Here is a 71,145-nt window from a genome sequence, read left to right on the forward strand (position 1 = left end):
TATCCTAACCCTCTTTCACAGCACTATTGTAAGGGAAGAGCTTCGTAAACCTTAGGGCCAAAGATTTGTGCGCGCTATCCACTTATACAAATATATTTTTAAAATAAAACAATGGAGAGAAATTCCAAACTAGGTGCGCCTGTCTGACCGCCCTTCCTCCACTAGAATCCCAGAGTCTGCTCCTAACTCCCTCCCCCATCTGTCGCTCAATTTCTAGGAGGCTTCCCCCACTCTCCGGGCTTCAGTTTTCCCACCTGTAAAAGACACGGATCCTTCGACGTTACTCAAACTGGGATGAGGACTGGGTTTTGCCTATCTCTGTATCCCCGGCGCCCAGAGCCCGGTGCCTGAAACATGATAGGCGCTTAATAAATGCTAGATGACTGACTGAAGGCCCCCTTCTATGCTCCTTAACTGTGCCCCCTCATCCCACCCCACCATCGGCCAGTCACCTTCTTCTGGGGACCCCCAAGCGTGCACGCAAATTAAACAGTGACAGAAGGTCAAAGGGCAGTAGAGAAACTGAGCCAAGACAACCCCACCCCTCCGTTTCTATCTGGTTTTCCAACGAGGCTAATTTCTATTGGGCGGCTCCCGATACCCCTCCTCGGTTCCCAGCCCACCCTCCCACTCCAGCCCCAGGCTGACCCTCCAAGTATCACTTACCTAAAGAAGGTGCTTTGAGATCTCTTTCTTTCTCACTGAGCTCAACCTAAGCCCCTCCAATCAGACTACTCGAGCTCAGTCTCTGACCGGCTGGGAGAAAGCACTCGGGTCTACGGGGATCGCCTCTCTGGCAGAGCCTCGTGCTTCCCAGGCGCCCGGCAGCTGTGGGCCTCCTCCGACTCCGTCTCACAGCGCCGCCCCGGGGCCAGGGAACCGTCAGCAGAGTGGCACCCACCGCGACGGCGGCAAAGTCCGTTGCCCGGGCAACTGGGCGGGGGGGTGGGGTGGTTCCTCAGGCTCGGAGGCGCTCGCGTTACGGTGGCCGGGATGAGACATGGCAAGCGGTGTCCGCCCCCTTCTTCAGAGCTTTCTTTGCACCTGGGGAGAGTGGGAGTAAGGGACGTTAAATTGGGAAGTGTCTGCCTTCCACAGGCTTCCAGACGTGGGTGGATTTAGAAGGGATTAAGGAAAAACTGGAACAGTGAAGTAAAAATGAGAAAGAGCAATGAATAATAATACAATGCTGTCCAATAATCAATAGCCTTAATATTGATGAGGGATGAGTACGAATGAAGAGGTTAGGCAGGAATGGGTGAAGTTCCTTCTCCTCAATCATCAATAGATAATGTCATTGGCATTATTATACATATAAGTTATTAAGAAACATCTTTATATTTATTAATAATAAACTAATAACAGTAATAACATTTTAAAAGACTTCTTTAGGGTACTGTTTATCCTCTTTGTGCTTAGGGATGGGGAAGGGGAGGTTGAAAAGAGTGAAAATCTAAACCTTTGGCCGTACATAGGCTGTGGAACTTTAGAAGTCAACTTGTCCAGTGTACTTATTTAAAAGATGAAAACAGGCTCAGCAAGGAAAATTGAGTTATGTAGGTGGCAACACTGGCATTGAACTTGGAATGATAAAGAACTGAATTTGAATCTTGCTTCAGATATTTGTCAAGTATGTGACTCATGGCAAGTCACTTAAACTCTCTCTGACTCCAGAAAACATTTTTAAGCAGCTACTATGTGCCAGTCACTGTGCTAAGAGATGGGGATACAAAGAGACAGTTTCTGTCTCCTGGGGGCTTAAAATCTAATGGGAGAAGAGGAAGGGAGAGACAACATACAAACATATATAAAAACAAGCTATGTGTAGGATATATAGGCGCTAATAAAGAAAATGCCTGTTATGCCACAATCTCTTTGAATTGTTCTATCTCAGTTTCACTGCACTAGTTTCCCTTATTGTCCTGACTGAGTTTCCCTGAATTGTTCTACTTCAGTTTCTTTAACTGTTCTGCCTCAATCTCCTTAGTTGTAAACCCCTCCCCCCTTCATCCATTAAGACTAAGGACCTTTTGCTCTAAGGTTATAAATTGTCAATGTGAGGCTCAAGATGAGGGGGAGATCAGACTTCCTGGCTCCTAACTCCTTCTGCCCTCAAGAATTTATGACACTACCCCCTCTAAAATATTCCAAAAGATAAGACTATCCCAGATACCTCACTGACACCTTTACTTCTGTTTATTCAAACATCCTGACTCTGGCTTTTAATAAGAATTTATAGCATCCCCACATCCTGACAGAACCAAATGGTTCTATAAAGAAGTTTCCCACTTTTTTCCTTTCTTTGTTCGAGAAGGATATAAAAAGACTTGGGATTCTTCCATTCATCACTGGAAACTTTGAGACGAAAGTCCTGTCCAATCAATTAATAAAATATTAAAAACTCTCTAATCTCTATTTTGCCTCAGTTTCTCCAGCATTACATGCCCTGGAATCAAGAGAGATTGGGAAAAACTTTCTGTAGAAGAGAGGATTTTAATAAGGATTTAAAGGAAACCAGGGATATCAGAAGCCTGCGTGGATGAGGAATAAAAAACGGACTTTTCTCAAAAAGTTTTGAGAATCAGAGGAAATTTGATACCTAACAATTCTATAGCATTTTTAACTTGTGAGGTATTTGACCTCATGTCAGGAAGACCTGAATTCAAATGTAACCTCAAACATTTACTAGATGTGTGACCCTGGAAAAGTCACTTAAAGTTTCTTCATCTGCAAAATGGGATAATAATAATTGTTTTGGGGTTCAAAGGAGACCCCAAAAGTTTGAGGTTCCAGACCAATGTCACAAGGTGTCTCAAAAGAATTTACAGGCTCCGACCCATTTCTAAGTCAAACAGCAAAGTCTATTATAATTGTGACACCATTTAAAGTAGACTAAGTTCCAAAAGAATTTAGCAAAAAAACAGGAACAAGGAGATAAATTTAACTAGTGAAGCCCCCAAAACTCTTTGTCTTTCTCTCTCTCTCTCTGACTGGGAATGAGCCATGAAGTAAAGCACTTGAAGCTCCTTGAAGGAGAAAGTCTCTTCAACCCTGCCTCAGTGAGAGACTGCCCCATGAATCAGATAAAGTGGCCATGCTATGCTATGCCATGCTATGCCAATGAAACCTCTGCCCACTAGAATAATATTCTCTTGCAGCGCTACCCTCTTTTTATCTCCCTCACCTATTTTCCTAAAGAGACTTTATGCCTCTCTGTCAGGATTTCTCTATGCCTCTCTATCAAGATTTCTCTGCCAATAATGAACCTCTTTTCAGTCTAGCTTTTTCGGGTTCATAAATTCCTTTACGAAGAATCTCTGCACTGCCAGAAGTGGGGCTCCCAAAACTCCCTACCCATGCGCTGAATCCCAAGGGGGTATAGGGGAGGCAAACCTCTCCTTTTGGTTCCCTGAACACCAAACCTACCACTAACCTCATCATTTAAATCCCTGACCCTAAACACATAAGTGACCTTGCCTCCCTCGTCTCTTGGTCTGAGGATTCCCATCTTGTTAGTGTCAAATTTGCTCCTGTCTCCCTTCTCTCACCTTTTAAATGTTTGCCAAAAAGATAACAGCTACAAGATGTTAGGCTAACTGCTACTTCAGCTTCAGCTTCTGTATCCTACTTGCAAATCTAATTAGTTAAAACACTATATAAGGTCTGTGTCTCAGTTTCTCTGGACCATGTGCTTCGTAACATATTCCCATACGGTCAAGTGGCTTATTAAACTCTCCATTTAAACCAGTCTCTATTTGCCTCATTTCTCTGGTACTAAATTCAGACCTCAAAGTGATATATAAATATTAGTTAACTCTTCTTATACCTTATAAATATTTGAACCCAGATCTTCTGATTCTATATCCACCATTATTCTCATGGCAAACTGAAACTAAAGCCCAGGACTCCTGACTCCCCCAGGCCAGAGCTCATTCTGTTCTGCCATATTTTTTTAACCTTTAGCAGCAGGGAACCATCTCACCACCATTTTCAAATTTGATGGAGCCATGGTGTTAACTGTGCAGTTTCTTTGCTTTACTTTTCTCTTCTTTTCTCCCTAGATTTTTCACCAGCTGTCTAATTCAAATCTAGAAACCTTTCCTTGATGATGTCTATATTAACGTCTTTATTCTTCAACTCCTACCCCAAGAATCTCACTGTTCTAATGGATGAGTGCTTCCAGAAACCCACTATTTCAGAGATGATCTCTGAAATCTTTATTCTCTAACAATTTTTTCACCAGTGCAAGATAAAATGTTGGCCCCTATCAATGTTATTCCCTCACTTGCAGGTAGTATTTTCTTGTATCCTAGTTCCATTAACCATTAATAATTTTTTGACTATGTAAAAAAGACCATTCTTTGCCTCATTTCTTTCTCACCTAGTCTTAATCACTGAATGGGTGGTTGCCTCAAATTGAGATGTGTTAAAGAGCTTAGCTTAAAAAGGTCAAGGTTTCCTCCTGCATTCAGGGGCATTCTCTAGCAGTCCTGATCTATATCTATTTATTGGATCCAGATGTCTCCAGGAAGAGAAAGTGAAGATGGTGATTTTGCACAGGTCTATGTAAAACCTTATCTCACTTAAATCCACTTGTCTGTCATGGCATCACCTCACTAATGTTATAATCCTTTCTGAGAATGAAGGACAAACAACAACCGACTTTTCTCTACTCCTTTCCAGTTCTGGAAGGATAATCAAATATTCAATTTTACCATTATTTCCAAAATAGGGGAGTCAATTTATCTCTAAAGATTCTACTCATCAACCAAAATACCTTTCACTGGGGACCAGCCACCATTAATGTCTAGACTTGTTTTTGTTTTTATAGCCCAATTTGCTTATAGTACTTGGCATTTAATAAATATTTAATGTATTTTTCATTCATTGCCAGTCAGTCTCAGTCATTCATTCATTCAATCAGTCAGTTCTCAAAGCCTCTCTCCCCAACCCACTTGCCTGTTGACTTCCTATTGGTCTTACAAAACCAGTCTCAGTGTCACATGATTTATAAATGCTTTTTGCTCATTCCTATCATTCCTTTCATACACCTTATCTAGATTAGCTCTTTAGCCTTCCTATCTTGCTCTAATTAGCATCACATTTCTTCAAATAATCCCCTGAAGTGGTCACATTATTCAAATTCAAAGTTGTATTTTATATTTCCATTAGGCTGAACCTATTATTATACTTTATATAATTATAAATTTGAATAGTGTGAATTTGCATACCCATGAATCACTTCTAGAGATTTATTATTTGCACTCTCACCTGTGACTCCAAGAAACTAGTGTGTGCAGCAGACACCCTGGTAAAAAATCATCTCAACAGGCTAAATCAGGTTGAGGATAACCAAAAAGCCTCAAAACTCGTTAGTGAGTTAGGGGAATGCTCTTCCCAAGCATGTGAAGACTTCCTCCCAGCAGAATGGGTGGATGAGAAGGCTTTGTTTCAATGGCAATGAAGGCTGCTAAAACAGGTACTATGAACCAATTAAGACTTAGTGAGACTATGAATTTTGTGTAACTCTGCATCACTTAAACCCAATTCATGAACAAGGAAAGACATCACTTGGTAATGTCATTGGTCTTCTTTGAAAAAAAAGGACTAATGTGGGGGAGCTAGATGGCACAGTGGATAGAGAACTTAGCCTGTAGTTAAGAGGTCCTGAGTTCAACTCTGACTTCAGACACTTAACACTTAGTTGTGTGACCCTGGGCAAGTCATTTAACCATAATTGCTATATCAAAAAATGAAATAAAATAGTTTTACAAAAACAAAGGACAAATAGCAATTTGCCTTCACTATATGTATTTATACTCCATTCTAGATTGTAACTTCTTAGAAAACTTGGGAGCAGAGAAAGAGCCTTGAATTTGTACTTAAAAGAGCTAGGTTTGAATTTTAGCTTCATCATTCCCAGTTTAAATAATCTGTATGCCTCAGTTGTTTTTTTTTTTTTTTGGGGGGGGGTGTCTGTAAAATTAGGGGCTTGGAACCAGCTTTTTATTTTTATTTTATTTTTTAATTGGGATTAAGTAACTTGTCCAGGGGTCACACAGATAGGAAGTGTTAAGTGTTTGAGGTCAAATCTGAACTCAGGTCCTCCTGACTTTAGGGCTGGTGTTCTATTCACGTCGACACCTAGCTGGCCGGGAACCAGATTTTTAAGACCCTTTCCAGCTCTAACTTCTATGACTATGAAGAGTGGGGGATAAAGTCAACAGTTGCTTTTGGGTGGAAGATGGGGGAGAACCGAAACACAGAAAACTATTACTTGCAGAAAATCACACCTTTGCTAGACTAAATTTCGAAAGCGACATTTCAATCCAGAGCCTCAGACTCTGATCCAGATCTGATCTGAACTCTCTCAATTCCTGCCATTAGAAAACGCTGGTTGAAACACAATGAATTCCTCTAGCTTGCTGTCACTCCCCAACCCACAAGGGAGGTGAAATTGATACTGCTCAGTCAGCATTATGTCGACAGACTTTGCTGGGTTTGGGGATCCTACGTCTAGCTCCGGGTAGATACCAATTAGTTCAACAGGAGTAGGGTGTTGGGGGGAGGGAGGCGGTGTGCATGTTGGTGGGGGGAGGGCTGTCCAGCATGTCAACATAAAAAGCTACCCTAGAGAAATTCTGCAGTAACAAGCAGGCAGAGAGGAGACGGGAGGGTCAAGAACAAGTGTGGACGCTCCTCCGAGGGCTAATCACCACCTGCCCTTAGGTTCCCCGGGTTAACTGGCCCTCTTGGGGCCACCGAGCAGAGGGCGCGATCCTGGAACTCCAGCTCACTCCAACACAACCAACCAACAACTCCTCCCCCAGACAGCTCCGACCCACTACGGCTCCACCTCTAGACAGCTCCCTTCCCTGACAGCTCGGGCCCCAGACAGTCCCGGCCCCCGACAGTCCCTTTAGCCCCGCCTCCCTCCTCATCCAATGGGCGGCCCCTCCGGTTTTGACATTTGGGAGGGGGCAGAGGTAGGCGGCACGACGCGGTGACGTATAATGCGCGTCGGGAGAGAGGCGGATCGCGGTTTCCGTCCCACGGAACTGTTGCCCTCAGGCTCTGAGGGGGTGGCGGCTGAAGAGGAGGAGGAGATAGCCGCTGAGGCAACGTCGCCGGAGCCGGAGCTACACCACCCCGTAGCCATCAACACGGTCCGGCCCGGCCGCCGCCGCCGCCATGGGGGCCGTGCTGGGCGCCTTTTCCGTAGCCAGCTGGGTGAGTGGGGACTTGTTCGGCGGCGGAGAAGAGGGCGAACAACCGCTGACCTGCGGCTGCGAATCTCAGGGTGGCGGCCCGGGCCGAGTCCGGCCAGTGAAGTCGCCGCCCCAGGCTCGGATACCCCCCTCTGGCGTCTTCTCAGTCAGGAAGCCGGGTCTTTTTGTTCTGTTTATTTACTCGGCCTTTCGCCCCACCCACCGCCGCCGCGCCGAGTCCTGGGGCCTGGGAAGGGAAAGGGATGGTGCGGGGTAGAGACCGGGGATATTGGGTGCTTGTTTCTCGTCCACTGGTACCTGGGGAAGAGCGCAGCTCCCAGAGCTTGGGCACCCCTGGCCCACTCCTGACATCTATCTGGGAAAAGGTTGGGGGGGAGAGGAGCAAGCCTTTTTAAACGCCTTTATTTATGTCTTTTGGATCTCATCTTTAATGGGGGGCAGGGGACGAGGAAAGCAGCATTTGTGGATCCCTTACCGTGGGTCCCTTTGGATTTCCTCTTGACATTATGGGAGGAAAAGGGAACAAGAATTTTTTAAGCTCGTCCAGTGTCCCAGGTGTCGTGCGAAGCGAATTAAGCGTTATTGTATTGGATGCCGCTTGATATCTGCCGTATTGATCTTAGTTAAAAGAAAAAAGTGTAAAGGTTGATAAACAGGAATGAGTTAGGAAAAAATAAGAATAATTCACACTTATATGGTGCCTTAAAAGAACTTCAGGGTAGGTGCCACTAGTGTTATTAATACCGCTTTAAAGATGAACTTTCAGACTTGCCTTTGGTTAGGGAGCGGTGTAAACCACCACCTCTGGTTCTGGTCTAGTGTACCTAAAGCTTTTATTAGCTGTGTGGTGCTTCTGATTTGTTTTCGGCCGCATTTCGGGCCGCTGGGTGGTGCAGTGGATGGAGCCCTAGACCTGTGAGAGTGTTGGACAGCTTACTAGCTGGGTGACCCTGGCCGACTCCTTAACTAATGTTTCCCTCATTTTTCTCTTCTGTAAAAGAGGGATGGATGATGATAATAGCACCTACTTCCCAGGGTGATTGTGAGAATCCAGTGAGATAATTACAAAGCCCTTAGCACAAGTGCCTGACACAAGTAATCGCTTAACAACGTTGTTATTGTTGTTGACAACTTGTCTTTGGCGCCGAGTTTCCTTACGTGTAAAATATAGGTAAATAATTTTTAATATTACAGAATTTTTGTGTGGAGAGCATTCTGTAAAGGTTGATGCTGTGTCAAAGAGGAATCTAGCCCAGCTGGGGCTTTATACCCAATGGAGGATTTTTTTAACTTGAGTTGATTTTGGCTGATGTGTGTATGTGTCTGATAAGTAGGTTATCCTGTGGTGAGTCTTTTTCCTTTCCCAATCCCAAAGTCACAGTGACTACTGATTCTGCTCCCAACCCAAATCTCTCCATCCTGGTTTATTTTTGAGTTGGAGATTATATTTTGTTAAGATTGTTGATGACGGCCCCATACTTAAATTGTAATTTAATTCAATCAAAAAACTATTAAGCTCAGAGGCTAGGACGCAATAAGCTTACTGTCTAGCTGGAGTAGGGAAATAACAAATAGGTGCAAGATAAGGTAACTGGGGTAACAGGAAAGGTTCTCTGGTAGCAGATGGTGCTTAAGAAGAGTGTTGAAGAAAATTAGGGATTCTAAGAGATACAAAGATAAGGGAATGAGAGACATGAGGGGACTTGCCTGGAGGATAGCCAATGTAAAGGCACAGGCAAGACATGGAATGTTACGCATATATGTGGGTAACAGTAAGAGGAGATATCATGAATAGATTTGCCTACAAATCAGGAAAATTGGATTCTAGTTGCCAGGTTAATAATTTTGAACAAGTCAGTTTCCCTTTCCTAGATCTGTTACTTTATAAGGCTCCCTTCTCTCCCCGCAAAAAGTAGTTGGATGATATGATCTTAAAGATTTTTTAACCTATTGTGTTTTTTTCCCCCTCAATATAGAAGTGTAGTATCTTTAAATGCAATAAGGTAATATCTTTGAGAAACATTGCTGGTTTAGGGAAGAGGTACTTTAATTGGGAGAAGAGAATCAGATTGTACTTTACCATTTCTGATGACATTTCTCATCAAAGCTAAATCTTGGACTATTTGGAAATTATTCTTGTTTTCCTACTTTTCACCAAAGCAATTCTATCTCTAGATGACCAGGTTTGAGACCTTAAAAATCACAGTTGAATGACTGGTTTGGTTTTATCTACTTTCATTGCCAAGCAATTTGAATACCATATAACCTATTTCTGAAGATGGAAGATAGTGACTTGCTTTTATAACTACATGCTGCTTTAAGATTTGGGATTTCAGTACTTGCTGGTGATACAGTATAATATAAAGCTCTAGTTTTGAACCTCTAATTTGAGGAATGCTTAGTACAATGCAGAGAATTTTGGATTAATGTCAATAGACTTTTTTTTCTTGTCCTTCAGATACTAATTTGCTGTGCAGTTTTGGATAATCTCCTTCCTATCCCTACGTAGATTAGATGATAGATTAAATGATCTTTACTGTCCTGCCCATTCTAAAATTCTATGATTCTTTAATTCTAAATGTAAATCCTGTATTAGCTGCTGGAATCCTATCAGTCAAAACTAATAATATCAGATTAAAATAACATATTTGAAGATCTAGTCAATTAAGTAATTTGTCAGTTAAAACTATTTATTGAAAGTAATGGTAGTTTTTGCTTTAGGTCAAGTTAGGTGGTTTATTTGTTGTAGTTATTGTAAAAAGTAGATACCAAATTTATTTATTGAGAGATCCATAAACTTCAGTCATTAAGCATTTACTAAGAGAGAGTATTTATTTTACCTTGGACATGACCTCAAAGTTGTTTTTGCCAATTATAGCTTTGTAATTGGGAGATTTGTAAAGTGCTTCTGCAAATTTTTTTTCTTTGCAAATCTTAAAGTATTATGTAAATATTGGATACTGTTATTATTCCTTCTCTATGAATTGAGACCATCTGCGAAGTGCCAAAGACAGCAAGTCATAATTTACAGATCACTTTCAAGGGTCTTATATCTGTTGTCATCATTTGTTGTTTTAAAGTAACCACATATTCAAATGTAAGGGAGGCAGTAGTGCCAACTTGGAGGGGCAATCATTCCCTTTTGGTTGTCATTAGAATAAAATTATAGACTATGCACTGTAGACTAAAATTATAGATTATTCCTTTATGGGAATGCATCAGAATATCAAGTTACTGTAGGAGTGTGTGAATCAGAGAGACATCTTTTATTCATCAAAGACATATACTACAAAGTGGAAAGTTATTGTAAGAATTGTGCAGAATAAATAAACAACAAAGAATTATGGAATTTTAGAGATGGAGGGAATTTTAGAAACTTCATTTGACTGAGAGGAAATTGAGGCCTAGATTGAGTATACATACTTGAGGTGACGGTAGCTGATAGACCCTGGGTCCCTTCAAGACTATTCTTTCTATTAAATGTGAGATTGCATATGGAATGAACTAAGTATTGCTATTTCCTTAATCTGCAAAATGCTAGAATTTATATTTTCTGTGACCAATTATTATGGTCAGGATTAAGATTAGATAATATAGTTTGGTTACCACAGTGACATTTTTAATAAGATAGTTTATGAATAACTACATAAGTTGCTGTGGCCAAAAATATTTTTAAGGAGAGAAAATTACTTTTTCAGTGCAATGTAGGTATTTATTTTGGGATCATTCAAATTATATATGTTACAATGAAGAGTTGAAGTCTCTGTCACACAACTTCCTAAGTATACAGTAATGAAGGAAAATAAGTTTTATTGATAATTTTCCTCAATTTAGAAAAGGAAAGAGACATTTCCAAACTTTGTTAGGGTATGTAAGAAGATCAAATTGACTCCATTTTGTCATTGATTCTATTTTGTATTGCCACTGAAAAATTCAAATTAATTCTACTTTATTATTGAATTTATATTCTATTTTAATTCATTCTGTAACTGCCTGAACTATATTTCCTTGTCTCTGAGTTAACTTAAGAAATTCATGAGTCAAGAAATTCAGTTTTCCCTCTCTGAATTACTTTAAAATTCAGTTGTCTGATAAATTAACTCAAATAAATGCATTACATCTCTACAACCTTGCATACTCAGGTACAAATAAGGAAAATTTTGTTATTTTATTAACAAACCTTACAGAATGCAAGAGGATGCCAAGAAGTCTGTTTTCTTTATTCAACTTTCTGAGCAGATTAGGACTCTTATCAATCAATCTGCAGTTGTAAGAAGAGATTGTTGATAGCTTCCATGTCCAGTCTATGGTATTGCTTTAGTCACCTATGATACTTAAGACTTTGTAACCAATCATATTTGTTTTCCAATGTGTGGTGTTTCCTATTCTTTGTTTTCTTATCCTTTGCAAAACTATTTGAAGACTGGTAAGCCCTACCTCAAAGTTTTTTTATCATTCAGAGAGGCCATTAACCTAATTTATTGGTTACTGTTAGCCAAGTAAATTGATCATACTTGAAATTTTGTTTCTCAGCTCATTTTAATTTTCAAATTAATTTTTTGCTGACATTTTTGCTTAAGTCACATTTTATTATCTTTGACTTAAGTTTAGAAGTTCAGCTTTTTTGTAAGTTATGCATTGTCAAAGTTAAATTTAGAAATTCAGTTTTTCTTTGAAATCAGTGGTCTGTTCTTATTTCCAAGGAAATTGATTATCTCTTACCCTTCAAAAAAGTCTGGCCAGTTATCTCTGTCCTTCAAGGAAAGTCTAGTTTTTTATCCATGTACCACTGACTAACTTTGCTAGTGAATGCAATCAATCAGCAACAAGGTATAGGAGGTGGAGTTGCTAGCCCCATATCTGATCTCCAGCCAATCTTAGTGTTTTCCCCATTTATGGTATCACCTTTTACAATGGATATTCTTTCTTTTGTCTATAAAAACAATCTGTAAGCCCCTACCTTGGGATCTTAGCTATTGAAGAGAAGGTAGAGACCCTCTTTATTTATGCTTTCCTAAGAAGTTGAAAATTCTTAGAACTTTGTCGATCTCAGTTTAAATTTCGATCATGACACATGTTAATTTTTTTTTTTTTTTTTTTTTTTTTTTAGTTCTGCTAACTATTGGTTTGAATGGTGGTTGAGATGTAGTTACAGATAACAGCCCAGGACAAATATAATCTATAGGCAATGAAGGTTATTTAGTATTTGTCATAACTTGACAGTTCCTGAGAGCTATGGGTAAAGGAGACCAGGGATCCATGCATCTCTGTTTAGTCATCTAATGAATATGATCTTGGAATGCTGTTTGATAAGTTCATGCCTTAAACAAGTTAGTCTATATTTTTGAGATAAACATATGTGATTCATGTTACATCATCTTTCTGGAACTTCTCATTGTTAGTCTTGGGCTGACTAGTAAGATCGTACTGAGTCCTGATGGCTCTTGGATAAATTGAAATCAAAACTGCTCTTCCTTGTAAAGCAATACTTTTGACAGCTCTGGGTAACTAGAGGTCTATCAAAAAACAAGTTAAAAACCAAATCCTTATAAGTTATATTACATTAAATCCACAATAAGATAAGAATAGCTCACATTTCTTTAGCACTTTACATTTTACAAAGTGCTTTCCTTACATTGTTATCCCCATTAAAAAAAAAAACAAAAAACTATGGCCCATGGTCACATAGCTAGTAAATGGGAGAGTCTTGTGGCTCCAAGTTTAGAACTCTTTTTACTTGATATCACATTATCTTTTAAACACAGATTTTTTTAAACTAATAAAAATACACCTGTGACATATTCCCAATACATTATAATCCTGTTATTACACAGATTTGTATTATTCTTTGAGTTATATAAAAATGGAATTTATATGACAAAAACCTAATAAAATATAGGTTTCATATGTAACATAAAGGGGTTTCACTGTATTTGACATATATATATATATATATATATATATATATATATATATATATATATATATATTACTTATGTGTGTGTGTGTGTGTGTATATATATATATATATATATATATATATATATATATATATATGTATTATAGTGTGTGTAAGTTTCTCAAGGTATAAGGAAAACATTTTGTTTTTTTATATTTTCTTTGTAGATTCCATGCTTGTGCAGCAGTGCATCATGTTTGCTGTGCAGTTGCTGTCCTAATGCCAAGAATTCAACTTTGACTCGTCTTATCTATGCCATAATTCTTCTCTTGGGCACAGCTGTTTCTTTTATTATGTTGACAGAACCATTGGATGTACAGCTGAAGAAGGTATTTGGAATTAACATTGGGCTATAATTTAATAATTTATTATCATTTTAAATTTTGGAATATTGGGAAAAATTTAAAACATAATCTCTAGTGAGTTTTAGTTGACATTCTAATTCAGTATGTCAAAATTATATTCCTAACCTATATTCTATTTGATAATATTGATATTAATAGAATTTAAAAAAAATTAGAGAATTATGTCAAATTAGTGAGATGTCTTGGGGTGAGAGATAAAAAAGTTATTTCTTTTATTTTGCTCTCATTTTATTTTGATCTCATCCCTGATCTCCTTTCTTCCCCAAGGTATTTCGTATTTTCAGTAGACCCTTTGAATCATGATATCCACTAATGTATTTCAAACCTCAAAAAACGTTCTCTGGTCAAATGAGTTTGGGAAATGTAGGTCTAATTATATATATATATATATATTCTCTTTGGGATGTGTTTTAGGGGCATCATGAAGCTCTCAAGTTTTAATTCAGAGGTGAGGAAAGATTGGGATTGTAAACATATTCACACTTTTGATCCTATTAGGAAAGAAACAAAATGAGAGATAGTCATCCAAGCACTCTGTTTTAATGTGTATAAATTTAAAATGAGATGGTCATCCAAGCACTCTTTCATTAAGTATATAAATTTATTCTTCTAAGCAAGCCTAGTACTTCCAGGGTTAGAAGCTATGGTATATAGTTGAGAGAGAACTACACTAGATAGAAAAGAACTAATTTGCCAAAAACAAAGACTTCACATATGATTCAGAAAATTCAAGTTATTAGAATATTTAGTAGTGAGTACCATGATGATGCTAAAAAAAAAGAAATTTAGGTAAATCTCTGTATTGAAATAGAAACAGGATACTTCTATCATCACAAATTAAAGGATTTTGAGTCCATTTTTGTCTGAAACCAGAGCTCAGATAATGGGATTATTTTATTATTTCTAGAGACTAATTGATAAGCTTTCTTTTTAGAATTTCCGTCATTTCTATATAGCTTACCAGGCATTGTTAAATCAAAGTAGAAACATACTTTGCTTTACACAAAAATCCCTGAAAAGTTATATGTGAAGTAAACTTATAAAGTAAATCTTTTCATTCCAGTTGTACCAGGGATGTTTATAACTTAATGGAATCCTATAGTGAACCCTTTGTTAAATCATCATCACCCATCATGTAGTTTGTAAATTTGAGTTTTCATATGATGCTTTCTTAAAATGGAGTACACAATAACATTGGAATATCTTTTTTTTCAGATTCCTGGATTTTGTGAAGGGGGATTTAAAATCAAGAATAATGATGAACCAACTGATATTTGTGATATCCTGGTTGGTTATAAAGCTGTCTATCGGGTCAACTTTGCCTTAGCTATCTTTTTCTTTCTATTCTTTCTACTGATGTTAAAAGTGAAAAGTAGTAAAGATCCAAGAGCTGCAGTGCATAATGGGTACGTGTGATACCATAATGGTTTTTATTAAATATTCTTTGTCTTTCTGCTCACATCTTCCATAACACCCCAGTTTCTATTAGAACTTTATTATAGTGTTATATAATAGTGTGATATTATTGTAAGAGTAATATTGTTATATTAGTATAATATATAATGTAGTGGTTATAGTGTTAGCCTATGAGAAATATAGATATTTGGCCTAGATAACTTCGGTATAATGTATGTGAGATCATTCGATCATCATTTTTAAAATCAGGGAATAGTTAACCTGAGAGGTATTTCCCAGGTCACACGTTTCTTCCTTGGATTTCATATCATAACTACTTTTGCACCTGAAGGAAAATAACCTTGAAGACCAGGACTATCAGCATGAAATAAATCCAGAAATATCATAGTAGGGCATGGATAATCAAAAGCATATTTAAAAGTCAATGACCAGAACAGGACCAGATTAACTGAATAACTGAGTTTTGTCAAATCTGTGCCATCATGAAGCTGTATATCCTTTAGACCCATAGGGAGTTTGGTTTTACTTTTGCCTTGTAAGTGTTGGTTATGTTACCTATAGAAACTAGTCAGCGTTCCAGCCATGCAGTTGTGTTTTAGCTCCAACCTAGAAATGGTTTATTACATGCCTCTAGTCCACAATATCGTTGTACATAATGTTAATTCCACTCAACTTCTGGTTGCCTAGTTTGATCTAATTTGCAAATTCCCAACCTGCATTTGGTGTGCATAGTTTCTGCCCACATTTTTACCCTTATGAGTCCTAGCTTTGGCATTACCTATTCCCTCTTCACCCTTTTTAAGGGATCATATGACTCAAAGTACATCTTTTTGTAAGCCCAATATTTTAAATTCAGAAAAATATCTATAAAAGTTTCCAGTACTTTTATGTTCTCTGTTACCTATTCTTATTCCAATGACATTTGCTACCATAGAAAAATAGGAAATAGACCTTAAACTCTGTTTATTTTGTGTGCTGTAAGAGAGTGTAACAGGGAAACTGTTAAACAGTAACTAAAACTGTTGTGAGAGGTGTAACAAAAAAAATACTGAAGCTTTTGTTTAAAAATTATAACTTTTAAGATTCATTGCTTCTTCAAGATTTAGAGTCAGGCATTGACTCCATGAATTTATGTGCTATGTTCCATTTTTGAGTTTACTTCCATAAGAAAACTATCTTTCCTTATCTGTAATATTATACATGTAGGAACCATAAATATCTGCCCATATTAATTTTGAGTATATAACATCTGCTTGAATCTTGTCTTTTTCTCCTTTATTGGTAACTCACCTTGCAGCTACACATAAATAAATCATGAATTCTAATAAAACTTTTTTTTTCAAACACATGTTATTTCTTTAATACTCGTATTTCTAGGATCATAAACTTTTTTTTAGCTGGAAGGGACTTTAGCAGTAATTTCCAACCCCTTCATTTTGTGGATGAGAAGACTGAAATTTAGCAATGAAAAAAGGACTTGCCTAAAATGATATAAGTAGGAGATTCAGGATTAAGACCCAAGCTTACTTGACTTGACTCATAGCCCTAAGGGAGTGTTAGACTGAGAATCATTTTTTTTTTTTTTTGGCTTTTTATTTATAAAAAGACATATGCATGGATAATTTTTTTCAGCATTGACCTTTGCAAAATCTTCTGTTCCAACATTTCCCCTCCTTTCCTTCACTCTTTCCCCTAGATGGCAGGTAGACCAATACATATTAACTATGTTAAAATATATGTTAAATACAATATATGTATACATATTTATACAATTATCTTGCTGCACAAGAAAAATTGGATTTAGAAATAAAGTAAAAATAACCTGAGAAGGAAAAGAAAAATGCAAGCAGACAATAAAGAAGGAGTGGAAATGCTATGTTGTGGTCACACTCATCTCCCAGAGTTCTTTTCCTGGGTGTAGCTGGTTCTCTTCATTACTGGACCATTGGAACTGTTTGGTTCATCTCATTGTTGAAGAGAGCCACATCCATCTGAATTGATCATTATATAGTATTGTTGTTGAAGTGTATAATGATCTCTTGGTTCTGCTCATTTCACTCAGCATCAGTTCATGTAAGTCTCTCCAGGCTTTTCTGAAATCATCCTGCTGGCCATTTTTTACAGAACAATAATATTCCATAACATTCATATACTACAATATACCACCATTCTCAAATTGATACCACCTTCTCAAATAGAAAGGCATCCATTCATTTTCCAGCTTCTAGACACCACAAAAAGGGCTGCCACAAACATTTTTGCACATACGTGTCCCTTTTCTTTCTTTAAGATCTCTTTGGAATATAAGGACAGTAGTAACAGTGGATCAAAGGATATGCAGAGTTTGATAACTTTTTGAGCATAGTTCCAAATTGCTCCCAGAATGGTTGGATCCATTCACAGTTCCATCAACAATGTATCAGTGTCCCAGTTTTCTCATATCCCTTTCAACCTTCATCATTATCTTTTCCTGTCATCCTAGCCAATCTGACAGGTGTGTAGTGATAACTCAGAGTTGTCTTAATTTGCATTTCTCTGATTAATAATGATTTGGAGCATCTTTTCATATGGCTAGAAATAGTTGAGAATCATTTTTAATATAATCTGTAAGAATCCTTCTAGCTGTAAAAGTCTATTTAAATAGGTCATTAACATCCTCCAGATTTTTTGTTTTATGAGCTAGTGTTATGACCAGAAGTTTGCTGTGAAATGGTGTGATTAATACTATAGTAAGGTTGTAAGAGGTTCTGATTTGCACTAGTCCAAAATGTATCCACACTGAAAAAATCCCAGATTCCTGAAATATTGGAGAATTATGATTAAGTACAAAATTGGCAAAAATTGAGAACATTTATCAAACAATGAAAAATAATGATGTGTTATTTGTGGTCATGTTTGTCTTTAGATTTAAAAGGAATAAATAAGTATAGAAAATCCAGTTGAAATCAGTCCTTTTGTCAATGCTTTATTTGACTGGGCACTGTGTTTCTGCTTTTTAGCTGTTTTTACATAAGGATAAAAACATTTCAGAGAAACATTTTTATATTTTAATAGGTTCTGGTTCTTCAAAATTGTTGCCATTGTTGGTCTAATGGTTGGATCTTTTTACATTCCCGAGGGTCCATTTAGCACAGGTATGATTTCCAAATTATAAAATACCATAGTGATAAGTTTATAACATTTGTGAAATAAATGGAGGCTAGGTTTTCATGGATATTGATAGCAAATGGCCTGGAAACAGTCAAGTTTGCTGTCTTTCCTTGCCATGTTTTAAATACTATGTTTATTAGAAGTACTTTGTAATATGGATGAGCTAATAAAACAACTCATAGCATAAGAATTCCAATACCTTTATTTTTAGGTTTTTGTTATTATAATTTGATATTGTTAACATACCTTGAGTGATATGTATGGATTTCTGGTATAGGTTAAATAAGAATCGAAACAGCCAAAGAACTTCCTGATTTTCTTTACCATGTACGTTGGATTTGAAATCATTTTGATTGTCATGTCTTATCCTATAATGTGAACTAAGGAACTCTCCTCCTTTTTATTTGTAGTGTGGTATTATACTGGAATGTGTGGGGCCTTCCTGTACATCCTCATACAGTTGATACTGTTAGTGGACTTTGCCCACTCTTGTAATGAGAATTGGGTTAATCGAATGGAAGAAGGAAATGCTAGATGCTGGTATGCAGGTAGGTGTCTGAACTGATATTAGAGTATATGCAAACCATCAAGTTTGTAAAATTTCAGTTTCAAATGTGTAAAAACCATTGATGAAAAGTTTGGATTTCTTAGAACTATTATTAATTTCTTACTTCAAATCTCAATTGAATTTTCAGAATGTTAAGCTAGAAGGGACTTTGGAACATAGAAGGTTAAAACTGGAAGAGACTATCCTAACTCATTTTATAGATTCCCTGAAATATGGCTAACATGGAAATAGGTTTCACATGATTTAATATATATAATTGACTTTATTGTTTACATTCTTATTTGGCAGTAAGGGGAGAGGAAGGCAGAGAATTTGGAATTTGAAATTTAAAAAGAAAAGAATGCTAATAATGATTTTTTTTTTAAAAAGAAAGTAACGAACTTTAATAGATATAGGGACAGAAGAACACCAATTTTGTCAGAGGAGATTCAAACTCAAGCCATAGGGGAGATTGCAATGCCTTAAACTATTTGTTTATCTCAAATACAGGTTTTCCTACAGGTAATAATACACTGGATTGTTAAACTCTGCTTTTCCAGCCCAAGAAATCAGAATGACAGAATGATCTAGTGTATAGTTTTAGGTGCTTGATGAATTTGAGCAAAGTTAACATGTTCTTATAACTTTGGGCCTTCTTAGGTTTCAATTTGTGATCACTGATTATATAAAAGATGAAAGCATGCATCAGTTTATGCATAGGGGAAAGAAAAAGATCCTTTCCTAAATCCTAGTTGTTTTCTGCTGCAAATTGTGGAAGTTAACATTAATTTTCTGTTTTGTAGTTTTACTGTCATGTACAAGCTTCTGCTATATCCTGTCCTTCATCGGTGTGGTGCTCTTGTTTGTATTTTACACCAAAGCTGATGCCTGCACTGAAAACAAGTTATTCATCAGTTTAAATTTGATTTTTTGCATTGTGGTATCCATTGTCTCAATCCTTCCCAAAATTCAGGTATTGACATATTTTTTTCTTAAAATTTCCTGCTGAAGTGCTTTTTTGTTAATAGTTCATTAAAAAAAAAAATCTATGATTTAAATACCTTGAATTTTTTTTTAAGTTTCAGAAAGCCTAGATTTTAATCCCTGCTGGGATCCACTGACTTTGTTTCACCTTGGATAAGTCATTTCCCTTTGGCTAACTGCTCTCTGAATTAGGGTTGTACTTAGATATTTATTTAAGATCTTTTTTAGCTCTAAAAATCTGTTTTAATCTCTTAAGGGAAAAATAAAAGAGAATTATTTGTAGGTTTGTATAAATATATTTTGTCCATATGGTTTTAAATAATCTGCTTTGGAAATCAATTCCCAATCCCTGTATGATTTAGGCAGACTAAATCTCGTGTCAGAAATATTGTAGAAGGGATCCCTCCACTACATATGTTGCATTAGATCAAGAGTTCTTAACCTGGACTCCACAACCTTGTTTTAATTTTTTTAAATAGTTATTTCACTATTACTGTTTTTTTGCAGTCTTATATGTTAATATTGTAGGAAAAATTTTGCTGATAGGTACTACTACTAGACAGAATCATCGGTGTGTAAACATCTAGGAAGCAAAACCAAGATTTTTATTATGTTCTTAAGTTCAGACTTGAAATCCATGATAAAGTGTATCCTGTTCAGGTATCAAAATATAGTGCCCGGACTAGCTCTCTGGAGGATCTTGGGAGCAGTCTTGGTCATAGTGAACTAGTGAAGGAGGCAGGAGAACCACCACAATGGATGGTCTAAGATGGAGACTCTGTGTCATTTCCAGTCCTCTCAGACCTTAGAGGGTAGGCAGGTTCTTACATAAGGAAAGTCGAAATATACTAAAGATAATTACATTTCAAAGCTAGGTTTGTTGAGATTTATACTTCAAAATTATTTTTGGAGGGTTAACAGTAGACTAATTGAAAGAAGGAAAATTTATATGCTAAAAGCTAACCAAGAGCCAGAGCTTGGTTGTGGACATATTAGTAATTTAGATTAGTAATTAGAATTTCTTGGGGAATTGGGGACCATAAATCAACTTTCATAAGTTCCTTTTGTTTAGGCTTGGTTCACTCTCCACTCTTGCTCTCCTCTCTCATAGTTTATTTATAAAACTGAACTTGTCTGGACTGGACTTGTCCTTTAAGGTTTTTTTCCTTAAAGTTCTATATATTTTCTGGGTGGTCCTGTATGAATCATTAAAATCCCAAAGGTTTAAAATTATTAGAGCTTTTTAGAGAAAAACTGCTGATTTTTCTTACCTCATAAATTGGTATTCTTTAAAGAACACAAATTATTATTTTGAATTTTGTCTTTAATATGCCATTTTAATAGGTTTATTTGAGTTATAACAGTTGGAAAGAACTATAAATATCTAAGCCAGTTTAATGTTACTAAATAGGAAACCGAGACTAAAAATGTTGAAATGATGTAAACCAAGTTTACATTAAGTTAGTAGCAGAGTCCAGGCTAGAATCCATGTCTTCCAACTCCTATTCAAGTAACATACTATTTGTTAGAAATTCGGAATGTTTTAATAATGTACTAAAGTGCCATAACTAGTCATATAGTCATAACATGATCCGAGCCTTACCTTTCTTAAGTGGAAGCCATACTACAATGATGCATACTTCTAATAATTGAAACTTTACAATCTAAGACCAGTTTAAGGTATCCAATTACCATGCTGTCATTATATAGTTCACATTTATGTAATAATTATAATTCATCTTATATAATAAGGTCATGCCTTTTGTAGTTTTGTAAGAGGTATATAAGTTGTACTGTAGTACCAGAGAAACTGAGGCAAGTGGAAACTGGTTTAATTTTAAAGTGGAGAGTTTAATAAGCCAGCTGACCCACATGGAAATATGTTTCCAAAGCATATGGTACCAGAGAAAGTGAGACACAGAGCTTATAGGGTTTTAGCTAACTAGGATTTGCAAGAATACAGAAGCTGATATGCAATTAGCTTAACATGTTGCAGCTGTTGTTATCTTTTGGGAAACACTTCAAAGACAGAACAGGGAAACAAAGGCAGATGAGGGAGGCAAGGACATTAGGAGGATAGGAGACATAATTCCAAGGAAGGACAAGCATTTTAAGATGAGAACATAATTTAAATCTTGACAGGATAGGAAGTAAGATAAAAAAGCATAACTCCCTGTTTTGTCAAGGACAGTGAAGTGTGTGGGACAATACTCAAAATCCTGAGGGGAGATGGGAGGGATCATCCTGGTGAGGATAGAAATAGGGAATTAGACATCTGCATGACGTTTTTCTTTGCTATCCTTCATTGTGACACAATGGTATATTTTAAAAAAGGGGGAGGGAGGTTTGGAGTTTCCAGGTTTAGAACTCTCTTCTAAACTCAATTTTCCCAGACCTAATTGCAAGGGGGAGGGGGACCTATGGTCTATTTTCCAGGGCTCAACAGTATCAGCAGAATCTGTGTGTGGTTGGGGCAATTATTAAGAGCATTTACTCTTTTTCCTTGACTTAGTAGTTTGTATTAATTTTCATTTGAAACGAAAAACTCTTATTTTTAAAGCTCTCAAGCAGAATACAAAAACCACTTAACTGATATATTTAAGTCAAGAAATTGATAAGTTTGTAAAAGTTAAAGCAGTCTTTAAAATGTAATGAGATTTTATTTTGGAAAGAGAGCCTACTATAGTGGAAAAAACATTGAACATAAGAGTCAGGAGACTGGGTTCAAATCCCAGCTTCTCTTCAGTTTCTGTTCCTCTCTAATCCTCAGTTTTGTCACCTGTAAACATTTGTAAAGAGCTACATAAATGTTAGCAATTTTAATACATATATGTGTGTGTGTGTGTGTGTGTGTGTGTGTGTGTGTATGTGTATAAAATGTCCTCCCTCTTTTTATTAAACAGGAATTTCAGCCTCGCTCTGGCCTTCTCCAGTCCTCTATCATTACACTTTATACCATATATCTCACATGGTCAGCCATGTCCAATGAACCTGGTAAGAGTTAGTTAATAATATCTATGCTTAAATAACTGTTTGGACATGTATACTTATATTGTATTTAATTTATACTGTTATATTTAACATGTATTGGTCAACCTGCCATCTGGGGGGGTGAGGGTGGGGGGAGGGGGAAGGAGGAGAAAAATTGGAACAAAAGATTTGGCAATTGTCAATGCTGTAAAATTACCCACACATATAACTTGTAAATAAAAAGTTATAATAATAAAAAAATTTAATTTAATTTAATTTAAAAAATACTATCTATGCTTGTTTTATCATATTGGTTTTGGATGAAAATTAGAAATAAAACACATGCAAAATAAACTATTTCTGGATGATATTTGAAGGTATGATACAGCTCTACATTTGCATACATGTTATCTCCTATTTTCAGATCGAACCTGTAACCCAAGCTTATTGAGCATCGTCACGCAGATAACCACACCCACCTTGACTCCTTCAAACACAACTGTTTCAGTGTCTACCATTGGTCCTCCATTGTCACAGAACAGGCGGTGGCTAGATTCAGAGAATTTTTTTGGACTTATGATCTTTGTCCTTTGCCTTCTATATTCCACGTGAGTTTATGAACACAGCACACTTAAATAGTGCCTCCACAGAGTATTTGATTTGATCTTCATAGCAAACTTGGAGCAGTTTTCTCTGTTGTCAAAGTGAGAAACTTTGATGTCTCAAAGCCTAAAATGATTCATATTAGATGCCAGTAATGGCAAAGGCTTAAAGAGAACCCAGGTGTCCATATTCTGGCCATGATATCACAGCTTTCTAAGTTAGCTTCACACTCAGAATGAGAGTGAGAGACATAATCTACAATAATGGGATCTCTACATTTAGTTGTATCCCCAAAATACAGTGAAAACCCTCAGCTGTCCTTTCTAAAGGGAAGTATAAGGGTAGTATCTTTAAGAATACCTGGGTTCTTATAATACTGACCCAACTTCATAAGCCTGTTATTGTAATAATAAATAAGCTTTGTCAATAGAGAATGTTAACTATTCATTTGAAACATTCCCAGTTTGAATGAAACAGGAGGAATAAATTCCCTAGCTTCTCTGAACTAGCCATGGAGGTAGTTTGCCTTTTCCTTGCTTCTCTAATATATTATGGATAGTAGTAGTTGTATATATTAAAGCATATACTACCTGATTCAAGTGGTCTTGTGGCAATCAGCAACGACTGTTAAAAAAAAAAAATAAAGTAGATAAGAGTTAAGAAATTCCAAACCATCAGATAATGACAATTAAGTCATATCTCCTTTCTGATTTTTCTTTGTGGGAATTCATTTGCAGCATCCGTTCTTCTAACAACAGTCAAGTAAACAAGCTAACTTTGTCTGGGAGTGATAGTGTGATACTGGACGATACTTCCTCAAATAGCCCCAAAGATGTTGAGGATGGACAGCCACGGCGAGCTGTGGACAATGAGAAAGATGGGGTGCAATACAGTTACTCTGCCTTCCACCTGATGATGTTCCTGGCCTCTTTGTACATCATGATGACCTTGACCAACTGGCAAAGGTATAAGCCAAAAAATCAATTTTAGATCTCACGAATTATAATTATTGACAATATAGTGATTGGTGGTTTATAAACTGCTTTTTTATAATGTGATTTAATCTTCATATTCATATGAAGAAATAGGTAGCATGTATCCTCATTTTATTATTCTTTTTATACCAGCCCTGTGATTTTATTAGTATAAGAAATTCTCTATCAAAGCAAAATGGCAACTATCATCTTGTCTTGGGACCCTGAGTTGACCAGGCCAGGATCACACAGCTAACTTATAGCAGAGGCAGGACTGAGGGCAGTTGAGTAGTACAGTGGATAGAGCACCAGCCCTGAAGTTAGGAGGACCCGACTTCAAAGTTGGCCTCAAACATTAAACAATTCCCAGCTGTGTGACCCTGGGCAAGTCACCTCACAATTGCCTCAACTCCCCAAAAAAAGTTAAAAAAAAAGCAGGACTGGCACTTAAATCTTCTGAACTTCAAGGCCAATTATTAATCTACTGTGCAGTGTCACCTCTTCAGTTCCACTTACAACAAACAAACGATGGCAAAAATTAAGTGACTTGTCCAAAGTCATACAGTTAGGAATGTTTGGGTATAAAGATTCAAATGCTGTGACTGTCTCTGACATTGATGCTAAAACATTGGTCTTAGTTGATTGCTTTCATAGCTACTGGAGACTTATTACTGGCAGTGTCAGTGATACTGCATGGAGTCTTTTCGTTAATACAAAATCTTGGAAATTGAAAGTTATCAAATTAGCACTGCTAAATTTTGCCTAGATAACATCTGAGGAGGGAAAAATCAGAATAGACACCAACCAGGTTTCAGAATGCTAGCTTATCAAAATACCTTTATTCATTTGTGCATACTGTCTCAAAGATACCTCCATATCACTAGCTGGCTATCATTGGGGTGGCTGGTCCCTGACAAAGAGGACTCTGTATGAGGCCTATTCTGTGTTCCAGCATTTTGATTAATATAACTCAGGCAAGCATACTCTAATATAACATTTTCTTTCTTTTTTTTTTTTTTTTAATAACTTTTTATTGACAGAACCCATGCCAGGGTAATTTTTTACAGCATTATCCCTTGCATTCACTTCTGTTCCGATTTTTTCCCCTCCCTTCCTCCACTCCCTCCCCCAGATGGCAAGCAGTCCTTTACATGCTAAATAGGTTACAGTATATCCTAGATACAATATATGTGTGCAGAACCGAACAGTTCTCTTGTTGCACAGGGAGAATTGGATTCAGAAGGTATAAATAACTTGGGAAGAAAAACAAAAATAACAGTTTATATAACATTTTCTTAATGGTTATGACTCAATCATTTCCCCATGCATGGTTGCTATATAACTACCAGTCTCCTAATTTATCCGGTTGCTTTCTTATCAACGTATATCTGTTAATGTCAATCTTATTTCTAATCAGTATAGTCTTGGCTATGTTGTTCCACAGAAAGCACTTTAGAGATCATCTAGTTGAACTTGCTGTCATATTCACAAATCCCTGATACTGTGTTGTGTATTTGACTTTGAGTCAAATAAGTATTTGTATTTCTACTACCTATAAGGTACCATGTTCTTGGGAAAGTAGCTATATTATCAAAGACATGGCCCCACTTCTCAGGAGCAGGCAATCTTAACTGGCTGATACCTAGGGAGGCACATTTGTAATACAAATGTCTTTATACTTCTTTGTAATACAAAGGATTATGATTTCTTTGGAATAGGGAACTTTCTAGCCTGGATCTTCTTGCCTCTGAGGCCAGATTTTTATCTCCTGCACCAGAGAAGTCAAACTCACTCCTAGTGCAATCTGAACCAAATTAAAATGTACTAGGAAAATGTTTAACCAAGTTAGTAAGATAGAACACTACATAGATAATGTTAGTTTTTTAAGGTAGTATGTGGAGTGCAGGGATCAGTTTCCATTTGTGTTTGACAAGACTGCACAATATGCCACATCACAGCTGCCTCTCTTTGTAATACAAAATGAAATTTAGATTCATAAAAGTGGTGCAAACTAAGATCTGTACATGGCCTATGAAAAGAAGGATCATTATTTTCTTGACCAGAACAAGAGCATATGGTATTTGAGCTGGAATTTAGGAAAAACTAGTAAAGATAGTAGGGACTGTTTCAAGCAAAGGCAGAAACAAAGCAAGCCCAGGGACATTTTGTAGTTTGTCCCTAGTTCTGTTTGACTGGTTCACAAAGTTCATGGCAGGGGAATTTGGGTATCTGAAAAACTTTTCCCAGGGACTACACAGTTATGAAGAAATGGCTAAACTTCCCCAGGATGATGTCCACTTCTTCATGAAGAGGAACAAAGAGAACAGCTCCCCTCCAAGCCCAAGAGCACAAATAGCATCCTGTCTTGGCTGTGATAGCATCCTTAGAAACTGTACTTATTTTGAGTTTGCTTTCAACCAGGATCTCTTGTTTAAATGATTCCTAATCAGATAATGGTATCCACTTCCTAACTATGTCAGGGATTCAGGCAGCAGTCAAGAGTCCTGGGAAGTAAGGTGAATATTGCCTTAATACCCTCTTTTCTTTGTAGACCTGATGTAGAGTTCCAGACAGTGATCCACAAGTGGCCTGTGTGGGTAAAAATCGTTTCCAGCTGGTTTTGCCTCATCCTTTACCTCTGGACCCTCATGGCACCCCTTATCCTCACCAACAGAGACTTCAGTTGAGCCTTCAAGAGTCATCACACAGTTTTTGTGCCAAGAGCCAACATCCATGTATTTCGCTTCAACTAAAATATTAAGTGAACACTTCCCAAAAGTTTTGGCTCTATCCAGGTATATCCAAGGTTACTACATGAATAATGCTTTGAAGCAGGATCTAAACTTTTCCTTTTGATATATTACGTTTATTTGTAACACAAAATACTAGGTGATTATTATTGCATTTTTAAAAAGGAACTACAGCTGTGCTGTGAAGAGAATTCTGAAAAAAAAATCTATAGGTTCCTGCAGCTTAAATTTAAATTGTTTAATAGAAAAATATGAAGGGTCAGAAACCTTTCTCAATATATACAACTTGAAATACCTTTAGAAAACAAAGAAGAATATCCTACTTCACAAATGCTTTGGTCAATAGAAACCTTTTTTCTTGTATTTTTCCTACATTCCAGTGTGCAGGTTTAAGGGATGCACTTGCTCTTTCCTGAGGGAGGACACCCTTGCCCAAGCTAGGGCTCTCAGAACAGTACATCTCTTGCTTCTGTCACTTAGAAGTTCTTTTCAGATTCATACATTTTTACACTATAATAATATGATGCTGCTTGATCTCAGTCTGTGGCTTTGCCAAATATAATGATTTCAGTGAATGCTTTCATATTTAATGTAAGTGGAAAATTAGCCTGGAATACTGCTCCTTATGTCCAGTATAATTTCCACATCAGAAGAAAAATGTGTAAAGCAAAAATGCACGTAAACTTTTCTGTCAGCGCTTCAGCCATTTGCACTGTAACATTTGATTAAAAATATCAAGATTTTAAAGAAATTTTACAGGGTCTTCCTTAAACAATTTGCCATTTCCTTATCAGCAGGTTTGGCATAGTTGGGAGTCATATTGATGATTATATATTAAGCACACATGAGAAAGGTGTTCAGCTACTCCTAGAAGGAATGAGAGATAACAGATGAGCCTCTTGAGCTGTACTCTGGTTACCTGCAAGATATTAAGCAAAAAGGAAATTCACCTTCTCTTGTGGAAGATTTATGGGAAATAGATGCCAAAGTCGTAGGATTAGAAGATATGATGGATTTAATTGCATCTGGGAAAAGCCTAATTATGCTAATGAAATAACTCAAAATAACACATAGGAACCCTTCGCCTGTATGTAGTACTGTGTTTGAGAAAGTGAGGTTGTTCAGTGAATAGAGTGCCGGGCCTGAAGTCAAAAAGATTGATCTTCAGTTCAAATCTGCCTCAGTCACTTACTGGTAGCGTGACCCCCCCCTCAGCAAATCACTTAACCTTGTTTGTCTAAGTTTCCTCATCTGTATTAATGAGCTAGAAAAGGAAATGGCAAATCACTCCAGTATCTTTGCCAAAAAGATCCCCAGCAGGGTCATAGAGAGACACGACTGAAAATGACTGAAAGCGCACTGCTGTTAAGGATGATACAGAGAAATAGACTGCTTTATTTCAGCATCAGGGAATTATAATTGAATACATAACATTGAGTGCTTGCTATGTGCAGAATAACATGACCCTTGCTCTGGAGGATGAGCGGCACAAACAGTGTTTGCTATGGGAATTCAGACAGAAACATATTGGCTAAGGCAGTCGTAGACTTATGGATGTTGAGCGTAAGCTGAACCTTGAATTAATAAGTCTTTATTAATGTGCCTTCACATTTGGGATACAAAACCATAAATGAAACCATATCTGCCTTTGAGCACTTTACATTCATTTCGAAGAAATGACATGTACCTATGTAAATATGCAGATAATTACTATGAGGTGTCTGGAGGGAGACTATTGACAATGAGGTGGGGGCCTCAAGCAAAGAGGTGGCATGTGAGTTGAGTTTTGAAGAGAAATGGGGATTCTAAGAGAGAGCATTGAGGATATATATTCCAGGTATAAAGCCTGGCCTTTGCAAAAGCACCAGCATAAGATATGGAATGTTGTGTGTGTGATGAACAGCAAGATGATCAGTTTGCCTGGATTGGAGAGGGCGTAACTGGGGCAGAATTAATAACACCGGAAGAGAGATTGAGGGCAAGTGATAAAGAGCTATAAGTGCTAAACAGAGGAATTCTGTATTTGTTCCTAGAGATAACAAGGTACTATTGCTGCAATTTACGAGGAGGAATGACATGGTCCGAACTGTTTTTTAGAAAAGTCACTTAGTCTGGAGGATGGTTTGAAAACAGGAGAGACTAGAATTAGGGAGATCAATTGGGAAGCTATCATAGTAGTCTTGTTGTGAAGTGATGAGGGTTCTAAGAGTGCAAACAGGTGTTGTGTGAAAACCAAGGCATGAAAACCTGGCTATGTTGGATGAGGAAAAGTGAGGTGTTAAGTAAGGATGACAGATGCCTAAGTTGTGAACTTGGGAAAAAAAGACTTCCAAAAGAGAATATAGGATTAGGATTTAGACAGAAAGATGAGACTAAAAGTTATTCAAGGAAGGGAAAACTGACATGAAAAAAAAAATTGGAGTTGTGAATACCCTTAGAGGAGATTTTACCTGTTGGAATAAAGGCTTTTGGTGGGACATGGAATTGTAATGAGCAGTGGAAGAAAAGGTTTGATAGATTGGGAGAGAGATAGAATATGAAGGTATCAAAAATCAGGCAGAAGTATATACATGATATATAGAGAGCCACAGAAATATATTAAGACTTAAGTCAGTAGATAGATGAAACTCCTTGCCTCATTTTGTCCCTTCTGTATAGAACTGGAGACAGTAAAGCTTATAGTATCTGAAGGTTTCCTTAAACACAACCATTAGCTTTGTTAGGGATAAATAAAATCAGGTGACATTAAACCATGAAAACATTTAAACCATAAAACATTCTGAATCATCAGCTGTTATGATGGCATCATCTCATTGCCTGCTGCTCACCTGTCAATTCTTTGCTTTGTAATGAAGACATTCTCCTATTACAAATAGGAAAATGACCAAGAACTAGTTCAGATGCCACAGACATGTTTGGTATCTATATTATAATGTGCTTCATGAAGCTTTTAGGAAACTCAACTACTTAGTAATGTTCACACTTTTAAGATTTATACTTATATTTTGTATCTAGTATCTAGACACTTAATCTCACAGCAACCAAGTGAAGTTGCTGTCAGCTTTTCTTCCCATTTTACAGGGAAACTAAGATTCAAGAAAAGTGGCTTTTCCAAATTTACATATGGCTAAATAAGTAGTCAAACCTGAACCTCTCAACCATGATATTCCAACTTCAAATCCTGGACACTCTCTTCCCTATTCTATGTTACCTCTCAATTTTGCCTCATCCCTGCTACTGAGTAAGCTGTTGTGAAGTAATGAAAGAGAGGCACTGAAGTTATGTCACTGTGAACAAATGACATTGGTAAGCTGTCCCTTTTGGCTCACAAGAAGCTATGAAACAAAGCTTTTCTTTGAGAATCAGAATAACAAGCCAATGACAACCAGAGAAGACATGGCTAACCATGAATTCTCCTCCTCAATCCCTTAGTTTGCTAAATCCTGGAGAAAGTAGATGATGCTTACCTATTGTAGCTTTTAGACAAATGGGGGGAATAAAGACATTAACACAGGGATCAGAAAATAAAGTGCTATGGGAGGTTTAAGAGTAGAGATTGTTGTTAAATGGAAGATTTCAGGCAAGGCCTTTTGGAGGAGGAGCTTGAATTGGGCTTTGAAAAATGGGTAGAAGTTAACTGGGCAGAGAAAGATTGTATTCTCTGTAATTGACATTCCATCTGTGGCCTCTGGGCTTTTGTATAAATTGTCCTCTTGCTGTCCCTAGCTCTCTTTGGAATTCAGCTCAGGGTTGGTTCAGGATCTTCTGATCCTGAAATGTGCTCAATGTCAACCTCTTGCTTCCCTCTCTCCCCCCATCTAAAATTTGGATTTAGATACTTGCATGTATGTTTTATTCCCTAAATAGGTAGTACATGCCAAGGGTAGGGAACTATTCTATTACTGCTTTTGTGTCCCCAGCATTTGGCATGGTGTCTTGCACATAATAAATGCTTATGGAATACAGTAACTGAATTATATAAGCATAGGTAATGTTGTGAGCAAAGGTATGAATGATTAGTCCAAATTAGCTAAAATTGTCTATATCTCTGGATAGCTATCTATCCCTAATTTCTTCTGATCTCTAGATCTGCATCAGTGACCTCCATCAGCATGTGTCATAGACATTATAAATTCATGTTCAAAACAAAATTTTCCTCTTAAATCTGCCCTTTTTTACCAAGTTTCTCTGATTCCATCAAAGAGACCACCATCATAGTTACTCAGCTTCATGAACTTGCCTCTTCCTCATTCCCCATTATCCAATCATTTACCATGCCAAGATTGTCAGCTCTTTTACCATAACCTTTCTCAGTCATTCCCTCTTATTCACATATCCACCATCCCACTTCAGGCCATCGTCACTACTTCCCTGGATGTTTATAATAGCCTCCTATTTGGTTTTATTGCTTCTATTCTCACTCTGATCCATTCTTTACACAGCTGTTAATAATATTTTTTTATTAAAGCTTTTTATTTTCAAAACATATGGACAGATATTTTTTAAACACTGGACCCTTGTATAGCCTTGTTCCAGATTTTCCCTTCCTTCCCCCCATCCCCTCCCTAGATGGCAAGCAATCCAGTATATGTTATACATATTAAAATATGTTAAATCCAATATATATAAACATATTTATACAATTATCTTGCTGCATAAGAAAAATCAGATGAAAAAGGAAAGGAAATGAGTAAGGAAAAAAAATGCAAGTGAACAGCAAAAAAAGTAAGAATGGTATGTTGTGATTCTCATTTCCCACAGTCCTCTCTCTGGGTGTATGGCTTTATCACTAAACATTTGGAACTGGTTTGAATCATCTCATTGTTGAAGAGAGCCACTTCCATCAGAATTGATCATCATATAGTCTTGTTGCCATGTATAATGATCTTCTGGTCCTGCTTGTTTCACTTAGCATCAGTTCATGTAAGTCTCTCTAGGCCTCTCTAAAATCATCCTGCTGATTGTTTCATGTAGAACAATAATATTCCATAACACAGAATAATATTCCTAAAGCCCAAACCCAATCATGTCAGTCCCCTACTCTAAAACCTTTTTTAGCTCCCTATGACTTTTCAGATAAAAAAGCCTAGCATTTGAGTCTAGCTTTTGAGCCTTATTATTATTGAGCCTCTTATGGTCTGGCTAAACTGGGCTCTACTAGCTACTCCTCCATTTCGTTCCCACACTCAAAAATATTGTTTCTTCTCTTTTCAATCATATCTGACTCTATAACATTTTCTTGGTAAAGATACTAGAGTGATCTGCCATTTCCTTCTCCGGTTCATTTTACAGATGAGAAAACTGAGGCAAAGGGGATTAAATGAGTTGTCTAGGGGTCACACAGCTAATAGGAGACTCTAGATCTAACACTTTATCCTCTGTGCCATTTAAGTGCCCCAAATATTAGTATTCCTACTTTACAAGGAAGGAAACTGAGCTTCACAGAAATCATAAGATGATTGGATTTATATCTGATGACTTGGTGCTGGTCTCATCAGCAAATGTTAAAATTCAAATGCACATCTTCTGACTCACAGACATCTTTGCTAGGAAGATATATAGAAGAACTAGGAAATGCTATCCAATTAAAGAGATAAGTTCTTTGGATTTAATCTAAAGTGGCTTTAGAAGACCATATTATTTAATACCTTCATTTTACAGTAAGAGGGAAACTGGGGCTCACAGAGGTGTGACACAGACTTATTCAAAATCATCTGGGTTTTTAAGGAGCAGTTAGGGATTTAAATCTGTGCCTCCTGCCTTCAGATCAAGAATTCTTCCTCCATGATCTTCTGCACTGCACTTAACCTGGTTAGAGTATAAAGAAGTAGAATTTGTTGATTACTGTATGGTCAGGCATCTTTGTATTATGAAAAGAATGCTAGATTTAAAGAGTTTAGATACCTGCATTTATGTTCTGCCTCAGATTAGTCACTGAACCTCTCAAAGCCTCATTCTTCATCTGCAAAATGAAGCTATTCCTTATGCTGTCCATTTCATAGTTGTAACAAGAGTGCTGTACAAACCTTAAAGTGTTAAAAAAAAAAAAAAATAGGATTTTTTGGCAGCTGGGATGATCTGGATGTGAGGAACATAAATATGATAACATAGACATTGGCACTTTCATTTTTTTTCTGAGAAAACAGCAACTGAGAACAATAATATTCCTTGCCATCACCATCCCACCCTAGGTATGTCACATGGGGGGCACAGTTGGAAGCTGCAATTTGGTGTCCCTGGTACAAAGGCTTCTGCCAAGTTTCATCAATGGGACAGTTGGTAGATCACCAGTCATGCCACAAGTGAGCTGGTAGCAAGAATAGAGCCCAAGTTTTATCTCCTCAGTCCCAGACCATTTAGCTTATGTAATTATAAAACCTATATCTAAGAGCCTTAAGGAATTTGTGACCTTCCTCAGATGTGATTACCAGTATCTGGCTAAGATTCAGGAACTACCTTGCATCACCATATAATCATTTTTTTAACCTAAGATTTGTTTGGTTTGTATTCTACTTTTTTTCTTCTCTCCCCCTCAAAATACAAAACTAGATATGGGGTGTGTACAGTCATTTAGAGTTGTAAGATGTGGTGTGGTAAAAAAAAAAAAAATAGCAACCTTACACTTGGAAAACCTGGCTTCCAGTTCTGGCTCTATCCCTTACCCTCTGTGGGAGTGGGTCTGGGTTTTTTCATCTCTAAAGGTAGTTGAATTAGAAGAGTTTAGATCCCTAAAATTCCAGCAAAACTGAAGCTGCATGATGATACTCTTTTTTTTTTAAATTTTGACTTTGTATCGAACATATAGAGAAACACTTAATAAATGCTTGTTTCATTTAACTGAATCAATGAGTTTATTCGAAATAGAATATTAGAGCCATTTAAATTTCAACTCATGTCACCAAATTAACGCCTCCACACGCACTCAACCCAAGATAGATTTTTAATTGTGTAAGATCCAGTCATGCATAACAAAACAACACATTTTCACCATACCATGTTATAAAATGCATTATAAAAATAAATATCTTGTCAAAATAAACACGGAATTAGACTCAATCCACCTCCAGGTGCACACTTATCCCCACAGAGTCTCAGTTTCAAAGAAAGAATGACAAATGACTGAACTTATGCCCAAAACTGGCTAAAGAATATAAGCTAGAACTCTGGCCACATCAAAAGCAGAGGCTGCACTGTCAGGGTCTAAGCCATGGCATAGATTCAAATACTCCAACTGCAGAACTGGTCTGCTTTTCCTCTTCCTGCCTCCCCCCAGCCTCATTTTTACCAAACAGGCTTAACCCCAAGCAGCCACTGACTTTGTGCCCAAGGAAACAATTATGCTTGCTTATATTTAAAAAAAAAAAAAAAAGAAAAGAAAAATAACAAACTAAATGCTTATTTAACAAACAAGCAAGCAACAGTTACTGAGTTATTGCCCTCATATTAGTGAAAGGTCCTTCAAGAAATATTTGTGTGACCAAAACCATTTTGGTCTTTTTTCTAAAACCATGTGACATGGTAGTGACATGATTAATATCTGTTGCAGCATACATTCCCTTTGGATCACACGTTTGAAAAGAAACCTTTGGTTTACCAATTCAGTATAAATCTTTTCAATCCTGGCTTCCCTCAGAATAAGCAATTGTGCATGGAGAAGGGACTCACAAAACCTCAGAGCCTGATGGAGCTTTAGAATACAACAAGGATATTAGGACAGAAAGGAAAGCTAGCACGGAGATTATCCAAAGTGGAAGAAACCTTCAAGACCAACTAATCCAGCTTTATTCTGTAGCTAAAGAAATTAAACACAGACAGGAGAATGAAGTGCCATAAATCACCCAGCTAGTCACAAGGCTAGAACTAGAACTCGAGTCTTTTCACTCTCCATAATAGGGTTCTTTCTACTGTAGTAGTAGTAGTAGTAGTAGTAATAGGGTTCCTTCGACTGTAATAGACTCAGGATTTCATCTTTCCTACTCAGAATAATCCTTGTTTTCCTTTATTTCATATTAGCATACTACTCAATGACCAAAGGAGCAACCACACCACAATCAGTAGTTTAAAAGGTCTTTCACTCCTTTTTAAGCAAGAAATTAAAAAATGATGCAAGTTTGAAACATAAACATGAGGAGGTACTAGAGAATGTTTCCTTCTAGCTGCCAGGGGTGGAAAGATGGTGAGCTACCCACAATTCATCTGAAAATAAAACAGGGCAATTCAGAAACCACTAAAAGGTTTAGAATCAAATGGGACCATACACACAGCTGTCCTATCCTACCAATATTGTCACTGACAAGGGACCTGACACTCATCTGAGATGTTTTACATGCCTGCCTCCCAGGACAACTGACTTCTGATGAGTGTTGGATAAACTACCAGAGATCTTAAGTTTTCTTGGAGTTATGAAGGAACAAGTTTTTGTCTTTCCTAAGCTGATTTGCCAACAGGTGTCAAGGAAGAAATGCTCACCAACAATTAGATATTTGTTTAAAAAAACAAAACAAAACCACATAATTTTCAGCTAAGAAAGGTTCATATTAGAGCATCTAGTCAAATCCCCTTATTTTACAAAGGAAGAAACTCTGGCTTAAAGAGGGAAAAATGTTTGATTTAGGTCATAGGATTCAAATCCAAATCTTCTAATTATAAACCCAAAGCTTTTTTCTTATTAAAACAAAGCTCCCTCTTTCACTTTCTTTTAAAACTCCTAGTTTGTCCCTAACAAAGGCCCAAGATGGACTCAGGAGGGAACTGCAGTATTCTAGAATTCTAACCTAGGAGAAATTTTTTTAAAAAATCAAATTAATTTGAATGAGCCAATTAATAAAGAGCACATTCTCTAAATATAACTGTTGATCATAAAGTCACAGACTTTAGAGATTAAATAAGCCTTGGGAAATAATTTTCTTTTTACAAATGGGGCAACTGAGACCCAAATTGTGCGTAATGGCATCAAGGGTGAGAGATACCTTAAGAATGTTGTTCTTCTAGTAGTCAGGCCAAAGAAGTGGTACAATATAGGGATAAAATGGCTTCAGAAATTTGTAAAATTGGCTAGGACTTTTCCTCAAAGGGAGAGACAAAAAGCAACTACTCCCATGCAGCTGTGACAGTTGGAATTCTCACTTCTACAAGCCACGATAAGTCTGGTTTATGGCACAATCTGCTTTGCATACTAACATCACTTCTTGTTGGTAGTACAGGTCACTTCACATCAAAGCCAATGGAAAAAACCTGACTCATAATTGCCTTTTGCTATTCCTATTCACTGCCAGTAAAGAACTACTTCAATTGCCCCAATAAGACAGCGTATAGGGACTACCTAGGCTCTCATCCAAGTGAGTTCCCCACTCATCATCCTTGCACAAACCTGCTGAAATATCTAGTGATCAGATATCCCAAAATCACAACCTTCCAAGAAAGAATATTACAACCTTGGTTCCATCATATCAAGGGTACTCATGGAGAAGATTTGCAACATGACCTGGTCCTTATGTAGATTTTCTAGATTTACTAGATCATTCATATTTAAAGTTATGAACAAACAATGCTGAATAATTCAAAAGGCTAACTCACTAAAGCCACTAATACTCAGGAACTTTGGACCATGGAAATTTTTTTCTATTTTTCTACTTACCTCTTCTGCTTCCTTCCAGTGACCAGAAGATCTAATTTCCTCTGACTTTTGTCAGATTTTCAACTTTCCTCTGTTAATCCTACTTTTTATTGCTGTTCTATGTGTCTTAATCTTTACCTTGTTCCAAACCTAGATCCAACAGGCCTGATGGAAACTTGTCCCTCCCTTCAGAAACAGTTTTTCACTTCTGAGGCTTCCCGGATGAAAATCTTTGTTTTTCCATTTTTGGTGATTTGAGAGACACTGCCATTATCATTTTGGCACTTAAAACATGTAATGTCTCTTAGCTCTTTCCTAGACAACATGATGTTAATCTATAGGGAGATAAGGTTTCCCTAATTGAGAATTGGCACCAAGGAGGTAAAGTAAATGGAATTTCAACAGAAAAAACAAAAAAACAAAAAACCCTGTCAAGTAAGTGCTTTTAAGAAAGAATTATATAGATGAACTACCTGGTAGTAAAAGTATAAACAAATGGCTTCAGCATGTCTTAATTGCTCTGCTTTTAGAGAATTAATTGTATGCCTTGCTCTTGGTTTTGCAGCACATTAAAATAAATGTGGAGAAGAGGCACATAAAGGATAAAACTACAATTTAAAACCATCTTGTATATGCAATAAACCAGACATAAACCAGATCTAAAAAGACATCAAATCTCATTTTGACTAGGGTTTAGGGCAAAGGCGAATCTTGACAGTGAAGATGTAAAGTGCTGAAACTCCCAGTCCATCTTTAGAAATGGCTGACCTGACTATAACTGGCACATTATAAGGGCTCAACCTGGAACAGAGGAGTGGAGTGGCAAAGCAGCTCAGGAATGCTAATGAACAGATATAAATCATAATTACAGACAGAAAGCTTGCAGGAAATCTCAAAAATATATGTGCTTTTTAAAAACATTCTATTTCCATTTGTTTCCCCAAACTCTGAATTTTTACTCAGAAAAACTCACTGGATTCACAAAATATAGGTCACTAAAACTAATCTTTAGCAAAGATTTCAGTGAATAAAAGGCTGGCATACAGGCAGTGTGGGAATTCTCCCTAGTGATGCCTACCTACAAAGATGACAAGATCTCCTTAGTCTTGTGTAGCTGTGCATCTTCAGTAGTTGGAAAGGGATAAGAACTAGGCCTGGAATTTCACAGGGAACTCCAAGGTGAGCAAACTTCCTCTACAACTACAAGTCACACCTTCTCTGTAACTGTAGTCTTAGAGCTGACTAGAGCACTGACAGGTTAAATGGTCTGCCCAGAGTCAAACACCCAGGATGTGTTGGAACCCAGGTGGTCTTGTCTCTGAGTCCAACTCTGTCCACTACACTGTAACTTCCATCTGCAAGTAGAAAACTGATGTATGATACAGTCCAATAATTAAACTGAGTTCCACAATTTTATAGTTAAAAAGAATTTTGAAATCCACAGAGGTTAAGCTCCACAATGAATTAGTGACAGAAATGGGACCAGATGGCAGGGCTGCCTGGTGCTCTTTCTATTATACTACATTGAAATCTGGTGATTTTCTATCTATTAAAACAGTATCCTTCCACAGCCATGCCATATTGTTTATCTTCCCAAAATGATAAAGAATGAGAGATGAGACCTTTAGGATTACTAGAAAAATGGGATCACTTCAGCAGGAATCTCCAAGAGATCACAACATCTTTAGCTTCTGAATACTGAAAGGAAAGTGCCCTGAGGCCTTTAGACTGCAGCAAGAACCATATTAAGGTTTAAAAAAGGGAACAGATGATGAATTAGCAGCTCCTGACCACACTGAGGACAGAAGTAGGAGTGCAAGGAAAGTGATCTTTAAGTATAGATTGTTGTGAAACCAGACATGAGGATCCCCTCCGTGATCTTCATAATCTTCCTAGCAATCTTCACTGCAACAGAATAAGCTCGCCTGTCACAAGCTGATTTCTCCAAGACAGTAGATCTCTCTTATTCTTGGACTGCCCCCTACTGGATTTCTTTTTGCAAAGCTCGGAGATTCCCCAAGTCCTCACTGGGTTCTCAAAGCCAATGTTGAGTGGATAGATGCGAGTTGGTCCCATCAAGATGGAAGGATTTTAAATACAGCCCAAGCAATAGATTAGACTTGCTACTCAATGACCAGAACAACTAAGTACAGAAAGGTTCATCATCAGTGGGAGATTGCTTTTGCCTCAGAAGCTCCTGAAATTTTCTATCAAAGCATGGGAGAGTTGAAATCTGTTTTGGGAAAGGAAATACCCAAACTAATAGAAATTACAGGAATATATCTTGAAAGCACAGCTATCAGATTTGAAAGTGGGGTTCACGAAACTCGATCACTGGCAAGGTGTTTTCAAGGAGCTTAAAGGTATTACAAAGGTCTATCTTAAGACATTCTCAAGCAACTTACCTACTGTTACCTTCTGTACTACATCTTTATTTTAAAGCTGATCATGACTTCACCAGGCTTAAATTCTATCCTGTTAGTTCAATTATATGGAAAGGGTCAAACTCATGGAACTTATTCTCCTTTTATGCTTTAGGAGGGAGAAAGAAATTACTTAATGGCTGCAATATATGTAGAAAACTATGTGACTTCTTGGTTAATAGCAGGAGTACAGCTGTGACTTTACTCCCCGAATGGAGTCATCTCCTTGAACCTCAGAAGTTATTCTCTCCACCAGTGGGGTCTCCTGGAGGAGGCTACTGCTGGGAGGGAGAGGCCTACAAAACTCCTTTACAAAGTCTTCCTCCGAAGCCAGCAGCACCTCCTTCCAGCCATTTGCATCCAGCTCTCCAGCAGTGCCTCCATACTCCTGGGGAAGGATACTTTTTGGAAGGTTCAGGTGTAGAGAATTCAAGTCTGATCCATGGAGGAAAAACTGAAAGGAAACAAACAGGGAACAATCCATGTGTAAAGATGTTAGGACAGAGCTGAATTTCCACCTGCTGCTAACAAAACTCCACCAAGGGTAATGAGTGTCAGTGAATAAGAGTAGTACACATTTCACAGCCTTTTATTTATATTAATATACTTTACGTATATTATCCTACATAATACATATATACATCTTATACACATATCCTCTACATCATCCTATACATACAAAAACTTTTCCATCCTGGAAGGTAAGCAGGACAGGGGTTATCATAATCATTTTACAAATGAGGAAACTGAGTCTCAAGGAGCAGAAGTAATCATATAGCTAGCAAGTGGTAGAGTCAAGAATTTAAGACCTATGTCTCCTAATCTCAGGTCTAGTTCCTTTCTGACAATACCATGTAAAAACACTTGTGTAACTGGCCCCAAAGTTGGCCTTAGCAATAGCAGGGTCCTAGATTGGCGATTTCCTGTGGCAACACAATATAAAAGCTAACTTTTTCCCAGAGAACAAAACCAGAAAGAAAAAAGGCAAGTGGGGAAGAAATCTTCAGTTCTATAGTTCTAGTTTCTGAAACAAAGTCCAGACAACTATAATAGCCATTAATAATTGGGTAAATAACTTTTTTGAAAATCATTCATAGAGCATATTTATGACTAAAAGTTCTATTTAATAAGAAATTATTTTAAGTCACTTTTCTACTTATTGTGGGGCCCTCTGATCTAACATTTTAGATAAAAATCAAGATATTTAAAAATAATTAAGACCCGAAGTAGTGCCAGCTTTCAAGGTAAATTCTTAACTTTCTGAAACCAAGATTCACTAAAGGTCAGAGATGGAAGGGGTCTTAAACTCAGAATGTAAGAGCTGAGTAAGAGCTTATAAATTATGTTGGCCAATCTCTTCATGTAATAGAGGAGGAAATTAAAATTGAAGAGATCTACAGAAGGGATTAGAGGTCATTAAGTTCTACTCTCCAGCTGAAGCTGAGGCAGAAATATAAGTTCACAGGGCCAAAAGGGAACAGAAGGTGGGCTAGCCACTGTCTCCATACTGTTAACCTTTATGAATTTCCTTTTATTCCCAGAAGATTGGTTCATTTGTTACATTTAGAGAATAGAGAATTTAGAGCCTCAGAATCACAGAATGACAGAGAAGGATTCTAGAAGGGCATAGAGGCTAAACTCCTCATTTTAAGGAGAAAGTTCTCAATTTACATCTCCACAGTTAGTCTGCCCTGACATACAAACAAGCTTAACATTTACTCATCTTTTCAAAAATAAGACATTGGGGGGAAAATAGGGGACTCTATAAGATAAAAACAAACTTTTAACAGTTTATATTAAAAATTGATAATAAATAAATCACATATTATCACTACACAAAATATAATGTATTATAATAAAATTTATATTAAGCTTTATTTTAAAAATGTTTATATTAATGTATTTTTTACATCACCTACATTTCCCAGTGCATTCCCTCTTCCTCCCCCTCCCAAAGAGCCATCCCCTATAGAAAAGGAAACAAAAAAAAGGAAAAAATTAAGCAAAACTAACAAATTGGAAAAAGCCTGATATTATCCATAGTGCTACAAACCTGTAGTCCTGAACTTCTTCAAAGAGAAAAAGAAAAAGGACATTTAAAGCTGCCATTGACAGGAAAAGAAGTAAGTCACTTACTCTATTTGCTATTTTCTCCTTCAGAAATGGTTTTATGATAGCAAAAATGCCTTTGAATATTCGAGGTTCATTTACAATATTGACAGCTTTTATTCTAATGGGAAACCCATCCTGTGGTAAGAAAAGAAAAAGTATTTTAGAACATCTGGGAAACTTCTATAGAAAACAAAAGTCTGTATATTCCTACTTTGGAAACATTTCCTATAATATTTACTACATACGAGCATAACATTTATTAATTGAATTCAATAGTCATGGTATTTTTACAATTTATGAAGCAATTTCATATTGAATTTGATAATCACAACCACCATGTAAAATAAAAGTAGGCAGTCCAAGGCTCATTTATCCATTTCTAAAAATGAGGAATCTGAGTTTTAGAAGTTATACGACTTGTCTAACTATGAAGAAGTCATGATTCAAATCCAAGTCTCCACACCCCTAGGTCCCTGTTCTTTTCCCTGTACCAAAATGCCAACACCACCCAGATTAGATCCATTTCTGGATCTGCTTCTTATGTGCAAACCAAAACTGGGACCTAAATCAGGAACTTAATTTCTGATCAGGTGGTCTTTCTGGAGTAAGCCAGAAATATAAATATGGACTTGTTCTTTGTAACGTTAAACATTATTCCTAGAAAAACCCAGCACATGCCAAATCGGTCACTTAAACAGCTATAAGTTCACCTGTGTTCAAAGAACTGGGCAGACAAAGAAAAGCAAGCTATGTTCTGAGACAGAAGCAGGTCCCAAACAAGTTTGAACAGAAACTGAGTATCAATTGAGTTGATGGAGAGCCTACAACATAGACTGCCCGTGTTGGTGAGAGTGAAAATGTTTTCTTTGCTCTTAACTATTCCCCATTACCAGGAATCCTCTGTGGGAGGTATTGCAGAGCAACAGGAAAAACTATTTTTGCTTGGCCATCAACTCACAGTGTAACTTTGGCAAGTGAGTTATCTCTTCTGGATTTCATCTATAAAATGAGAGATAGGTTAAGTGCCTCTAAGGTTTCTTCTATCTCTGACATTCTGTGTTCTAACAATCCAGTTCTCAGTACTGAATACATTCCAAGTTATGTGACTACTCATTTTGCTCTGTGCTCCATCACACTGGCATAGAGCTTTCTAGGTCAGACCTGTCATGGGCCAGGTCTGTTCCAAGTCTGACATCCGATATCCTCAGCCTTCCTGAAATGAACACCATCCCTTTAACCTGTCCCTCAGCATTTGCATCTCTCCTCTTCCCCTGTTTAAATGACTGGAAGGAGAAAGAGTGGGGCCAAGAGAAGTAAGAAGATGTCTGAGGTGCCTATGGGACACAAGAGAACTCTTAAAGATACAGAAAACAAGGGCCTCTGCTGTTTATTTACCCATCGAAGCTGTCTTTTGTAGTAAACAGTTAATTTTGTAATAGGGAAGGGGGAACACCCACTTCTGCCTCTGAGATGAAAATATGCTGCAAGCTTCTTCTGACCCTTAGTGATCTCCCACAAAGCTTCAAAAAAGCCAGACTTTCCAGTGTCTACACCTCCTACCAATATGTATTTTTCATACCTCCATGCCTCAATCAGTGCTTATCTGAGTAATTCTGGCCAAAAAAATGTCTTCATTGTCTTCAAATCAATCATCTGATTATCAAATTATCAAATGCCCTTAGCTGCCATCAGATGAAAGGTACAGAGTCTGTTGCCAGGCTTGTTCCCCAAACTTTTCTAGCTTGAGGGGCCGTGTCAAAACCTGGGTCCTGCTAGAACAATTGTGGAACATGGTGGAACATGGAAAGAGCACTAGGCCTCATGTCTCATAAGTGAAAAAGTACTTGGAAAACATTATTATGTGAAAAATACTGTCCACCTCCAGAAAAAGAAATGCTAATGTCTGAATGAACATTTAAGCATACAATTTTTCACTATTTTTCTTGGTGGTGGGTTTTTTTTTTTTTGGTCTCTCTGTTTTCTTTTTGCAACATAGCAATATGGAAATATGTTTTACATGGCTGCACATGTATAATCTTATTAAATTGCTTATCTTTTCAAGAAGGGAAAAAGAGTAGAAGGGAGGGAAAGAATTTGGAACTCAAAATTTAAGAATTATTTTTTACATGTAATTGGAAAAAAATATACCAAAAAAGAAAACATCTTACAATTGGCTTCAATAATCTGAGGCACAAAAATACTCAAATTTTTCTATAGAGGGTTGAACTTTGAAAAATTTCATCAAAAAAAAAAAAGAAAAGAAAAATTTCATCCATACAAATTTCACATAAATGACTGTAAAAGTGAGATTATATATTCTGGAAAAAGAAAAGCCAATTTTTGAGGAGTTGGCCTTCTTTGTTTTCTTTACTTCAGATTTTTAGAGCTGATCTTGTCCAAACAACAGGAGCTGGTAAACCAACTAGCAAGCCCACAGTATAAGGTAAAACTTTCAAATCATTCATAGCATGGGGAAAAAATGGGCAATCTGGATTCTGGGAGAAAAGTCTAATCATTTCCCAACCTATCAATCCTAAGAATAAAGGATAAAGTGTCCATTGACTAATGTAAATACGTATTGTTCCCTGACCCAAATGGAACTCTTACCTGGAGAATTCCAATCACTTTTTTGGCTATAAAAGGACCAAAATGAGAAGCCTTGGTTAAGCCAACTCCTTTGTAGTCTGCAAGGATAACAATTCCGTTCACCTGGGTCTCCTCAGACTGAATCAGTTTTTCTAATGTTAAATATATGGCACGAATGTTCTCAGTAATTGGGTAGTTACTTGGAATCCATCTATCTAAGGTTGCAAGATAAAGAAGGGAGAAACAAACAATAATAAGAATTCATACCTCATACTTCTGTAGCATTTACAGTTTATAAAGCATTTTCTTTATCAGGCCTGTGAAGAAAAAGAGAACAAGGTCTGGGCCTGGGATTTCATTGGTACTGTAGAGGAGGACTCCCAGACAAGGGACTTTGTAGCTCAGAGGGCTGCCTCTAGCTCCATGGAGCTCATTGACTGGCCTATGTGAGTTGGAGGGAAATGAGTTAAGGTCAATGGCCAGCCCTTCATTCTCTTCAGCAGAAGTGACCAGCTGTGTGTTACAGCAGCAGCGAGATGGCAAAGGGGTTGAGGTATCTCACCTGGAATTAGGGAGATCTGAGTTCAGGGATTCTTAACCCTGGGATCTGTGAACCTGTTTGTTGTTTTAAATACTTGATAACTACATTTCAACATAATTTGTTTTTTTTATAGTGTTTTCCTTATTTCATCTTACTTAAAAGCACTACAATTATCCCTTCCACAACATGATTTTTCCCTCTGTGACTTCATTCAGTACATCTCAGGTTGGCATACGATATTAAACAGAAGTTTGGGGGGAGTTGTATGGAAGCCACAAATGACATAGAAAAAATTCAGAAATGCATAAATGTATACATAATAGTGTATATTATCAACATTTTGTCTTTCAATCATAATAATTTAGACTTCTTCTCTGGTACAAAGGAAGGGCCAAAAAAATTTTACGCAGATTTTCCAGATCAAGTGGGCACTGTGACCTTAAGGCCTACAATGTAGAAGGGATAATAACTGTAAAATGGAGATAATAGCACCTATTTCCCAAGTGAGGATCAAATGAGATAATGTGTAAAGTACTTTGGAAACCTTTAAGGACTAAGCTGATGCTAATTATTATTATTATTACAATTACACATATTGTTATCCCTCCTTTGCATATGAGGAAATTAAGGCTTAGAGAGACCAAAGGATTTAATGCTAACTATTCACAAGGTTGTGACAATAATTCAGATTCCCACAGTCCCTGCTTTACAATTCACAGATTACAAAAAGTTGGCCTCCTTTCTTTGATTATAAACTAACAGATCTGAAATTCTACTCCTCTCATTTTACAAATGGAGAAACTGAGGCCCAGAGAAATATGTTCAAATGACTAAACTAGGAATATAGCCCAGTTCTCCTGAAAAGGGCAGGGACACGTTGGTTAATGAGTAATATTAACAAATTGATCCTTTCAGACAAAAAAAATGTGAATTATGTTAATTAATCATCAATTAATAAGCATTTACTAATTGATTACTTTTTGCCAGTACTGTGCTAGGTACTGGATGTACAAAGAAAAGCAAAAAATACAGTTCCTGTCACTAAGAAGCTAAACCAGAGTCAAAACATCCTAGCCAGAAACAAAGGCTCTCTCAATGAGCTATAAAGCCTTCAAGTATAGGCCCAGTGAGATTGCATGCTGTCCAAGCTTAAGCTCCGACTAGTGGGCAGGCTTGGAGTAAGCTAGGTAGTGCCATAGAACACAGAGTGCTGGGCCTGAAGTCAGCAAGACTCATCTTTTTCCATTCAGATCTGGCCTTGGACACTAACTACTGTGTTTCCCCAATAATAAGACCTATCCCGAAAATAAGCCCTATTGAGATTGCTACTGTAGTGAAGGTGATCCCCTGCGCTACACGCTATATTACAGTACCCTCTGTATGCACCGTCCCCCCCCCCTCCCCCCCCGAGGTGAAACGCACGCCACTCTCCGAGCTGCATCCAATCAGAGCTGCAGCAGTGAGCGCGTCATCTTGTTCTTCCCCAGTGATTTGCTTGCTGGCGCCATTGAGAGCAGTGCTGCGGAGGAGAGCTGAGGCAGGACAGCATAAAAACCCAGTATGTAAGCGGGAGTGAGGGGGCATGATGGAGGATAAAAGAAGAACTCAGGGGGCATGATGGAGGATAAAAGGGGCATGATAGAGGATAAAAGAAGAACTCAGGGGGCATGATGGAGGATAAAAGGGACACTCAGGGAGCATTGCTGTCAATGTTCATTAAAATAAGCCCTCCCCTGAAAATAAGCCCTCTGGTGTTTCTCTGTCCAAAAAAATAATAAGACAGTGTTTTATTATCGGGGAAACACGGTAGCTGGGTGACTGAGCAAGTTACTGTTTGCCTCAGTTTGCTCATCTGTAAAATGAGCTGGAGAAGCAAACAGCAAAACCACTCCAATATCTTGCCCAAGAAGATCCCAAAGGGGATCGTGAAGAGTCAGATAGGACTAAAAAAACAACTAAGTGACTATTCACTTTATATGCCTCCTGTTTCACAGCCTTCTCTTGGCTGGAAATCCTAAGCCATGGCACTTGAAAAAGAATGGGTGGAATCTTCTGTCAGATTATGTGCTCCTATTTGTATAGTGCAATTTAAGGTCTACAAAGTGCTTTTCTCACAAGCCTGAGATTTTGATGATCCTAAAGCTCAGATGCTGAGGTGATTTAGGTCCCAGAATTGATTAGATAGCAGAACTGCGACGGGAAGCCAGGTCTTTTGACTTCTACCAAGCCTATGATTCTTGTCTTCCACGCAAGCTGCTGACCTTCAGTTTTACCCATCTGGGTCATTCTCAGTGAAAAGGAAACCTGTGGTTGCATGGTAGTGTTGTGCTGCTCTACTCATACATACATATAGTCTCATGGTGAACAAGTCCCTTCTGCTGGCACAGACTTTGCCTCCTACGTGGTAGCTCTTTAAATACTTACAGGTAGCTGACATGTCCCCTATTCTATGCTAAAACCTCTACTGACAAGAGTGCAAACTCACCTAAACAGATATTTCCATGAGTTTGGGTGGCAAACCTTCTGGCAATGAGTGCTCAGCTAAGCCAGGCCTCAGACATTGGTCACACTGTCCACTGACAGCCTCACACTTCAAGGTTTCCCAGCTCTATAGAATCTATCAAGACTTCAGTAGAGGATTTCATCACCACATGATCAAATAAATAATCATTGAGCCAAGACAAGACACTCAAAGGGCTAGACAAGACACAAAGAACTGCTGTCTACTACCAGAAAGAGAACACTAGGACCAACCAGAATCAGGGCATCTGGGTTTAAAGCCCAGTTCTACACCTTTTGATGGAACCTTAAGTCACTTTCTTCCCCTGGGGTATTAGTTTCCTATACTGTAAAATGCAGGGGTTGGTTAGAGCAGAGCTTCTTAAAATTTTCCCTCCCCATTATCCCTTTTTGTCCAAGAAGCTTTTAAGTGATCCCAGATATATAGGTATATAAAAAAGGTACACAAATCAAACATTTGCTGATAATCATAATTTCATGACTCCCACATTCAGTTATGAGACCCCACATAGAATTGCAAACCAGTTTAAGAAGCTGAATGTTAGAGGTAGCTTTCAGCTCCCTTCTTGTTTGAAATTCTATGAAAGTTTATTCCATCATCACAAGAACCAAATGCAACCCAAGCTCACAGAATCAAGCAACATTCAAGAGACATACCTGGACGAAGGCAAAGTACCTGGCAGCCTTTAGGGTCCGAGTGAGGCAGCACAGTGAGAAAACCTGAACTCAGAACCTCCTTCAGGGCAGAGGGCTTTAGATTATCAAACACTTCAGGCCAGCTCCTCCGACAGCTGTGATAGTTGACCAGAAGCTGCAAGGCTCGGTCATAGTCGAACTTTCGGGCTCTGAGGAAGCGCAGAAGAAAAGCATCATCCAGGGACGTACTTAAGTTAGGATAGTCTTTACAGACCATGTCTCGAAGGGCTTGGACATCCCGCAGCCGCCATTCTGGTTTTTCCTGTAGCTCCTCCCGGGCTTTGGTGACCAGCTCCTCTGTCAGGGAGCACACATAGCCAGGCTGTTTGGGGAGCTCATTATTTTCAGATAAAGGTGCCACAAATGGGCTTGTCCTCAGAGAGTCACTTTCTTCGGACATTAGATTATCAGGAAGCTGTCCAAAAAATTTAAACAACCCATTTTAAGCCCACTTAATAGCATGCTGTACTACCCATAACTCCCACCTGCTACAGAATACAAGAAAGTAATTTTGAAAGAAAAGCCGAATTGCCATAAGGGAATGTACTTAGCTCTCTTTGAGGCCCAGCTCAAGTACAGCCTAGAAAACCCTCTTACTTCCCCCAGCTCTTAGTAACCTTTCCCCCAACCTTTTGTAAATTTATCTTTTGTACATCCTGTATTTACTTCTCTGTAAAGGCGTATACCCCTAGTAGAATGTAGATTCCTCAAAGGCAAGCGCTGTCTCAGTTTTGTCTTTGTATGCCAGAACCTAGCACAATGCCTGTGTACCAGTGCCTGATACACAGCAGGCACCTGCTAAATGCTTGTTGGCTGACTGACTGAAACTAGTAATATCCAACTTTGCTCACGAGCCCTCAGTAACCTCCTCCTCAGCCGAAAACAAAGTTGGGGCAACTTGTGGTAGATGACCTTGGAAAAGTCCCCTTCCTTTCCTGGAGTCCATTTTCTCCTCTGTAAAATAAAAGAGTTGGAATAAATGATGTCTAGGGGGCCCTTCAGTTCATATTGTCTATATTCTACTTTGGGTTGTTATCAACAGAATACTACCATATGACAATCAACGGAGCCTGGGTGAGGGGCTGGGACTTGGACTTTCTATTTAGACACGTTTGCACAACCTTTCCAATCTACAGAGAGGGCAAGGAAGAAAAGTAAGCAATATTCAACACGTATAATCCCCACTCCCTAGCTTTCACTATTGTTACCCTTTCCCTAAGAGCTCTCCTGTCAGTAGTTATTTCCTATCTCTTATTCTCCTGTTCCCCAATAAACTTTCCCCCTTAATGTCCCAGTTCATAGGTCCACTCTTCCTCTGATTCTCCCTTTTCCAATATCCCCTTTTTCTAAGTCTCCCCTTCCCCAGGTTCTCCCCTATCCCCACTGCCTCATTATTCCAAAGTCTTCTCTTCTCAGGTTCCCCTTTCCAGGTTTCCATATCCTGATTTTATCTCTTCACCTCCCACTTCCCCCTTAATTCAGCAGTTACCATTATTTCTTCTTGCCCAGCATCCCTACCCCATTTCCTGATTCTCCTCATTCATTCCATAAGCATTTGTGAGACACCCTTTATATGTAAAGCACTGTGTACTAGGGATACAAATGAAAAATGAAAAACATCCCTAGTCCTCAAAGAGTTTGCATTCTAGTAAGGGGGTATAAAATGTGCACAAATAGCATGTACAATGTAATCTGGGAAGGGAAAAAAACCAATAACCTCCAGTGGGTGAACTTTCATTATAACTGCATTTCAACGTAACTAATTTCCTTTGCAACTCTCTAATTTTTTCATTTAAAAAACTATTTTTCACCAGATTGCCAAAGAGTTTTATGACAAAAAAAAGGTTCAGAACTTCTATTCTAGAAGGATCGGAAAAAGCTTCCTTCTAGGAGTGGGCGGTTAAGCTAGGCTTTGCATGAAGTTAAAGATTCTGAGAGACTGCTGTGAAGCAGGGATGCAATTTCCGGTATGTGGGCTGGCCTGTGGCAAGGGCATGGAAAGAGAAGATGCAATGGAGTGGCTGCACAACAGCAAATTAGTCCACTTTAGCTAGAACATGGTGTGCACGAAGAGGAATGACTTGAAACAAAGTCTAGAGAGGGTGCTGAAGCCAATCTGAAAAGGATTTTAAATGCCAAATAAAAATGTTTGCATTTGATTCTCGTGACTTCAGGAGGCTGTTTTGATCATGGGAATGACGCGATCAGACCTGGGCTTTAGGAATATCACACTGGCAGCTCTGCTGGGGGTGGGAATAGATGGGAGAGAAAAGGGACTTGAAGTAGAGAAACCAATTAGGAGGCTGTTGCAATCGGTCAGGTGTGAGGGAGGGAGACAGGTGCTTGAGGTGTGACAGAGAAAGACCCATAAGACTTGGTTACTAATGGAGTATGGGGGCGAAGAAGAGGGTCAAAACTGGGTACATAGCAGGAGAGGGAACTTGTCTTCCGAGGGTTTAGGAGAGCAAAGGAGACGAGTTCCGTTTTGAACTTGTTGTGTTTGAGATGCTTGAAGGCTATCCAAGGAGAGACGTCCAGCAAGATGTGAGGCAGGAGGTCGTGATAGGCCGCATCCCCTCCCTTGGTCAGTTTCTTTACTACTTTTCCTCTCCCGCCTTTCCCAGCCCCGCCCCAGGCACGCGCACGCGCACATACTCTGGCCCTCACAGGCCACGGCCCCGCCCTCCTCCTCGAGAACGCGCCGACCCTCGCCAGCCCCGCCCCCCGCCCCGGGCGCGCGGTACTCACCAACCCCCCGGGCCAGAACGGAAGGGTGGGTGGGCCGAGTCACAGGCGACCTGGAGTCTCCGCCAGCACCGCGGACAGGTCCGACCCACCGTCCGCTCCACCCGCCCCTCTACGCCGGAAGTGACGCAACGCTGGCCATAGGCGCCTTGCACAGGCGCAGTGGAAATATCGACGTTGCGCGTTGTGGTCCTGGACTTCTGGCACAAACTTGTCCGTTGTAATGATATTTTACCTTCCCATCTCGCCCAGCCTCTGCGCTAGAGGGAGACATACAGCTTTTCAATTCGCTGTGCAACTTGGGAAAAGTCACATGCTCTCTCTGGGCCTCAATTGCTTCAATACTGCGAGGGACTTTCATTGATCTACACGTTAACCTATTTAGCCTTTTTGTGTGTGTGTTTTTTGAAATCCCCTGGCACTCTGGTGGAACCTAGGAACCCCTTCTTAGAATAATATTTTTAAATTCCTAAAATAAAACAGTATTATCTAGGAAATCAATTATCTTGAAGGGCCCAATCCCGGTTAAAACCCCTAAAACACTTTATTCCAAGCATTAAACAATTTCCTAGTTGAAAGGACCTTAACAAATGTCCTTCATTAAGTAAATGGTTTAGGGTTTTGTCAACATCTCTATGATACATTTAGGTTTGCAAAGAATTTGATATTTGTAGCAATCTTGGAGATAGATACTATTATATCCCCTTTGTACAGATGAGGAAACTGAGGCAGGGTAGTGAAGTGACTTGCCCAGAGTCAGCTGTGCAATGAATGTTCTGGATGCAGATTGGAAGCTAGATCCTTTTAGCTTCCATTCTGGATTTTTTTTTTATTGAACTATAAGCTATTTGACTTTAAGCTGACACCTCTCCTACCCCATTCCCAGGTAACAAGGGATTCCTGTCTTTAAGGAAATGTGGGTTTCTTCTTCTATAAAATGTGAACTCTTCAGAAAAATGCAAAATTTTCAATGCAAAAATGAAAATATTTAGGATTACAAAGGAAATCAGTTTTTGGTTGATAATTTCTGAAATACAGCCATCCATCTATCTACCTGTCTATTGATCTGTCTTTTTGTCTATCTATCCATCTAGCCACCTGCCTACTTGTCTATCTATCTGCCTAACTGTCTGTCTGTTTATCTGCTAAAAAGCTATGCAGATCATGTTAAGAACCACTGCCCAAAGGGATCCTTTCCCAGTTCTTTCCCTTGTTTTCCATCCCCTCATGCCCTTCCATTTGATCTGTAGCTGCTAAGCAGAACTTTCTGTGTCTTGCTTCTTGAGAGAAGCCATACAACAGCAGGCCGTGTGTCAGGGAAGCACTTGGTTGAGATGGTACAAAATCCCTTAATATTTTCCTCACATGCATAGTCTGTGGCTTCTTCTTCTTCTTCTTCCTTCTCCCTTCTTCTTCTTTCTTCTTCCTTCTTCCTTCTTCTTCCTTCTTCTTCTTTCTTCTTTTTTTCCTTCTTCCTTCTTCTTCTTTCTTCTTTCTTCTTCTTCTTCTTCTTCCTTCTTCTTCTTCTTTCTTCTTCTTTCTTTCTTCTTCTTTCTTTCTTTCTTTCTTTCTTTCTTTCTTTCTTTCTTTCTTTTTCTTCCTTCTTTCTTCCTTCTTCCTTCCTTCCTTCCTCCTCCTCCTCCTCCTTCTCCTTCTTCTTTTTTTGAGGGCTCAGGGTATTTACTGTGACCTGATGTCACTAGAATAATTGGGAAATTGTAAAGGCAGAAAGGATATGGGCAAAAAGTGTACAATATACCACTCTTCCCAGAGCAAACCCTGGGTCGTCATTTTGCTTCCACTTTGCTAGCTGCCCAAGACCAGGTTCTTGTTCTCCATTGCCTGGGGTGAATTGTGCTCAATTGTGTTTCCTACTAAAGACAGCAGGGGGAGCCTAAGACAGGGATAAAATCAGAGAATTCAGGACGCCTTAAGATGGCACCTGGAAATCTTGCTCCCATAGAAATGGCATTTAATTTGATTTTGACTCTTCCCCATGCTAGAAAATATCAAGAATTGAATTTAAGTCTTTTAAATCCAAATTCAGTGCTGTTTCCACAAAGCCACAGAGAACTGTGACTCAAACCCAAAGTTAATACTCTTTCCATTACACCGTACACTTAAGCAATGTCTAATTACATGACAGGACCTAACAGGAAGAAACATTTGGAGGCAAGAAGGCTAATGGTGTCATCCTGCTGAGATGACCCTGGAACCTGAAACATTTATAATCTTCAAGCTGCTGTTCTAGACTGGCAGTGATATCTGGACAGCTGTAAATGCCAGAAAGGGGCTCAGTAGGACTGGTCACTAGGGCTGAATGTGGTCTTTTTTTTTTTTTTTTTTTAATTGTTGAAAGCATCTTATAAGGGCATTGTTTAGAAAGGGCCCCAGAATATAATTTTTTGTTTAAATTGATTAATTCCTCCCTCTCAATTAACTGTAAAGAAGAGCTTTCTAATTAAATCTTTCTTAAGAACAAATGGGCTGTCTCTATGCGTAGTAACCTTTTCACTAGAGATATTCACACTGAATCTGGAGAGCCACTTGTCAGAGAATGGTGTAAAGGAGATATCAACACCAGATAACCTTTCCAGCTTGGAGATTCTGTGGATCTATGAAAACTTGTTTCCATGGTAGATAGCTCCCCCAAATGGCAAGGACTTGGTCAGTGGCCCATACATGGTTTTCCTGCTACATTAATTACCCAAGCCATAGGTTGCCAATGCCTGATACGATTCATATATAAAGCACCATATGTGAGGATAGAAAAGGCCCTACTTTAATGAAAGTATCCTAGCCCCACCTAGGATTCCACAGTGGAAAGGAGATTGGTCTGGAAATCAAAAGAATGGTCCCTTGTAACTTTCCACTGTAACCAAATGAATTTTCCCAGATACCCCTCTTTTCCTTATATCATTTAAAACCAGGGCTGGTAAGAACCAACTTCCAGGTAACAAAGTTTTTGAGTCCAAAATCTAGGAATCCTTTGCCTAAGATCCCCCTAACCTAACTGTATAAAGCATACAACATCCACCTTCCTACTTGGGAAGGTGCTTCTTTATACTTTCTCAGTCCAGTTATGTTACCATAGGCTCATGCTTTGTTCCCTGTCTGAATAGATTTTTCTTGAATATCAATTCATTCATCAGGCTTAAAACTAAAATGGGCTTTAAAGCTCAAGATAAGCTAATCATTTCTTTTTAGGGAAGTCAAGGCCCAGAAAGTAAAAGCTATTTTTTTTCAAAATCACATCAATTTGAAGCATTATCATAATTTGAACTCAGGTCCTCTGACTCAAAAGCCTGATTTCTTTCTATTACAGTACACCAGCCTCAATTCATTTAAACAAATATTGATTAATTATCTGCTCTTTCAGGGCCCTAGTCTCAGTATTGGGAATACAAGTATAGACACCACCCATCCCTCTCAGAAAGCAAGGAGCAGTATAAGCATGGAGATCAAGCCTGTATGAAGGAACATTTGGATGAGAGAAGATTTGAAAAGTAGATTAGAACCTGGAATGCCAGACTAAGAAGGTTATGATTTATTCAGCAGAAAATTGGGAATATTTGAAGGATTGTCCAGTGGAAGGAGGCTCATGATTATTCTATTTTGACTTAGAAGGAAAAACTAATAACGGTAGAAGAAGCTTAAGAACCCAGGTCTTCTTCCTCTTAAATCCAATATTTTCCATGACCCCAAGCTGGTCTTCCTATTAAAGACTCATATCTCTAGAAGACTCAAAATATCGATAGTAGCTTGGAATTTTAAAAATATTTATAGATGTTCTCACAACTGCTACATCAAAAAAAAAAAAGATAAGGTGACTAATAGCACCATTTTACAATCGAAGATACTGAAGCATAGGGTTATACAATTAAGTCTTGGGGACAAGCTTTTAATCCAGGTCCCCAAATGACAGGACTCTTTTCTCTTTACCACATATATTCTTTTACTATTCATTGACTGGTCTGATTCAGGCTGAGACTGTGGGCCTTGGTACACAAAGAGCTCATCAGGCCTCTGAGGCTCAGCCCTAGCTAGACCATGTTTTTCCTGGTGTTTATGTTGCTGGAGCATGCTCCAAGGAGTAAACCTTAGTTCACCCTCTGTATCCCTTTATTAACAAGGCTTCATATAAACAAATTGCCCCAATATACATGTCTCTTTACAGAGGTTCTAAGCCACTTTGTTTGAAGAAGCGCCACTTGGGGGAAGACAGCCATGGAGGAGTTTCTAAACAGAGCTGAGGGCAGGGATTGTGTTTTTCCAGTGACTGATTGATTTGCTAACCTTCTGAGTCAGCACAGCACAACACGGGTCTCCTGGGAGGGACAGGGTGTACTCACTGTTCCCAGGTGCCCTGGAGAACGGACAGGCCCAAAGCATTTGTGGAACAGGGCCCCTGGGGGTGGAGTGGAAGGGGTGGAGACTTGCCAGTGGCCCCTGTAAAGATTCAAGCAATACTGAAGTTATCCCTATCGGGCATCCAGTAGCAGAAAGCAACTTAGAATATAGAATATTTAGAACAAACAAGAAAAGAGCTCTAAGGGACCTCAAAATCTAGAACACAAACTGTTAGAACAGAAGGGAACCTGAGAACAGAAAGAGGAAGGACCCACATCTCAGCGTGGAATGCAGAAACTGGCAAATACAGAAATCATCTTCATCCCAGGCCACCAAGAATTTGATTTGAGATTCAAACCCAATTCTCCAGACTTCCAGTCCAGAACCCTTAACCATAAACCAGGCTATCTGTTTATCTGCATATCCTTCAACACTACCCACTCTCACCCCAGTGTATACCAGCTCTTTCCCCAGCAGAACTGCAAACTAAACAGGAGTTTTCTTTGCCAACTCACACCTCTTCTTGTACCATCCTTTCTTCCTCACTAAGTGAACTCCACCCAATGTCCTTTCACTCTTGCTCCCTTCCCAGGGGCAGCTAGGTGGCCTAACAAATGGAGTGCTGAGATTCAAATCCGGCTTTGGATATGTCGGACTGGGTGACCCTGGACAAGCTACTTAATCCCATTTGCCTTAGTTTCCTCAACTGTAAAATGTGTATAATAATTGTACCTTTCACACAGGGTGTACAAATGCTATATTTGTACAAAGTCCTTAGCATCTGCCTGGCACACAATAGGCACCATATACTTCTTCCCTTCCTCCATTCCCAATCGCCCCCATGCTCTTCACCTTTCTCATTGCAATTATTAAAACGCCTCTTTGGGTCCTGCTAAACCCATAAACTAATTTGCAATATGGTTAATGATGGTTTCCTTTGTCACCTCTCCTGGGATACCTTTAAATAAGTGTGAATGAGTGTGCATGTGTGTGTGTGTGCTGCAGTGGATAGAATATTGACCTCTAAGTCAAGAACATCTGGGTTGTTGAAACATCAATCTAGTGCAATCCATAATTGAAAGAGAATTCCCGGGACATAGATCAAACAAGTAGCCATTGTGGTCATCTAAGTCTAGTCTCCGACATAACCTGCCTGTGTAATGTTGGGCAAATAATTTAATCTCTTGGTGCCACAGGAAAGTTTCAAAGCAGATATCAACCTACAGTGGTAGAGGGGATATCCTCATTCAAACTTCTTAATATCAATGAAATCAGAGCTCTGGCTCCCAGAGGGAAAGAGCACAGGACTAAGAGTCAAGAAACCCAATTCCTGGTTTTAGCTCTAGCATGAACTTGCTGTATTATCTTGGATAAGTTATTTCCCTTTCCTCCAGGCCATCTCTATTTTCATCTGTAAAATGAAGGGATTGAACTCAATGGTCTCCAAGATCCTTTCTTTAGCTTTGACACTTATGTTTTAAAATCCATTCCCTTTCTAACAGAATTCTCCATTCTCTGTCCTCAGCTGTTGTAAGACCCTGTGAATGCTAATATTTGATGTTCTCAAGGCTTTCCCTATTCTAACCTTCTCTGATCTGAACTCCAAGATTCTTAGGTTTGTAGACTTAGAAATGGAAGGGACATTTGTGTCCATCTACTACAACCCTCTCATTTTACAGCTGAGGGAACTAAAACCAGCATGATTTTCTAGGTAGTGAGTGACAGAGCAGGGATTTGAATCCCAGGTCTTCCATCTCCCAATCCAGCACTCTTCCCACCACAAAAGGAACTATTGCCAAGGTTCCACCCCCTGCTACCCTGAAGAAAGGATTGCTGGGAACTTTCTGTGCACATGTCCTCATTTATGACCCTAGCTCCTATCTGGTGCTCAGAAACAAGTGGGGCCAGCCAAGGCCATAAATTCCTGCTATCTTTGGTCAGTATCTCCATAGCACTAGTTGTTTACTAAGCTCCTCATGATTGTTCTTTATCACTCCTTACTCACAAAGAGGAGGGGAGCACATTGTCCCCTTCCTCATGACAGTGGAGAGAACTGGGGGCCTCATGGGGTTTCGGCTTTGCTCAGAGGCCCACAGTGGGCCATGGTGGGACTCACAGATCCTGCCATGATCCAGTTGAGATCTTAGCCCATTGAAGTACAATGTAAACACAATGGAAAGAATGCCAAATCCAAAGTAAGATGAGATGGGCTTCAGTTCTGGCATACCACATGCCTCACAACACTATAAAATACATAGATATCAAGTGAACTCAAGTTGTCAGAACCCCCTAATATGGCCATAGAGGCCAGCCCCCATCCCCACTTGATACCCCACCACGTACTCTTCGGTGTTCCACCAATAAGACACTCCATTTCATATCTCTTCACCATTTTCTTGGGCTATCTGAAGTGTTCTCCCTTCTCATCGCCACCTCCTGGCTTTCCTGGCTTCCTTAAAGTCCCAATTAAAATAAGCTCTCCTTCTGCAGGAAATTTTCCCCAATCCTTCTTAATTCTAGGGCTTTTCCTCTGTTGATTATTTCCCATTTGCCCTGTGTATAGCTTGTTTTACACAGTTGTTAACATCTTGTCTCCCTCATTAGATTGTGAGTTCCCAGAGAATAAGGATTGTCTTTTGACACCCAGTGCTTAGCACAGTACCTAAGCACATAGTAGGCACTTAGTAAATGCTTTGGATGGAGTCTAGATGGCTTTACCTGCTTCTGTGGTCACAGACTATACTCTCCTTCAGGCCAAATATCAATAAAATGTATGTTTAATCTATGGCAGAACAATAGAGGACCGCTAATAGTTCCATGAAAACCAACTTCTTATGCTTGCAAGGGGAGATTAGGCATAAAGAAAAATCAGCTGTCCTTGTCTTTGAGGAGATTACCTGGGGAACACTCATGGGAAGGCAACCAGAATGGTTAGGGGACTTGGGACATTGACATGCAGTGATGGGTAGAAAGGACTGAGAATATATCTGCTGGAGCTGATGTGGGGGAAAAGAGTATGTAGAAAACATGGTATCTGTTTTCAAGTATTTCTAGGTCTGTTATATAGAAGAGGAATTATACTTGTTCTGTTTATTGCCAGAGGAGAGAACTAGGGGCTATTGCTCCAAAGAGATCAATTGAAGTTTGACATTTCTAATAATTAAGGATAGTTAAAATGGAACGTGCTGCTTTGGGGAGAAAGTCTATTCACCCTTGATGGAATTTTTTTAGCCAAGGTTGGATGGCCACTTGTTTGACATATGTCCAAGAAATTCCTTTTCAGTTTTGGATTGGACTAGAGGGATGCTGAAATCCTGTGATTCTGTGAGTTCATAGTCTAGTGGGAGACACGGGTCACATATAAATGGTACAACTAGAGAACAGGACAGGATGATAAATGGCAGAGTGAAGGAGAGGAATATGATCTCCCAATTCTTTGGCTTCAGATTCAAGGACTGATTTCTTTTCCCTGAAGTACCTATTCTGAATAAAGAAAGAGATAGAACAAGACTTCAAAGGGCCCAGCCCAAGGTGGGTAAGGAAAACGTTGCTACCCTGGGCAAACAGCCTTCTGGTAATAAAGATAATGCTTTCTTGGGGAGGGCTTGGGAGAGAGGAAGGTCAGAGGAGGTTCTCTGAACTTGTGTGAAGGAACACCAGGCCTCAGATCTGCCTTTGGGCCCTATAAGATAGATGGGCTTGGGAGGAAAGAGACTGGGATTCTTGCCACTCCCGGGCCCAGAGATAGGGTTGTGAAGCTTCTCCCATTGAATTTCGTGTGACTTTTCTCTTCAGCTGCTATGGAACAGGGATGCTTGGATGAGGAATCTGACTAAAAATGAGAAAATCGAACCATGTCATTTCTGGCGTCTCCTCCATTGCTAGGGTCCCTTCCAAATCTGTCACGCTTTTTGTTCTGAAGTCCCTTGTGGTCTTGGTATCTACCAGCCTTTGTCCTAAAATAAATGTGGGCTCTAACATTCTGCATTCTAATATCCTACTCTGAAATTTCCTTCTAACCCTAAAGGCTATATAATTCTAGCATTCTTCACTATAAAACTTCTACAAAAGATAGACTATTAATCTTAATCTTGAAAAGCAGGGTTGTCTCCCTTTAGCCTTCTCTTCTCTAGATTAAGGAATCCTCTCCTCTGCCCTCTAAGACCTCTTCCAACTAAACTGTGCCTATCTCTCAGCCCTGAAGCATCAGTCCCCAGGCTTCCTGTAGGGCAGTGCCCTGGTGAACAGGCTCGGTGTTTATGGCCCCATTCATTGCCTCTGCCAGACATCATCTAAGAGCCATAAAGCCCATTTACAGTTTTCTTTTCCCCAAAGATAAGGCTAGCAGTGCTTCCCAAGGCCGAGGGGCTATTTCAGCTCTAGGCCTGGAAGTGGGGTGGGGACTTTTCAGAAATGAAACAGATTAAGTTTTATGGTACAGACTTATCTGAAAATGCCCCATTCCCATATCCTCAGCTTGAACCTGCCAGGTGAAATCTCAGAGCCTATACAAAGGTGGTGTTGCTTCATTTACTTATTAATTCAGACATTCAATAAAGATTTGCTGGGGTACTAATAATCACAGCTCACAATTCTTTGGCCCTTTATAGTTTACAAAATACTTTCCTTACACTAACCTTCTGAAGTAGGTAGTACAAGTGAGTAAACTAAGGTTTATCTAAACTAAATTAAGTGAATGATAAACCCAATGTCAAATAGTAAGTGGTAGAACTGGGATCTGAACCCAGGCCTTCTGACTCCAACTGCTAGGTTCTTTTCACTTGGGGCCGGTGGGATTGATTGAGAAGTTACTGTGGGACTGTACCTTTGCTATAGGGAAGAGAAAAGAGGCATGACATAGGCTCCAACTTCAGAGTTATAGCTGGAGAAACTGGCCAATATGGTAGAAAGAATGACAGTGTTATACAGGGAGTCCTGGTTTTGGAGTGAGAAGACTTGAGTCTGAGTCCCTCCTTTAACACTTAGCTGTGACCTGGACATATTCAGGTTGTTTTTTCCTATGTATAATGGGGACAATCTAACAATGGGATCATTGTGAGTATAGTGTTTGGTAAGCTTGAAAGCGTCATAAAAATGTGAACTTTTGTTATTTATAATTGTCAACATAATCATTTTAGCAGGACAGCATCATAAGTGCATGTTTATTTTCTCTTTAGAGACCCTCTATTGTCGGTAGGAAGCACAGTGGTCACCATTCACAAGTGGATTGGTGTGAGAGTTTTGACCTACTTCATTTCTGACCTTGTCCCTCCTGACTAGCCTTGGGGTTCCCTACTCTACTTCCAGGAGCTCCTAATGCATTGCATCTTGACTCAACAAAGTATTGAGATTATACATGTCAGAGAACAACTCATTATGTCACAAAATTCTTTGTGTTATTGACTATCCTCCTATGTGAATACTCTCTCTTTGAGGGCAAGAATCTGACAGGTTAGTTTTATGATCCCAAGCAAATAATTTAACTTCATTGCCTTAGTATTCTGACCTGTAAAATGGGAATAATTATAGAATTTAGAGCTAGAAGAGATCTTGGAGATGAAAGAACTCAAGCTATTTATTTTGCAGATATGGAAACTAAAGCACAGGGTAGGGAAGAAATTAATCCTAGATAACAGAAAGTGGCAGAATCAGGATTAAACTCCATCTGACTGGCAAACTAGGGTCCTTGCTGCCACTGCCATTTTTATCCTTATCATTTTTGTCATTATGATTTTACCTCTTTATATCTCCTAATAGCCACCATATGATAAATACTAGATCACTACAAGACTTAAAACATTTACAAAGTACCTTCTTAATAAGAGTCCTGGGAAGGACTCAATGATATTAGCATCCCCATTTTATAGAACAGAAAATGAAGTCCAGTGTGGGGAGGTGATTTTCTCTGATCACATATATCTTTTGATACCCATTTCAATGCTTGGTTCCTTGACACCAAAATGATTCCTACCCTAAATCCAGACCTAAATTCAAGGTCTAAGCAACTAAAGGAAGGAAAAAGACACTGCAGGTCTTCGATTCCGAAGTGGTGGGTTCAGAGCAGTATGATCCCGAAGAAAGAGAACTGACTGCAGAATAAGAGGATCTGGGATCAAATGCTGCCTGTGTAATCTTAGGTAACTCACCTTCCTTGGATCTCTCTTTCCTCTTCTGTTAAATGAGGGAATAAGGATGATACATGATTTCTGAGTTCCCTTTGTGTTTCCCTATGTGATAGGGGATAGAGGTCAGCTCCCTGAGTTGTTAAAAACACAACCAACCTGAAAGAGCTATCACTGGGCTTAAGAGTGATTTGTGATTAACTGGGTAAAGGGCTAATGGGATAGAGCAATTGGTAGGGTGAAGGCAGAGGAATTTATGGCTCCCAAGGTTTTATAATCTTCTGCATGGATTTATTAAGCCTATTTCAATTCCAAATAGCCTCCCCCATGTAGTCAACTCTGATACATAGCTCTGAGCTGACTTTAAGCCTAGTTACACATTGTTAGAAGTATTTCCTGGTAGTGACTGAGGTGGGGCATTTCCCAGGTAAGAGTCACAGGCCAAAAAAAAAAAAAAAAAAAAAAAGTCTAGGAGCTGTCCAGAGGATGTTGGGTGAGGTACATTGAGCTAATGGGAAAGCTTGGAGAGAGGCTCACTGCTTTGCCCAAGTTGGCTCAGATCACCAGAGGCAAACGGAACCAGAATTCAATTCTCCTGGCTTCTAGCCAAGTGCACCCATCACTGTTTCCTAGTGTACTGCCTGCTCCCTGGATGGGATTCTTGTCTCATCAAAGAGGGATATCAAAGACAAAGTGAAATAGCCTCCCCTGAACAGAAGGAACACAGACAGAGCAGAGCCATCTCCTCTAAGCAGAATTAGCATACCTCCATCCAAGAACCTGAGAGGAAGCTTGTGTTTGGTACCCTCTCTCCTCTTTTTCCAAGCCTTGGATTTTAAGAGATAGTTTCAGAAGACAGAAAAATCCAAAGGCATGAAGATTTAATGTTGGCATTTATGGACCAACTGGCTGGAGATCTAGGCAGAACAGGCAGAACTTCCCAGAATCTCTCAAACTGCCTTATTTTTAGAAAGCACCTTGGAGTCCTTTCCCTAGGACACATGGCTCTTCAAGATTCCTGAAGGATCGACCTGAAAGGAGGATGCAGCCCCAAGAAGGCAGAGGAACCGGAAAATTTCAGAGCTGAACTGTGCCTAATTGTTTACAATCTTGGCTAGTGCAAGGATTTGTTGTCTTTGGAGCAGGGGGGTTCTGCCACTGACTCCCTGTGTGATTTTGAACAAACTGCTTGTCCTGTCTGGGGTCTTTGCTCCTCTCTAAGAGGAAAGGGTTGGGCTTGATAATCCATCATCCTTAAGGCCTCTTCCAGTTCTGACATTCTGAGATCCTTTGAAAGGCTGTTCCTTAAAGAAGGCGGAACCACTTTAGAAGTTACCTTTCTACTCATCTCTAGCTTTGGATTTAGTTCTTTCTAGTTCTGACTAATCAGTAGCCTCTTCCTGGGGGCTCAATTTCCTTGTGTAAGGAGGTAATGAGGCCCAATGTTCTTAAGACTCTAAATCTTTCCACTCCCTACCTTGAGAGAAAGGCTAAGTACCTTAGAAGCAATGCCCTAGTAACTTCTGAAATATTCCCATCTCCAGTGGCCCAGGCAAGTTACTTTCCCAAGCCTTGTGTCTGGCTTCCTTTTATCTTACTAACAAGGCCTTCCATAGCCTACCTTGACTCAGTTGTTCCCTGAATGTTTTCTTGTTACTCTGGCATGGGTGACTGGTAGCTGGGACCCAAATGAAAATTTTCCTGTATTAGTTTTTCTCATAAATATGTGCTTTTGTAAAATGTATCCATGCTACCCTTACCATTTTCCCCCCATGCATTTTGGATGGTGTGTTCAGTAATTGAGGCAAGAATCCTGTACTGCCTTAAAGAGTCTTGAAACAGTTAACTCCACCTATACTTCAATTCTCCCTAGACCCCCTTTCACTGAATTCTCCCCCAGCACACAGACATAAACACACAAATATATATGCACATACATACACACATTTCCCACCAAAAAAAAATTTACTTTCATTGGAACATTCAGGGTGAAATAAAATTCTTCCAATGCTAGAATAGAAAATTCTAAATAATGCTGTCATTAAAAAAATAACAAAATTGGTTATTTTCAACTAAATGATTGGGAAATGGCATTCCCTGCCATTCAGATTGGTCTGCATAACCATATATAACTTTTTTTTTTGGTCTGACTTACCCAGACTTATTATCTAGCCAAAGTGCATTAAGCTTGAAGAAGATCTAGAGTTAGTGGAGATGAGCCCACTATCTTCAAATTACTGAAGGATTATTAATGGGAAGAGAAAGAAAATTTGTTCCAAATGATGCCCAGAGTTTGGATCAATGAGTGGAAGTTACAGGGAGGCAAATTCCAGCTCATTTTCAGGAAGAACTAAGAATAATAGTTGACCCATGATATAACAAAATAGTGCAATAAGTAGTAAGCTTCCCATCATTCACAGTGTTTGAGCAGAATTTGGGTGATCCCTTAGTGGAAAAGCTAATGGTTCTAAACTAAGTGAGAGATTAAACTGGATGACCTAAGAAGTATCCTCTGACTACAAGACTGTATGATTCTAGTTTCAGGTTTGCTTCTAATTTATTGTACAACTCTGGGCAAATCACACTTTTGTAAGTTTCATTTGTAAAATAAAGGGATTGAATTAGATGTATCCTCTGACTCTTAATAGTCTCTGTTCTACGGTTCCTCCCACTCTGCCATTCTGTGATATTTGTTCTATTTATTCTATGTTCTAGGGTACCTTCCAAATCTAATGTTCTATGAGTTTATGAGAAAGAAGGGAAAACCGTTCATCTAGGATGAGTTAGAAAATATCCTTGGTATTTATTTTGAAGCTTAAAAAACATTTTTTTTAAGAAATACAAACTAGAGCTAAGAAATGTTCTTTCCCGACTGGTTGGCAATGATGGCAGTGGGAATGGTTGGGAAGGTTTGGTACTAGCCCATCAGTGTTTCTCAAGCCCCCATTCTCTCCCCTAGAAATTTTTTGAGGAAATTCGAAAGGAAAATACCTTAATGACTGGAATATTGCAGTGACCCTGCGGTTTGGAATTATTTGAAATTATACAATTAGAGTTGATCAAGGGCAAATCACAGAATAATTTAGCAAACATGATTGGTTTTGCCATTACAATCTTGCCAACTTTCATATTGCCTCTCACTCCCTTGACTTCCAGAAGTACCCTTCTGAGAGGGCCACTAAGGTCATACCAGGAAAGTGGGGAATGGTAGAAACCCTGGTGTGCAATCCCGCTTGGGAAGTGCCAAAGAGTTTTCCACTCCACCTCTTAAGAATCCTGAGATTAGGACAGCCACAGGAGAGGCAATGTCCTCTTGTCCTAGACCCACAATGGCAAGAAAGCCAATTGATCAGGTTTGAGGGGAATGGTGGCAGCTTGGATTCTACCTTATCTCCTCTCCCTAAGATGACTTCAGTTGTTATTGAATCTTCTTTCCCCACATATATAGAAATATATTCACTTCCAAACCCAAAGAGATTCAAATGCCCAGCCACATCAGACCATACCCAGGAATATTTGTCCAAATTTGGTCCTAGAGAGAACAGTAACCAAGGGAATTATAAACCAAGGCAATCATCCACCTTTACTTGACATTTTCCTTTCCCAGTGTGGAACTCAGGAAGCTTGGGGGAGGGAAGAAGTGTAAAGACTGGAGATAATGAGGGTTAGTCTTCACCAGGAGATTCTACCCAACCTGGGACTTTTCCATATGCAGCAAATTATTGTTTGTTAGAACTGGTGTTTGGTATGCTCCCTCCTCTCTTTCCAAGCCTTGGAGTTTAAGAAGTGGCTCTGGAAGATACAAAAAATCCAAAGGCATGAAGATTTAATGTTGGCATTTGTGGACCAAATGGTAGACAGAACTTCCCTCAAACTGCCTTATCTATAGAAAGCACCTTGGAGTCCATTCCCTAGAGAGCAGAAAGCAGCAGAACATGTGCCTTTCAAGATTCTTGAAGGGTCGAGCTGAAAGGAGGATGCAGCCCCAAGAAGGCAGAAGAACCTGAAAATTTCAGAGCTGAGTTGGGGCTACCTCTGTTTGCAATCTAGTCTACTGCAAGGATTTGTTGTCTTTGAAGCAGGGGGGTTCTGCCACTAACTCCGTGTGATCTTGAACAAACCCAAAGGGCCTGTCTGGGGCCTTTGCTCCTCTCTAAGAGGAAGGAATTAGGCTTGATGATCCATCATCCCTAAGGTCTCTTCCAGTTCTGACATTCTGAGATCCTTTGAAAGGCTGTTCCTTAAAGAAGGGGGAACCACTTTAGAAATTACCTTTCTACTCATCTCTGGTTTTGGACTTAATTCTCTCTAGTTCTGACTAGTCAATAGCCTCTTCCTAGGGGCTTGATCCTGTAAGTGTCTCTCCTGTTACAGCACCTGCAGAGGAACTTTCCCTCCCACTTCTGAGAGTGGAAGCCCCAGGAGACTTCTTAGGACAAGCCTGCTGATTCACCATCCCAGAATTCTCTGAAAAGAGAATGCGATGGCAGAAAAGAATTAGGGATTTCAGCCTGGATTTGAGGCTAATTTAGCCCTAGGATGAGTCAGAATTCAAGAAGGAAACCGAATTTTTGTCCTCTATGATGAGGGGCTTAAAAGCATGGCAGGGAGAAATCATTGACTTTATTGCCCTGAGAACTCCTTTGAATTGAGAGTAACCCTTGCCCTCTCAGTGGCTGAAGAGCCCACAACATGAACAAATCAAATCTATATTAACTTTCAAGGCTTTCCATCAACTAGCCTCATCTTACCTAAGACCATGACTTACTGTATCTGAATACACTTGGGCTCACCGCAAAGGGGACTGATTCCCAGCTCTGTACCATTGTTCAGGCTTTCCCCCCAATGGAAACATCTCCCCATTTGTCTCCACAAATCCCAAATCTTGTCTGTGAAGCCCCGATGAGCTACCCCCAATCCACAGTGAATCTTTTCCTTCTCTTGGATTCCTACTACATTTTTATTGTCTTGAATTGTTCTCTATTTGTTTTATGTCTTTGTTTCTTGTCTTCTCAGCCAGCCCCCCCCCCTTAAGGATAGGGGCTGTCTTCTTCGTCTGTGTTCCACACAGTGCTTGGCACAGAGCTTGGTCCAGCAGATGCTTCATAAAGTTTGTCAAATGATTGAACTATCACAAATTCAGTCTCTGAGACTTTTTCAGCCTGGAGAGGAAATTTTCTTTTGAATAAAAGTTCTTGGGGATATTGGGACTGGGATGGCAGTGGGAGTAGGCAGAGAGAGTCCTGGCCTGGCCCATGCTCTCCCCAAAGGGCCCTGACTCTCAGGGTGTTTAGTCTCCACAGGGGAAGGCAGGGTGGATTCCTAACTGGTGGTTCTAGAAAGATCCCAAGAAGAAGAGATGGCAGCGGATCTGGGGCAGTCAGGAGAGGAGGAAACTGGTCGGGTGGGGAGAAAGTGTCAAGAAACAACTAGTCTCCCCCAAAGGTGACTTCCTAATCTCCCTCAATGTCCCCAAAATAGGAGGAGAAAGACTGCATGAAGGCACGTAAGTCGGCAGCTGGAGCCCCCAGTCTGAGCCCTGGCTCCTCATTGTGCCTTTACGGTCCCAGGGTAGGACCACTGTTGTCCTATTTCACCAAGAGTGCTAGGAGTTCTGAGGGGAGCTGGACCCTCTGGAGGCTGGGACAGGCGGAGCCAGGCTGGGGAGGAAAGTGTCTGGCTGACCTCTCCCAGCCCTCCAGCCCCCTGTTAGATGACCTCCTGCTTGGTGATGGTGGGCTGAGGGATGGCTGAAGGAGGCTTGACCACTGTGGCGATGGCTCCTGGCAGTAGCTTGTAGGGCTCAGGCCCCGAGCTGGCCGGCGGAGAAGGCTGTGGGGTCTCAGGAGTGGCTGGAAGGACAAGGAGACAAATACCACCCAGTGAGTCAGAGGGGGACCACCGCTGGGTCCCTGAGAGACAAAAGAAAGCGCACACAGGAGTACGCAGGAGGCAGCGAGGTGTAAAAGACCAAGATCTAGTCCTGCTTTGGGCACTGACTCGCCTACTCCCACCCCCTTGACCTGGGTCTCAGCTTCCTCAACTCTATGTTAAGGGCAAGGGACGAGACAGTCTCTGTGGTTCTTTCTACTTCTGACAGTCTATGTTCTATGCCCAAAGATTTTTCCAGCTCTAAAATTTGAGATTCTCTCAGGACTCGTGGCTAAATGGGTTGGAACAGAAAGACAGTAAGTTCCTGACTGGAATCCTTTCCCTATATTCCAGGACGTCCCCTCTTTGCTCCCAACATCACTGTCTGTTCTTTCAGCCTGAGCAAGAGGGCCAGACTTCCTGTCCTGAACCAAAGCATACGGTCAGCATGTGGCACACGGCCTGGGAGAAACCGGCCCTTTTGGGGGGAAAGCAGCAAGTCTTTAAGCCACTACCTTGTGGCCTGGAATGCTAGGGAGGGCGTGTACCCTCCTTCTCTGAGAGGTCAGAGGCTGCGATCTTATTCTAGTCTTGGTTTTGAGAAATGGATCCCATGAGTGCAGAAAGATTCTCCTTTCCCACAAATCCAAATTTGCAGGGCCCTGCCTCCGACCCCAACCCAGGACCAAGCTTCTTGAGACCTCCCTCCCTTCTCCCTCCCTTTCCCCCAAAGAGCCCCAGGCTGCCCACCTGTCCGCCACCCAGGACGGGGCCACTCACACATCTGTCCATTGCTGATCTGGGCAGGCATGGTGTTGGCGACTATCACATTAGTGCCCATGTTTTCTGGCACCAAGTGAGGGTGCAAGGGGTGGTGAGTGTGGGGTGCTTCGCTGGAAGACCCTGAGGATGGAAACAGTAAAACTAAGAATAGCAGGTCACAAGAGCTGGATTACTGAGATGGAGCTTAATATCTGCCCTAATTGTCTTCTACTAGGATTCTAGAAATAAAAATGAGACTAGTCTCATTTAGCTAGACTAGTCTAGCTAAAGAAGCTTAAAGAGTACTTTCACTCTCTGGTTTCTTTTCCCTCAGTTAAATGAGAGATTTGAATTAAATAATCCTTAAGATTTCTTCCAGACATAATATTCTATGTTCTAAGGGCCCTCCCAGCTCGACCTCTTGGGTTCTAACGGCCCTCCCAGCTCTGACCTCCTGTGTTCTAATCTCCCTCCCAGCTCTGACCTTCTGGGTTCTAAGGGCCCTTCCAGCTCTGACCTCCTGGGTTCTAAGCTCCCTCCCAGCTCTCACTCCTGGGTTCTAAGGGCCCTCCCAGCTCTGACATTCTGTGTTCTAAGGGCCCACCCAGCTCTGACCTCCTATGTTCTAAAGGCCTTCCCAGCTCTGATGTTCTGTGGTCTAAGGGCCCTCCCAGCTCTGACCTCCTATGTTCTAAAGGCCTTCCCAGCTCTGACCTCCTGTGTTCTAAGGGCCCTCCCAGTTCTGACCTCCTGTGTTCTAAGGGCCCTCCCAGTTCTGACCTCCTGGGTTCTAAGCTCCCTCCCAGCTCTCACTCCTGGGTTCTAAGGGCCCTCCCAGCTCTGACTCCTGTGTTCTAAGCTCCCTCCCAGCTCTGACATTTCATGTTCTAAGCTTCCTCTCAGCTTTGACATTCTGTGTTCTAAGGGCCCTCCCAGCTCTGACCTGGGTTCTAAGCTCCCTCCCAGCTCTCACTCCTATGTTCTAAAGGCCTTCCCAGCTCTGACCTCCTGTGTTCTAAGGGCCCTCCCAGTTCTGACCTCCTGTGTTCTAAGGGCCCTCCCAGATCTGACATTCTGTGTTCTAAGGGCCCCCCCAGCTCTGACCTCCTGGGTTCTAAGCTCCCTCCCAGCTCTCACTCCTGGGTTCTAAGGGCCCTCCCAGCTCTGACTCCTGTGTTCTAAGCTCCCTCCCAGCTCTGACATTTCATGTTCTAAGCTTCCTCTCAGCTTTGACATTCTGTGTTCTAAGGGCCCTCCCAGCTCTGACCTGTGCTCTAACATCTGAATTCTAAATCTGCAAGCCCCCCAGTCCCACTTGGAGTGGGGACAGCTGGGGCCAGTGCCCTGCCCTTATGGATTGAATGAGGACCTCAAGAGCTAAGCCCCCCCCCCTCCACCCCAGGTGGTGGGTGAAGTCGGGAGACGACTGGCACAGACCCCCCAGCAGCATCTCCTGCAGCAAGTTGTCGATCTTGGTCACACCAAAGAGTTTGATGAACTGTATCTGCTCGATCATCTGCCAGGTGATGCTCTGCAGGGTGGGCAGCAGCAGCAGCAGCTCCCCAAAGCGACCCCGGGAGTCGTACTGCCGGTCATTGATGTAGTCCTCCAGGCTCACCTGCACCTGTGACCGCATCCGCTTGATTTTACCAGGGTCGCTCAGCCCCTTGGCATCTGTGTGGGCAAGGGAGGAAAGCAAGGGAGGTTTGGGGGGGAAAGAAGTCTGGGGCCGAGGGAAGCCCAGATGAGAGCGGGCCACAGGACAGAGACTGTCTGGTCCAGAATGCTCTCGGGAAATTATCGGCTTTAATCCCCGCCGTTTCCAAAGGCGGACCTTGAGGCCAGGCCAAACAGGCGCTGAGGCGGAGGCAGCGCTGGAAGCCGGGTCACTGGCTGCAAACCCAGCGCTTTCCCTTGGGCTCCCACCATTTTATAGATGAAATGACAGAGACCCAGGAAGACAATGTTATGCATGAGGCGAAAGCAGAGCCTCGATCAGAGCCCAGGCTGGGCCCTCCTCATTACCCCAGCGGGCGCCCTAGTCCCAGGTCCCGCGACCAACTCTCCTCAGTTTGCGCCCGCGGGTCCCTCCCTGCCCACCCGGGCACCGGCCAGCGCTCCTCAGTCTGCGCCCGCGGGTCCCTCCCTGCCCACCCGGGCACCGGCCAGCGCTCCTCAGTCTGCGCCCGCGGGTCCCTCCCTGCCCACCCGGGCACCGGCCAGCGCTCCTCAGTCTGCGCCCGCGGGTCCCTCCCTGCCCACCCGGGCACCGGCCAGCGCTCCTCAGTCTGCGCCCGCGGGTCCCTCCCTGCCCACCCGGGCACCGGCCAGCGCTCCTCAGTCTGCGCCCGCGGGTCCCTCCCTGCCCACCCGGGCACCGACCAGCGCTCCTCAGTCTGCGCCCGCGGGTCCCTCCCCGCCCACCAGGGCACCGGCCAGCGCTCCTCAGTCTGCGCCCGCGGGTCCCTCCCTGCCCACCCGGGCACCAACCAGCGCTCCTCACTCTGCGCCCGCGGACCCCGCCCCACCACCAGGGCACCGACCAGCGCTCCTCAGTCTGCGCCCGCGGGCCCCGCCCCACCACCAGGGCACCGGCCAGCGCTCCTCAGTCTGCGCCCGCGGGCCCCGCCCCACCACCAGGGCACCGACCAGCGCTCCTCAGTCTGCGCCCACGGGCCCCGCCCCGCCCACTCGGGAACCGGCCAGCGCTCCTCAGTGTGCGCCCACGGGCCCCGCCCCGCCCCGCCCACCCGGGAACCGACCAGCGCTCCTCAGTGTGCGCCCACGGGCCTTGCCCCACCACCAGGGCACCGACCAGCGCTCCTCAGTCTGCGCCCGCGGGTCCCTCCCCGCCCACCAGGGCACCGACCAGCGCTCCTCAGTCTGCGCCCGCGGGCCCCGCCCCACCACCAGGGCACCGACCAGCGCTCCTCAGTGTGCGCCCGCGGGCCCCGCCCCACCACCAGGGCACCGACCAGCGCTCCTCAGTCTGCGCCCGCGGACCTCGCCCCACCACCAGGGCACCGACCAGCGCTCCTCAGTGTGCGCCCGCGGGCCCCGCCCCACCACCAGGGCACCGACCAGCGCTCCTCAGTCTGCGCCCGCGGACCTCGCCCCACCACCAGGGCACCGACCAGCGCTCCTCAGTCTGCGCCCACGGGCCTCGCCCCACCACCAGGGCACCGGCCAGCGCTCCTCAGTGTGCGCCCACGGGCCGGCCCTGCCTGTGCTGGGCAGAAGCAGGGGGAGAGGAGGCCGCCGCCTTCGGGAGGTCACTCAGGGCTGCCTGTCCCGGCCCGAGCCAAGTGGCCCGGAGCGAGGAGAGGGAACGGGCAGTTCCTGCGTTCTAGATACTCCAGTCCTACTGAGGGAAACAACAGGGGAACTGCAAACTGGGATAACCTGGGGACGGGGGAGGGCGCAAGGATCAACACACTGATACCTAAAGGCCTTCGCAGCCTGTTATCTTCGAAAAAGTATAGCATGGGGGCCGCTAGGAGGCGCAGTGGGTGGACCCAGCCCGGAGTCAGGAGGAGCTGAGTTCCAATCCCACCTCAGACATTTAACACTTCCTGGCTGTGTGACCTTGGGCAAGTCACTTAACCCCAAATGCCTCAGGGAAAAACAAATAAACAAAAAGAGTGTAGCATGCTGGAAAGACTTTTGGAGTCTGAGGACCTCAATTTCACCTCAGTTTCCTCAGCTGTAAAACAGGGAGAGTTAGATTGGACAGCCAGGTCTAGCCGAGCCCAGTGGGGAACCTATGACTCCGTCATATGATTGTCTTGTGGTCCATCGAGGGGGGCCAAGCCTGCAGCCCCGGGCCTTGGGGGAGACCTGACTTCCCTGGGCTA

The 71,145-nt window shown here is 40.4% G+C and overlaps 4 protein-coding genes across 9 annotated transcripts in view; 1 reads left to right on the forward strand and 3 right to left on the reverse strand.

The window, feature by feature from the left end:
- Positions 1-904, reverse strand: part of PKIG (cAMP-dependent protein kinase inhibitor gamma) — an 85,609-nt gene extending 84,705 nt beyond the window's left edge. The window contains exons 1-2 of one of the 2 annotated variants that reach the window (XM_051976501.1): positions 667-904; positions 255-347 (exon numbers count right to left, since the gene is read on the reverse strand). The gene's annotated coding sequence lies outside the window, so the exon portion shown is untranslated. The remainder of the gene's footprint in view (positions 1-254; positions 348-666) is intronic. The other variant, XM_051976499.1, reaches the window with a different exon arrangement.
- Positions 905-6,572: 5,668 nt separating this feature from the next.
- Positions 6,573-27,698, forward strand: SERINC3 (serine incorporator 3). The gene is made up of 10 exons (XM_051976502.1): positions 6,573-7,230; positions 13,356-13,517; positions 14,769-14,959; positions 18,024-18,103; positions 18,530-18,667; positions 19,470-19,639; positions 22,554-22,644; positions 23,045-23,228; positions 23,961-24,188; positions 26,749-27,698. The coding sequence occupies exons 1-10, from the start codon at positions 7,192-7,194 to the stop codon at positions 26,882-26,884; spliced, it is 1,419 nt and encodes a 472-aa protein (XP_051832462.1). The 5' UTR covers positions 6,573-7,191; the 3' UTR covers positions 26,885-27,698.
- A 6,171-nt stretch (positions 27,699-33,869) lies between these two features.
- Positions 33,870-55,289, reverse strand: TTPAL (alpha tocopherol transfer protein like). Of its 3 annotated transcripts, none has more exons than XM_051976503.1 (6): positions 54,539-55,289; positions 48,354-48,395; positions 47,403-47,856; positions 43,706-43,899; positions 41,123-41,233; positions 33,870-39,440 (listed from the first exon to the last, which is right to left on the reverse strand). In XM_051976503.1, the coding sequence occupies exons 3-6, from the start codon at positions 47,839-47,841 to the stop codon at positions 39,162-39,164; spliced, it is 1,023 nt and encodes a 340-aa protein (XP_051832463.1). In that variant the 5' UTR covers positions 47,842-47,856; positions 48,354-48,395; positions 54,539-55,289; the 3' UTR covers positions 33,870-39,161. The 3 variants fall into 3 exon arrangements, with proteins under 3 accessions (XP_051832463.1, XP_051832465.1, XP_051832464.1); XM_051976505.1 differs by lacking the exon at positions 54,539-55,289 and adding an exon at positions 50,190-51,613; XM_051976504.1 differs by lacking the exon at positions 54,539-55,289 and adding an exon at positions 50,190-51,613 and having other exon boundaries at positions 47,403-48,395.
- An 8,148-nt stretch (positions 55,290-63,437) lies between these two features.
- The window catches only part of HNF4A (hepatocyte nuclear factor 4 alpha), a 74,965-nt gene continuing 67,257 nt past the window's right edge, over positions 63,438-71,145 (reverse strand). For 2 of the 3 annotated variants that reach the window (XM_051976508.1, XM_051976506.1), the window contains exons 8-10: positions 68,729-68,965; positions 67,280-67,432; positions 63,438-66,510 (exon numbers count right to left, since the gene is read on the reverse strand). In XM_051976508.1, the coding sequence (XP_051832468.1) occupies positions 66,368-66,510; positions 67,280-67,432; positions 68,729-68,965 (533 nt within the window). In that variant the 3' untranslated portion in view covers positions 63,438-66,367. The remainder of the gene's footprint in view (positions 66,511-67,279; positions 67,433-68,728; positions 68,966-71,145) is intronic. The other variant, XM_051976507.1, reaches the window with a different exon arrangement.

This window comes from Antechinus flavipes, chromosome 2 (assembly GCF_016432865.1).
Source record: "Antechinus flavipes isolate AdamAnt ecotype Samford, QLD, Australia chromosome 2, AdamAnt_v2, whole genome shotgun sequence".
In the NCBI taxonomy this organism is placed as follows: Eukaryota; Metazoa; Chordata; class Mammalia; order Dasyuromorphia; family Dasyuridae; genus Antechinus; species Antechinus flavipes.

Excerpts from the sequence above, each read along its gene's own strand:
- SERINC3 (XM_051976502.1), top strand. The coding sequence starts at position 7,192 with ATGGGGGCCGTGCTGGGCGCCTTTTCCGTAGCCAGCTGG. Across the intron at positions 18,668-19,469 it reads TGCTAGATGCTGGTATGCAG|TTTTACTGTCATGTACAAGC; the intron begins GTAGGTGTCTGA and ends TCTGTTTTGTAG. Across the intron at positions 23,229-23,960 it reads CTTTGCCTTCTATATTCCAC|CATCCGTTCTTCTAACAACA; the intron begins GTGAGTTTATGA and ends ATTCATTTGCAG.
- TTPAL (XM_051976503.1), bottom strand. The coding sequence starts at position 47,841 with ATGTCCGAAGAAAGTGACTCTCTGAGGACAAGCCCATTTGTGGCACCT. Across the intron at positions 43,900-47,402 it reads GGTACTTTGCCTTCGTCCAG|ATAGATGGATTCCAAGTAAC; the intron begins GTATGTCTCTTG and ends TTGCAACCTTAG. Across the intron at positions 41,234-43,705 it reads AAGTGATTGGAATTCTCCAG|GATGGGTTTCCCATTAGAAT; the intron begins GTAAGAGTTCCA and ends TTCTTACCACAG.